This window comes from Oryctolagus cuniculus, chromosome 8 (genome assembly GCF_051225735.1).
Source record: "Oryctolagus cuniculus isolate XC-2025 breed Fujian yellow rabbit chromosome 8, ASM5122573v1, whole genome shotgun sequence".
Classification (NCBI taxonomy): Eukaryota; Metazoa; Chordata; class Mammalia; order Lagomorpha; family Leporidae; genus Oryctolagus; species Oryctolagus cuniculus.
In genome coordinates this window covers 148,728,590-148,800,145 of record NC_142874.1, presented here as the reverse complement: position 1 = coordinate 148,800,145, position 71,556 = coordinate 148,728,590, and the positions used below count along the sequence as shown (strand labels likewise).

At 47.9% G+C, this 71,556-nt stretch overlaps 2 protein-coding genes across 2 annotated transcripts; one reads left to right on the top strand and one right to left on the bottom strand.

Annotated features, from left to right (window-relative positions):
* The first annotated feature begins 45,460 nt into the window (after positions 1 to 45,460).
* Positions 45,461 to 47,656, top strand: LOC127488785 (disintegrin and metalloproteinase domain-containing protein 21-like). Its single transcript, XM_051839252.3, has one exon. It carries the CDS (start codon positions 45,461 to 45,463, stop codon positions 47,654 to 47,656), a length of 2,196 nt encoding a protein of 731 aa, XP_051695212.3.
* A 15,099-nt stretch (positions 47,657 to 62,755) lies between these two features.
* LOC103346076 (disintegrin and metalloproteinase domain-containing protein 21) lies at positions 62,756 to 64,951 on the bottom strand. Its single transcript, XM_008251574.4, has one exon. The coding sequence runs from the start codon at positions 64,949 to 64,951 to the stop codon at positions 62,756 to 62,758; it is 2,196 nt and encodes a 731-aa protein (XP_008249796.2).
* Between the last annotated feature and the right edge of the window lie 6,605 nt (positions 64,952 to 71,556).

Sequence of the window (71,556 nt, the reverse complement as noted above, 5' to 3'; positions counted from 1 at the left end):
GGCGATATTTTCAGAACCTTTTTAACCATCTGTAAGAGAAGAAAAAAATTTTTAAAGCCTTTTAACCTTAGAAAACATGTAAACTGTCTTTAAAACACATAACAACCAATTTAGCACACTTAGAAGCTAGTCCTCTGTGAAAATCTTTTCATCTCCGTTACACTATTTAGCAATGACATCACATCCTGGAAGCTGGAGACCCTGAAAGGGAACCTGTAAGGCCACCACAAAACACACCAAACACCAGAGTAAAGAAAAGAGTTTATTGGGGGAAACTCGACAGACTGGAGGGAAGGGACAAAGAAGGAAGAGAGGGAGAAGGAGAGCGTAAGAGAGAGACACAGAGACAGATAGAGAGAGATCAGGAGACAGAGAGGAAGAGAGAGAGAGAGAGAGCCACATGTTCAGATCCTTTTAAAACTTTGCGGGGGGGGGGGGCGGGCAGGGAAGTAGGAGCAATGAATCCCATTAGAATGGGGGTGGGGCTTGACACCAGTGGTTGGACCATGTGCCCACCTGGCTTCCAGCAATGGCGGCAGGGGCTAGAGCCTGGGATGTAGATCAGGGTGTAGATCGCGCCATAGATAAGACTGTGCCATTTTACTAACAGAACCAATCCATGCTTTTTCGGAAAGCTACCAGCAAAAAGAAAAAAGAAAACCATCCAAGTCCTGCCATTGTCTCTTTTAAATGAAGCCTGCAAGCTGCGGAAGCAAATGCGTGTGGCTTTCTCTGGCAGGGCAGGGCTGGCTCCAGCCTCAAGCCATGAGTTGCTGCCCAGGTGGTTCCCCCTCCTTGGTGGCCCGGACAGGGAGCCACTGGTGCGTACACTGCAGCCGCTGCTGGAGCCCAGGGCCGGCACACACTGAAGGAGACCAGGGCGGGCATGGAGGGTTTCCAGCAGGAAGAGAATTTCAATGGCACAAACTAGGCTGTGTGTCATTTGCAGTGTCTGCGAGTCAGTGGCAGAGCAGGGGTGTGGAGGGGACCAGGGCAGCACAAGCTTGGGGTGAACATTTTGCAGGAATAAAAACAAAAGCACATTTTATGTTGGAAGCTGGATGGGAACTGCATGTTCTACAGCTCCTGTAACCACCTGGCCACCCACCAAAAGGAAGTTTTGTAAAAGCAGCTCCTTTATGGCCAGTGTCTCAGTCCAGGTGTTACCGGAGAAGCAAAGGGTTCTTGTCTTCAGGCAAGAAAGAATTCAGGTGTGAGACAGAGAGTAGTGGAAAGCAAAATAGCAAGGCTTATTAGGGTAGGGACATCCATAAGAACGGATGGACACCTCTCCAGACAGGACCTGAGAGAGAGTGCGTAGTGCACATTTAGGCTGGGGTTTTTAAGGGGAAGGGTCTTGCCTTCCTTCTCCCTCTCCCTCTCCTCCCGAACAAAGGACCTGTTGGATGTAAATATGAAAAATTCCTTTCTGTGTTTTTCGGGAAGCCTGGCTGACATCACCCTGCCTTAGAGGAAGGATGTTTATCAGACCAGGTAGAAGGGGCAGGACCCCCTGGAAGGTCATCAGGATCTAAGTGCAGATACTAGGCTGCACTTGGAAAGTTATCGGGTAGAGGGGGCAGGACTTTGAAGTGCAAGATGCTGGGCTTCTGGAGCTTCCGCAGTGGGTGCTGGTCTTCAGGCCTTTCTCATACACACATAGGCTCAATTTCTGACTTCATACCTAACACAGGTGGTCACTGGTCACAGGACAGGAGGTGACCTGTGGAGACCACAGCCCTGGGTGGTCACTGGGAACATGGTGGCCAGTCAGGTCACTCCTGAGCAGGGGCAGTGGCCTCCATGCCAGGCCCTCTGTGCATAGTAGTACACAGCATGGATATAGCAGTAGTGTTAGAGGCCACTGGCTGGACTTCACGTTAGCAGCAGAGACTGCTACATGGGTAGCACCAGACATGTGTGCTAGGTTTGCAGTGGAAACTGGATGCTGTGGATTTCGTGTTTCTACCTGAAGCCCTTCCTCTACTGAATACTTGGAAGACCCTTCCCCACAGCAGTCCTGCAGCCTGGCACCAAGCACAGGTCTGGTGCCCCTCACACTCCACATCTGAGTGCCTGAGTTTGGTTCTGGGCTCTGGCTCCTGACTCCAGCTTCCTGCTAATGCAGATCCTGGGAGGCATCAAATAAAGACATCAAACCTTTGGTTTCCTTGTACCAGTGTGAGAGAACTGGATAGAGTTCCTGGTTCCCCACTATCTGGGGACTGATGCAGAAATTTTTGGAGTGAACTGGCAGATGGGAGCTCATCGTCTCTGTCATTTGTCTCTCAGAAAATATATGTGTTTATCAAGGGCTGGTGTTGTGGTGGAGTGGGTAAAGCTGCTGCCTATGATGCTATCAACCCATATCAGCACCATTCGAGTCCCCACTGCTCTATTTTCAACCCAGCTCCCTACTAACAAGCCTGGGAAAGCAATGGAAGATGGCACAAGTACTTGGGATCCTGCATCCATGTGGCCCACCCCAGGCCATTGCAGCCATTGGAATGAACCAGCAGATGGAGTCTCTCTCTCTCTCTCTCTCTCTCTCCATCTCCATCTCTATCTCCATCTCTGTCTCTATCTCTATAACTCTCTCTCCCTGTGACTCTGCCCTTTAAATAAATAAATCTTCTTAAAATGAGTAAATCATAAACTACTTAAATTATTTAGAATGTGGGAGCATCAGAATATGGAATGCAGAAAATGACAAGGATTCTGTGTCACAGATGTGAGGAAACACTGAATGTAGGTGGTGAGAGACAGTGCTTGTCTTCCCACTCTGGAGATGAGTGAAATCCAAAGACCTCAGGAGAAGGAGGCTCTCAGGGGTCGCCAGGAGAAGGGGGCTCTCAGGAGTTCTCCCAGGAGAAGGGGGCTCTCAGGGGTTCTCCCAGAAAGGGGCTATCAGGGGTCCTCTCAGGGGAAGCGGGCTCTCAGGGGTTCTCCCAAGAGAGGGAGACTCTCAGGGGTTCTCCCAGGGGAACAAGGCTCCTGGGCCAGCATCATGAAGGTGGCCCCATCTAGCCCACTCCATGTGGTGGTTCATCAGAGGCTGTACCCCACCTCCTGCGGTTCCCAATGAATTGAAATTCAATGTTAATCTTGAAGCCATAATTTCTGAAATTGAATATGAAATAGACCCTACCCTCCCATGACTTGATCAGAATGGATAAAGGTAACAAGAAGGAAAGTGTGTGGGCAACAGACAGATAAGTTGGCTTCATACATATTGGAAACATAGGAGCAACTGGAGTTTGAAAAACACATTGGCATTCAGTTGCACCCAAAAAATTGAAGTCCTAAAGCATAAATCTAAAAAGGTATGTACATATGCACTGAGAAAGCCTTGAAACACAGTAGGGAAAAACATAAAAAATATATATAAATAAGTACAGAGATAATCCTCATGCAGGAATAGAACAGCTATTACTGTTAAGATGATAAATTCCTTCTAAATTGACCTGCAGTTTTATTGGAATCCCAATCAAATTCCCGGTAAAAAATGCCAGGGAATGACTTATAAACCTACAATGGATGATATAAGACTTAGCTCAGGAAATGACTCCACTTAATCATTCTGTAAAAAAATTTTTAACATGGTCACTTAGCTAAGCTTAAACAGATGTGCTGGGAGAAATTATATTTATTATTTGTATTAAATATTAAAATATTTTGACAATTTGATTTTTAAGGTACAGTTCCTGAAGCCTCATCCTGGGTAGAGTTGCTTTGTACAGATTATACACAGCTTGCATGATCCTACAGAGAGTTACAACTGCGAGTGCAGGGATGGTCAGAGCAGTGGAGGTGGATACATTTTCTCTTGAGGGCTTCAACCAAATTGTCCTGGAATTAAAAGCTGTATTTTTTGATGCTTTCAGTGCAGACAAAAGGGTAGAGTGAAGCTGAGTCAGTGTGACAGCAGCTAGGTCACGGAATGCATGAGATATACAGATTAAATCATTTGCACACAGGTACAGCACTGAAATGCCAAGTTGCATTTGTTTTTATATTTTTGCATCACAAAAGATGCAATAAAAGCCAGGTTAGATTTCATATTAATGCATGCTTTCACTTTTGTACTGCATTCCGCGGTAATCACACACTTCGGAACATCTGCACCACATTTGACAGTTTGTTTTATCAGAGGAGGGGCTATGGAGTGATGGTTCTGAATGAACTTTTTACTCTTAGTGCAGCTGGGTCTAAACTGTTTTGAAACTGATCAGACACTCGGTGTACTTTTTTAAAAAAAGATTTATTTATTTATTTATTTATTTATTTGAAAGTCAGGGTTACAAAGAGAGAGAAGGAGAGGCAGAGAGAGCGAGGTCTTCCGTCCACTGGTTCACTCCCCAGTTGGTCGCAATGGCTGGAGTTGTACCGACTGAAATCCAGGAAGCAGGAGCTTCTTCTGGGTCTCCCACATGGAAGCAGGGGCCCAAGGACTTGGGCCATCTTCTACTGCTTTCTCCAGCCATAGCAGAGAGCTGGATCAAAAGTGGAGCACCCGGGACTTGAACCAGTGCCCATATGGGATGCCGGCACTGCAGACGGTGGCTTACCTGCTACACCACAGTGCTGGCCCCCTTGGTGTTGGAAAAGCAATACAAGTGTACTGAGGAAGGAAGGAGATCAATGAGATGGCACTGTGAGGTGGTCCATGTTGATTGTGATTAGAGTGAAGGCAGTTATAAAATATAAATGGCACTGATTGTTCTATAGCTGTGTATAGTTTGTCAGGATGACTGTCCCATGTTTTGTATATTGGAATATAAATTTCTATGAATTATAGTAATTAAAAGTAAATATTCTAAATTAAGTCCTGCTTCTAATTCACATGGCTCTGTCTTGGAAATATTACTTTTGGAGGATTATTTAAGATTGGAGCTAGCAGGTTTTGAAAAAGAGGAAAGAATGAAATGTACTATATGGGTCTTGTGATCTCTAACCATCAGTATAGGGTCTTGATGGCAGTAGGAAGTCCTCTTTTTTTCATAACATGCTACTATCTACTTTCAGAACTTGTTACAGTACAGTTCTTACTCTGTCGTTGATCTTGGCCAGGTAGATGTTTGATTCAATGCCTGGACAGTCCTCAGTCACACTGGACATGTGGGGCTGTTAAACCACACAGATGCCTCTTGTTCCTGCAAGGAGTAAAATCTATGGCAATCCTCACTTGCTAGGTAATGTCTGCAGCAAATACAGGCTCATGGTTGCCCTAAGGAGGCCAAACCACCACCTTTGGATGATGAGGGTGAGTCCTGCTTCACTTACCTCTACTGCTTTTTCCAGTTTGACTCAGATGTGCTTTTAGTTGGTGTAAAAATAGTCACAAATGTCTTTTGGCCTCACAGTGAAATCAGTCTGCATATTTCTTCCAGGTAGTTGACCCTGGTACTGTGGATCTGGGACTTGGGGTACTACCATCCCTTTGGGATTCTTTTTTTGTTATTATTTGCAAACAACATATACTTTTGAGTGACTTCTGGGATTATAGCTACAAACTGAACCCAGCCAAGTTTTTGATAGCATTGATAAAGAACTCCTTTCCATAATGAGTAGTCATATGCACCATTAACAATCTGACAGACACTTTTTTTGGTATAGAAAATGTTTTCTCAGGCTATAACACCAACCATTGCTTTACTGATGGAAGCCCCATAATTCTCCCTGGTGGATGTCTGAATCAATATCCATGGGTGCAATTGTTAGGTAAGCTAAAAGTTGGAGTGAGTGCCATATACAGTTTAGGGGATTTATATAGAGAAGTGTTCTTAACTGCCAGGTCTGACACCAGAATACATAGCTGCTACTTCAGTTGGGCCCTGTAGTGCCACCTGGAGCTTCAGTATTAGAGGTTCCATGATTTATTTCTTCCTTACCTGCCATTAAATATACCCTTTCCCTTCCAAATGACTTTTTTTTTTTTTTTAAAAAAAAGATTTACTTTATTTATTTGAAACAAAGAATTATAGAGAGAGGTAGATGCAGAGAGAGAGGTCTTCTATCCACTGAATCACTCCCCAGAGGGCCACAATGGCCGGAGCTGGGCCAATCCGAAGCCAGGAGCCAGGAGCCTCTTCCGGTCTCCCACGTGGGTGCAGGAGCCCAAGGACTTGGGCCATCTTCTGCTTTCCCAGGCCGTGGCAGAGAGCTGAATCGGAAGAGGAGCAGCCAGGATTAGAACCGGCACCCATATGGCACTTCAGGCCAGGACATTAACCCACTGCATCACAGTGCTGGCCCCCCAGATAACTTATTTTTTTTAAATGTTTATTTTATTTATTTGAAAGGCAGAGCTATCCATGGCAGGGTAAGTGGGGGGTGAGATCTTCCATCCACTGTTCACTCCCCAAATGGCTGCAATGGCTGATGCTGAGCCAGGCCGAAACCAGGAGCCAGGATTTTCATTTGGGTCTCCTTGGGCCATCTTCCACTGATTTTCCTAGATGCATTAGCAGGGATCTGGATCAGAAGTGGAGCAGCCAGGACTCAAACCAGCACCCATATGAGATGATGACATTGCAGATGGTGACTTAACCCATAGCACCACAACGCCAGCACCACCTTCCAAATATCTTAAAAAAAAAAAAGACTTATTTATTTATTTGAAAGGTAGAGTTACAGAGAGGCAGAGGCGGAGCAGAGAAAGAGGTCTTCTATCTGCTGGTTTACTCTCAAGATGGCTGCAGCATCTGGAGCTGTGCCGATCTAAAGCCAGGAGCCTCTTATGGGCCTTCCATGAGGGTGCAGAGGCCCAAGGATTTGTGCCATCCGCCACTGCCTTCCCAGGCCACAGCGGAGAGCTGGATGAGAGCAGTGCAGCTGGGATTCAAACTGGTGCCCATATGGGATGCCGACACTGCACGTGGCGGCTTTACCCGCTACACCACAATGCTGGCCCCTTCAAATATCTTGTCGGGTAGCTGGTTCATTAGTTTTAGGCTGAGTATTGAAACCTGAAACAAAAAAGTGAAGGCATGTGTGACCCAAGACTTTTGGCAGCATGGCTGTTTCAAGACTTTGGTATTAACCAGTACAAAGACCAAGATGGTAAGCAATTCACTAAGAAGTAGGGCTGTGCATTTGGCACTAAGACACAGGTGGAACACTCACATCCCATACTGGAATGCCTGGGTTTGAGACTCAGCTCCACTTTTGATTCCAGCTTCCTGCTAATGCAGACCCTGCAAGTTGGCTCAATGACGTCACTAAGTCTGGGAGACCTCTGTTGCGTTCCTGGCTGCTGGTTTTGGCCTGGCTCAGAAGAGGCTGTTACAGACATTTTAGAAAAGAAGCAGTAGATGGAAGATCTTCTCTCCCTCCCTCCCTTCTCCCTGCCTTTCAAATAAATACAAATTTTTATTGGCCTATTCAGGTTTTCTATGTTTTTGTGACTCAATTTTGGTAAACTGCATGTTTCCAGAAATCTATCCATTCCTTCTAGACTTTCCAATTTGTTGGCATAGAGCTGTTTGTAGTAATTCCTGATGATTCTTTTAATCTCTGTGGTATCTTGTAACATCTCTTTTTCATCTCTGATTTTATTAATTTGGGTCTTCCCCCTTTTTTTGGTTAGTTGGTCCAAATGTTTATCAATTTTGCTTATTTTTTAAAAAGCCAACTCTTCATTTCATTGATTTTTTGTACCATTTTTTCTTTCATCTTATTTACTTTTAAAATTTTAATTATTTCTTTCCTCCTACTAATTTTGGGAATCATCTGTTCTTGTTTTTCTACATCTTTGAGATGAATTGTTAGATCATTATTTGATACTTTTCCAATTTCTTGATGTAGGCACTAATTGCTATAACCTTCCCTTTTAACACTGCTTTTGCTGTATTCCATAAGTTTTGATATATTGTCTTGCTATTTTCATTTGTTTCTAGGACGTTTTTTATTTTCTTCTTTAATTTTTCTGTGTCCCATATTCATTCAGGATGCTGTTGTTTAGTCTCCATGTGTTTGCATATTTTCTGGTGATTCTTTCTTTAGTAAATTAATTAATTAATTTAATTTTAAGCTGAACAAACTTCAAGTATGTCATGTATACAGATTGAGAACATGGTGATACTTCCCATTTTACCCACCTCCCACCCATGCTGCCACTCCTCCTCCTTCTTTTCTTACTCTTTAATTTTTACAATAACCAACTTTCTGTTTACTTTTATTTTTCTAGATCCTTAGATGCATTGATAGATCATTTATTTGATGTCTTTACAATTTCTTGATGTAAACACTCATTGCTATATACTTTTGCTGTATCTCATGGCCTTTGATATGTTGTGCTGTCATATTCATTTGTTTCCAGGAATTTTTTGATTTCCATTTTGATTTCTTCTATTACCCACATTCATTAAGGAGCATGTTGTTCAGTCTCCATGTGTTTTCCTAGTTTCTAGAGTTTCTTAAGTTGTTAATTTCTAACTTCATCCCATTGTGATCAGAAAAGATACATGGTATGATTTCATTTGCTGAGATTTGCTTTGTGGCCTAGGATATAATCTATCCTAGAGAATGTTCCATGCACTGATGAAAAGAATGTGTCTTCTGCAGCTGCAGGTTGAAATGTTCTGTAGGTATCAATTAGGTCCATTTGGTTAACAGTGTAGATTAGCTCTGTTCTTTCTTTTTTTTTTTTTTTTGGTCTATTTGATCTGTCCACTGATGGAAGTAGGGTGTTGAATCCCACATTATTATTGCGTTGGAGCATGTCTCCCTTTAAATCTAGTAATATTTGTTTTAAATACACAGGTGCCCTATCATTGAGTATATATGCTAAACATGTACTATAATCACATTCTCCTGTTAAACTGATTCCTTAATCATTATGTAATACCCTTCTTGGTATTTTTTTAACAGTTTTTATGTTAAAGTCTATTTTGCCTAATATTAGGATGGCCACTTCTGCTTGTTTTTGCTTTCTGTTAGCATAGAATATCTTGATCCTTTCACTTTCATTCTGTGTGAATCTTTGTAGGTGAGGTGTGTTTCTTGTAGGCATCAACTAGATGGGTATTGTTTTTAAACCCATTCAGCCAGTCTGTATCTTTAGTTGGATAATTTAAGCCATTGACATTCAAGGTTATTTATTTATTTATTTTTTTGACAGGCAGAGTGGGCAGTGAGAGAGAGTGACAGAGAGAAAGGTCTTCCTTTGCCGTTGGTTCACCCTCCAATGGCTGCCATGGCCAGCGCACTGCAGCCAGTGCATCGCGCTGATCCGAAGCCAGGAGCCAGGTGCTTCTCCTGGTCTCCCATGGGGTGCAGGGCCCAAGGACTTGGGCCATCCTGCACTGCACTCCCGGGCTATAGCAGAGAGCTGGCCTGGAAGAGGGGCAACTGGGACAGAATCCAGCGCCCCGACAGGAACTAGAACCCACTGTGCCAGCGCTGCAGGTGGAGGATTAGCCTATTGAGCCGTGGTACCAGCAACAAGGTTATTATCGATAAGTAATGACTTGGTCCTGTCATTTTTTTCATAAATATTTCTATTGCTTGCTTTTTATTTCCTTTGTATTTTACTAGATTTTCTGCCCTCTCATTCCTTCATGATGTTGATTACCTTTTTCTGTGTCTGTGTGTATTAGAGCCTTAAGTATCATTTGTAAGGCTGGGCATTTCTGTTTGCTTTGGAAGATCTTTATTTCATCTTCATTTATAAACCAGAGTTTTGCTGAGTACAGTATTCTGGCTTGACAGTATCTTTCTTTCTTTTTTTTTTTTTAAAGATTTATTTATTTATTTGAAAAGCAAAGTTACAGAGAGAGAGAGAGAGAGAGAGAGGTCTTCCATCCACTAACTCATTCCCCAAATAGCCACAATGACCAGAGTTGGGCCAATCCAAAGCCAGGAGCTAAGAGGTTCTTCCTGGTCTCCCACATGGAGACTTGAACCATCTTCTACTGGTTTTCTAGGCCACAGCAGAGAACTGAATAGGAAATGGAGTGGCTGGGACTTGAATTGACAACCGCATGGGATGCTGGCACTGCAGGCAGCGGCTCTACCCACTATGCCACAGCACCAACCCTAGCAGTTTCTTTTAGGGGTTGGGCTAGGTCTCTCCATTTTCTCCTAGCCTGTAGGGTTTTTGATGAGAAATCACCTGTCAACCTAATTGGAGATACTTTGAAGGTAATCTGGTGTTTGTCTTGCACATGTTTTAGAATCTCTGTTTTACTTTTGAAAGTTTGACTATAATGTGTCACAGTGAAGACCTTTTCTGATCATATTAGCAGATCTATGTGCTTCCTGTACTTGGATGTCCCTATCTTCTTCCAAATTAGCAAAGTTTTCTGTTATTTCACTGAATAGGTCTTCGAGTCTGTTCTCTGTTTCCACACCTTCAGGAACTTTTAAGACATGTATGTTTGGTCATTTGATTGCATCTCATAAATTTCAAACACTATTTTCAGTATTTCTGATGTTTCTGCTTTTTTTTGTAAGATATTTCTGAGGACTTATTTTCTAGTTTGGATAGTCTTTCTTCTGCCTCACTAAGTCTGTTTTTAAGGCTTTCCACTGTACTTTTTGACATATTTAATTCTTCATTTCCAGTAGTTGCTTGATTCCTCCTCAATATCTCTGTCTCCCAGCAGAATTTCTCATCCATGTCACACATGGGTGTATTGGCTTCTCTGTGTTTTTTGAGTAATCTTTTTTTTAAAAAAATATTTATTTACTTGAGAGGTAGAACGACAGACAGTGAGAGAGAGAGAGAGAGAGAGAGAGAAAGGTCTTCCTTCTGTTGGTTCACTCCCTAAATGGCCGCAACGGCTGGAGCTGTGCCAATCCGAAGCCAGGAGCCAGGAGCTTCTTCTGGGTCTCCAAAGCAGGTGCAGGGGCCCAAGCACTTGGGCCATATTTCTACTGCTTTCCCAGGCCACAGAAGAGAGATGGACTGGAGGAGGAGCAACCGGGACTAGAACCGGCACTCATATGGGATGCCGGCACCGCAGGCGGAGGATTAACCTACGCACCATAGCGCCGGTCCTTTGAGTAATCTTACGATCATTCATTTGAATTCTTTTTTCGGCATTTCATCAACCTTCACCTTCACATTCTGATACTGAAATGTTGTTGTGTTCCTTTTGAGTCATATTGTCTTCCTTGTTCATGTTTCTTGTATATCTATGTTTATTTTTAGGCACTCTGGAGACACGTATTGGTTTTCTCCTCCGAGGGCTTATATCTTTGAAATACGCCTCAATGGCTTAGTTGAATGCCTGCTCCTTCAGGAGATATCCAGAGCTGTGTGATGGTTGGGGTCAGGAAGTACCTGCTCTCCTTTACTGAGTGGTGACAACTAAGGTAAGATAGTGAGCAACTACAAATAAAGCAGAGCACATATCCAGTGTAAACCTAGGACCAGCTACTTTTTGCTGTCTAAATGTGTTGTGTTAGCTCTGAAGTTAATTTATAATTTTAAATTTTTATTGTAAAAGATTGTAATGATTAGTTCCCCATATATCTAAAAGCCAATATCATGGGCGATTTATTTCAATGTTCTGCTTATCAATGCAAGGGAAAAATTTTATATTACACATAAACTGGCATCAGATAAAATTATAGAGAAGAAATTGCAGACAGACCAGTGAATCCCTGAAACTGACCTAATCAGTTGATTGTTGGTGATTGCCTGGGAAGTTTTTGAGAAGTTTTTCTAAGTCCTGCTGCAGACATGCTGGATCAGAATCTTGTGGGCAGGAGCCCAGAGATCTCACTTTTTAAAACACACCCTAGGGACCCACACTGCGGCATAGTGGGTAAAGCTGCCACTGTTCGTGTCCTGGCTGCTCCTCTTCTGATCCAGTTCTCCACTGTAGCCTGGGAAAGCAGTGAAGATGGCCTAAGTCCTTGGGCCCCTGCACCCGCAAGGGAGACCTGGAGGAAGCTCCTGGCTCCTGGCTTCGGATCAGCGCAGCTCCGGCCATTGCAGCCACTTGGGAGTGAACCAGCAGATGGAAGACTTCTCTCTCTCTGCCTCTCCTTCTCTCTCTGTGTAACTCTGACTTTCAAATAAATAAATAAATCTTTAAAAATAAATAAATAAAAATAAAACTCAAAAAAACACATCCTTGGGGAGTCTAATGCTAGTCTGCTTGTGATACTACTCTGTAGAGTAAATAGTGGTGACAGTGTAGTTGCTAAAGTAACAGAGAGAACTTCAGTGTGGTTCCTGTCTATTGCAAGGTCAGCTTTCTGGACTCCAAAAGAGAGAAATTGAGTCTAGGCCTGGTGCAATTAGAAGCATGATTAGAGGCAGAACAGAGTAACTACAGGAGAAGAGACAGGTAACCAGAGCCAGAATCATAAATGTCTAAGTATTGGCAAAGAATGCCTATTTTCTAAAAGAAATACAGATTTTTTTTTAACCAGGGAAATGTCAACCTAGGTTTATGATGACAGTCCTTTGCATCCATATGGTAATTTGTAGTTTACAAATACTCTGATATATTGTGGTCACTCTGTTGGTCTTCAAGGCAGCTAGCAGGTGCATCATCCTCACTTTTTCACAGAGCATGGCCCAAAGTTGCACAGGATTGGGGCCAGAGCCAAAAGCAGGAGGCTGTGTTGTTAGTTCCATCTCATCTTCTAAGGCAACAGGCAAACACGCTGAAAATAAAATGTGAAGTAAAAAATCTAAACATTTAAAGAACAGCTTTGCCCCTTAAATGGGAGAACTCCATTTCTCTGGAAAATAACAGAGTTGAAACATGTCATTCGTGATCACACAAGGTTAACAGTTCTGTGTAAACCTGTAGGTTGGAAGGGCTGTTGAAGGGCACTCAGTCCCCCACTGAATAATGAAGTCCTGAAAACTCAGGGGAGGTCTCCTTTGCCTAAAGCCTCTCACACAAGCGAATTTAACCAACTGTTAGAAACAGTTATCTTACATAAACTATTGTTCTTTAATTATGAATTCTTTGAAAAACAATAGAATATACTAATATTGATTTATATTAGTTTGACATGTTACAATTTCTTAGCTGTAAATTAAGCTTTTCTTGTAATGAAGAATCTAGAACCCTTTGAATCAAAATGTTTATTTTCTTTCCTAAATGAGGCATCTGTATGACTAACTTAAACCTGACGTTTTTACTTACAAAATTCTTCCCCTTCCAAGTTTTTCCCTTCTTTGCTTAAGAGCTAAGGCATGGTGTTTGCAGAGGAAAAATGAAATTATTTTCCTTTAGCTTTTTTTTTTTTTTAAGTATAACAACTTTATACTTGTTATTGCGGTAATGGACAAAAAACACACGCAAAATATTCTGGTATATCTTTGACCAATTGGTATCAAACCATCTGAGCTCCCCGAGAGGTTTTTTGAGATTCTTAGCTGTTTGACCACCAGGATTATTGTGATGCAGTACGGATGTGTTTCAAAGGACAGGAAGTGAACGCTAATTTTTAAAACCCAAGCAAGGGGGATTGAGGGAAGAAGGCAGTATAGCGCAGAGAAGGATTTATGATTAAGGAATAGAGTGGATACAAACAGCGACGGAACCGCGGAAACTTGGCGCAGAGTGGCCCGGGAGTTCCCCAGAGAGTGCCGGGGACCACACCGGGGAAAACAGAGAGGGGCCCAAGCTGCAGAAAGAGGACGGAGCGGAGAAGCAGTGAGGGCAGCGGCCGCCGCCCCCTGGGAGAACCAGGTGCGAGGGTGCGAGCCCACGGAGGTGCAGGCCCGGATGAGTGGGGAGACAGTGTGAACAGCGCTGGGTGCTCTTAGGGGGAAGAGGGCGCGTCTGTGGGAAGAGGCAGAGAAGGTGAGCACGCCAGGATCCCTCGGTGTCTTCCCCCACCCGGGCGGGGAATGGCCATATTGATCGTTTACATTCTCTCCTACGGCCACAAGCATCAGTTGCCGGGGGCCGCCTGGCCCGGGAACAAGGATCACAACGGTTCAGAATGACTTCTGGTGGCACAGGGGGCACCGCGATGGGGAAGGCCGAAGTACGAGGCCCTGACGCTTTTGGAAGAACAAAGGAACAGGGAGCCCGCCCCCCCAGTGGGCGGGGCTTAGTACATCAAAACCCTCCTTAAGCTCCCAGAAATAGAACCCAAGCAAGTAATGTGCCAACACTTTTTAGGAAATTATAGGAAAAAATTTCTGTGCTATAAATACTGGCTGGCTTTTGATGCCTTCATACTCAAAAATGATCACTTTCTTCGACGGTGGAACTTTTACACGAAGATGTTAAAGGGGACGTCTACCTTCTTATTTTGTAAAATGTTTTCTATATGGCAATAAACTCAAAACGTGAACTGAATGGGCAGTTCAACCATCAAAGCCATTTGCCCTCCATGGTGTAGTCCTGGTCCCTTCCTCAGAGTTCCATGTCCAAGTCTCCTGGGTTTGAGCTGGGCTCAGGGGATGTGAACACTGGGGATGCGCAGAGGGCAGACCACCCCTCCTTTACATGAACACCATTGCCTAGGAGAAACTTATCTTCTAAAATTTCAATGGATTTGAGTTCCAATATTAACATTAAATAAGTTTAACGGTTGGAAGAAATTTTATTAGTTCTGGGAAAGCTAGAAGTGAGCTTTTTGGAAATAAGCTTGGAGACGTGTACAAGAATAGCTGGGGTCGCTGCTAATGGCCTGGGAAAGCAGCAGATGATAGCCTAAGTGCTTCACATTGATAATCCTGTGAGTTCTTGTCATCTATTCAAATAAGAATTCTGAATCCTGGCTACAAATAGAATAGGCAACATAGTAAGTTTTCAAGTGTTTTATTTAGTGAGAGAAATGCACAGGAAAGTGAGGGCTTTATTTAGGGGAGAAAGAAGTCTAGAAGCTAAGCTGGGTCCATCCCAGGCAGAGAATAGGCCAGTAGCCACATGGTGCAAGTGTGTGGGCAGGAAAGCAGAGGCAGGGCAGAGGCCAAGGGGCCACCTGCCCCAATGACACAGGAAACAAGGTGGGGCCTCTTATTTACTCCCAAAGGGGAGTGGTTATGTAGTCTGATAGGCAGATGGGTGCCAGGTGAGATCAGGTAGGGGCATGAAATCACATCTCCAACTTACCAATCTAATAGATTTTATCCTATCTGCCTACCTATATCACACTCACGTGGGAGACTGGGAAGAAGCTCCTGGCTCCTTCCTGGCCAAGTTCTGGCTCTTGTGGCTGTTTGGGAAGTGAACCAGCAGGTGGAAGACCTCTCTCTGCCTCTCTTCCTCTCTCTAACTCAGCCTTTTCAAATAAATAAACCTTTAAAAGAAAGAAAGCTGGAGGCCTGTGCTGCGGCACGTTGGGTTGTCTCCAGCTGCAGCGCCCAGCATCCCATATGGGCACAAGTTTGTGTCCTGGCTGCTCCACTTCTGATCCAGCTCTCTGCTGATGGCCTGAGAGGGTGGTGGAATATGGCTCCAGAGACCTGTGAGAAGCTCCTGGCTTCAGATCGTCCACCTCCCCTTGCAGCCATTTGGGGAGAGAACCAGCGGATGGAAGACCTCTCTCTGTAACTGCCTCTCAAATAAACAAATTAAAAAAAAAGAAAGAAAGAAAGAAAAATAGCTGGGGTCAGGTCTTGCCAAATTCCAGTCAGCAAGGACTTCAAACTTCCAAAGGAAATAAAAATAGACATTCTCTTGCATAGTTTACATAAAAATTTATTGAGGGCATAAATGAAGTTATTCAAATGTGAAAACCTGATTTTACCATATTTTCAAGTGCACAGGGACGCAGCAGGGGGCTCCTCCCGCCTATGCCTGTGCCCATGTGTCCTGAGCGCCTACTGTCACGCAGCTCGACAGTAGCAAGTGTGACATATGACTTGTCAGTCACAGGGAAGAAAGGAACACCAGAACACAAGGCTGTCTTTCCAATGAGAGATTTTATTGCTTACACTCCAGGGATTTTTTTTATCACACTACTCATTAGCATGCTCATTGAGGTCAATATACTTATCAGTATCAATATACTTATCAATCTATACTAATTAATACTTATCAATAAACTTAACACCACCACTTAACTGCCTAACTGTAACTACTTAGCTTAACGTAACTACTTAGCTTAACTACTTGCACTAATCACCTAACTTAACATAATTACTTAACACACTTATCAATATCACTAATATCACTATCAATAATATCAATAGTATCACTTATCATAACTTAAAGCTAACTTAACACACTTACTGAATTACTTAACGTAACATAACTACTTCTCATCTACTTAACTTACTATAATACTTAACTACTTAACTTAACCACTTAACTACTTAACTTAATACATCTACCCAATCTTAACAATATCACTTATCTGCCAGGCAATCAATATTTTTATACCACAAGTCACAACAAACACTATTAAAATAATCTTAAGTACTAGCACAATGAACAATACAAGCACAGCAAAAGATTCAATACATAACGTTGGTTTGCTACGTATCCAGGCTCGCATCACTGTCACTTCTCCTGCGGGGAGTGTCCAGTGTCCAGAGTTCAATGTCCCAGCAGGGACGGAACTCAGACCAGTCACTTACAGGCAGGAAGTCGTGAGAAGGTTATCACTCTGGGCAGTAGGCTCAAGGTTCCCAGGCCGAAGGCAGGCGAGAAGTTGGAGAGGTCCCCTGTTGAGAGGCCTGGTCCGGCTCTGTGGTCAGCTCTGGAAGCAGGCTGATAAGGACTCCAGGCAAGGTGGTGAGGTGGCAGCCCGGAGGTAGAGGCGGGCGAGGGTGAGGGGCTTCACAGTGCAGGTCGCGGTGTGCTGCTCACTGTCCATAGTAACACATCGGGTTCGAACGATGAGGCCTCAGTGTTTCTACAGTCTTACTGGATATTGATTTCTTTTTGTGAATAATTTTACACTGTTTCAGTGTGCACTTGGTAAGAACATTGATGATTTTTTATATCCTAATAGAACCAAATTAAACTGCTTTCTTTCCTTGTGTGATCTTTTGATGGGCTGTAGGCTGATTTCCAGTTGTAGTATGGGAACTCTTAACTTTTCTTTGTCCTTTTCCCCTACAAATGTTGAATGATGAGCTGCTGGATTGTCCAGGAGCTTCGTTCTAATAGAGCTGACCTACTTCTATGTTTCCCCTTTTAAAATTTTATATATAGATAGATGGGTAGATGGACAGCTATAATGTTTATTTATTTATTTAAAAGGCAGAATTAGAGATCTTTCATCCACTGGTCTGCTCCCAAAATGGCCTTAACAGCCAGACAGAAGCCCAGAGCCAAAAGATTCTTCAGAATCTTCCACATGGGTCACAGGGGTCCAACCACTTAGGCCATCTTTTGCAGCTTTCCTGGCCATTAACAGGGAGTTGGATTGGAAATGGAGCAGCTGGAAATTGAACCCACACCCATTTGTGATGCCAGCATCTCAGGTAGTTGCTTAACCCACTGAGACACAATGCCAGCCCTTACATTTTGTATTTTTGATTGTTTAATGTGGTGTTCTGGAAAAGAGAAATTAAATGCTTTTGATCAGTACGAAATCATGAAAGAAAAATTGCTGTTGCTTAGGAGTACAGAATAAGATACAGCATCTTTAGGGCAGGGGACGGTAAGGGCAAACTGGGACCTCATTACGTGCACACAGTGTCATTCCTGTGAGACCCGTGTTGATTTAGCTTTACTGGGCTCTCTGCTCACCTGCCCCCAAACATGCAAAGGTGTGCACACCCAGCAGCTGGGTGGGGAAAGAGGAAAATTTTACAAATAGAACAAAGATCTCTTCAATGAGGAGATGGCACTTGCTTCTAGGCAGGAAGGTGGGAGGAGAAAGGGCTTTGAACGTCGGGTGTTCAGGATCCAGGAGTGAGAGAGCCTGAGATGCCCAGGGGCAGAGGGGAGGAGCTCTGCCCACTCTCAGCTGGTGGCCCTGTGCTCAGCAGGTGCAAGCAGAGACTGCAGGCTCTACGACTGAAAGGCTTCAGCCCAGCTCATGTGCTCCCAGCTGCTGTGTGGCCTGTGGGCGTCGCAGATGTAGGGTTGTGGTGAAACGGGCAGAGAAAAACCACCTGCTGGTCTCCATATGGATTATTTCTTGAATATGATAATGAGTGGAAAGCAGAGGACTATTTTTCATGTTGATTTCTACTCCACGTGCATGGTCATGGTAAAGACAGGAGACATGTTAACTTAAAGCCCTGCATATTCCTATTACTTAGGAGTGGTCTTGCCTGAGAAAGAAGCCTAAGGAAGGAAAATGAGCAGCAATCAGGAATGGCCTTTTTCTCTTAACAAAGTTGTGTTAAGTCATTGATTATTTTGTTCTCTCCTTCTAGGAAGGCTATTTTTTAAAAAAGATTTATTTATCTCATTTGAGAGGCAAAGTACAGAGAGAGGGAGAAAGAGAGAATGCATTCATCTGCTGTTTCATTCCCCACGTGGCCTCAATGGCAAGAGCTGGGCTGGTCCAAAGCCAGGATGCAGGAGCTTCTTCCACATCTCCCACGTGGGTACAGGGACCCAAGCACTTGGGCCATCTTCCACCACCCACATGTTTCCTAGGCACATTATCAGCGAGCTGGATCAGAAGTGGAGCAGCTGGGAGTTGAGCTGGTGCCCACATGGGATGCCAGCACTGCAGGCAGTGGATTTACCTGCTATGCCAAAGCGCTGGCCCCCAACAGACTTTTTGAGTGACTGTTTCATATATGTTTCTGTGCATGCATCTATGAGGAAGAAAGTATCACTGCTTGTTGTTGCAAAAATGCTATCAGATTCGGCATTCCTTAATCACCTCGTATCTACATTTTTATGTTACTTTTTCCCCATAAAAAGACTTTAGTCAAGCTTGTTAATTAATGACTAGATTGTGTGGTAATATATTTTTGATAGGGGTTTCCCTAGACTGGGATTTCTGATGTGAACTCCTATCTACCATTTGATTTTAATGTTGACTACAGATTAGAAATTGCTGAAGACTTCCCAAAACTCTTTAATATAGTATGAAACCATGTGTGTCTAAAAATGTGTGTGGGGAGCAGCTCGGACTAGACTAAGTTACTGGAATTAAGACTTATTCTATGCATCTGCTCTCCTCTGTGGGGAGCAGCTCGGACTAGACTGGGTTACTGGAATTAAGACTTATTCTATGCATCTGCTCTCCTACAATATGGCGCTGGGAGAGGAGAAAACAGCTTCTACCCAGCTGCCTCCAGTTCAACCAATAAACTGTAGGACTTGCTCCTGATTGGAGGAGAGCAGCGTACTCGGCGTGTGGGCAGCCGAGTTGGGATTGGCGGAGGAGGACTATAAAGGAGGAGAGAGACGGCATGCACCAGGAACATCTATGGGGAACATCTGAGGGAACCCGTGCAGCCCCCGAGAGAACCGGCCGGCGGTGTGCCGCTCCCCTGCGGAAGTGGGGAATGTGGCCAGGGGGAACTGCCCTTCCACGGAGGTGGAAGGGATAGTAGCCAACCCGGCAAGAACCAGCAGCAAACCCGGGGAGGGCCGAGCAGACGAAAGAACAGCGCAGGGTCCTGTGTTGCTCCTCCACGAAGAGGGGGAGCGACATAATGGTGCCGTGACTCGGATAGGAAACCTAGGACGGATAGAAAACTTAGGAGGGAAGAAACGTGACTCGGATACGGACTACGGGGGGAAGCTGGGAGAAATCTCTAAGGTCGAAAGCGAAAGTGAAAGCTAGAACAAACAGACTCGGACGCGGACTGTGGGGAGAGGCCAGGAGAAATGAGGGAGGAGTATTGTTGGAGGAAAGCTTGGGGAAACATACCGGGTAGAGAAAAATGTTAGGGAAATTGAAGCCGTGGGGGGCAGGCCGAGGCGGAAACGGAAGCCACTTTGGGGTTCTCAAGTTAGCCCGGGAATAGGGGGCGAAAAGTTGAAACCAGAAGCTGAGACGTAAGCCAGATTGGGATCTGTCTGATTAGCCCGGGGAGCAAAGGACGGGAAGCCAGATCGTGGGGCGGAGACGTACGCTGGGTTGAATTCGCCAGGCTAGCCCGGGGAACTTGGATTGAATGCTAGTGGTGGAGACGCAAGCTACGCTGTGTTACTCGCGGAAGCCGCCGCGTGCAGAGAGAGCACGGGGCGTGAATAGATAGGGAACGCTGGCGTAGGCCGTGGTTTAGACGCGAAAGGGTTAAGCGTGGAGACCGCGGAGCGCGCGAAGCCGAGCCGCGAGGTGCCGGAAAGCTGCGGGGATAAGAGAAACAGAAGTTTGGAAGTGAAGTAAAAGAGAAATGGGAATGCTGGAAGATAGAAGTGAAATGGGAGAGGTAGGAATGCCCGGAGATAGAGAAATAGAGAAAAATAAGGCCTCCCCTCAACATGCCAATTAGAAGGCTTGGATTCGGTCTGCCCGATTAGTGAGGCGATGAGCACCTGGGCGGCTAGCCGCAGGTCACCGAAGACAGGCACGAATTAACATCAGTAAAGCTTCCCCACAATGCAACAATTAGGAGGCTTGGATTCGGTCTGCCTGATTTAAGGCGGTAAGCGCCAGCAAAGCTCGACCAGAGTATGAGCTGCAGGTCACCGAAGATAGGCACAAACCAACACTAATAAGTCTCCCCCACAATACGGCAATGAGAAGGCTTGGATTCGGTTTGCCTGATAGGTTTTGTAAACACCTGCAGGCAGTTCTAGCAGAGCAGAGTATGCGCTGCAGGGCACCGAACACAGGCACGCATCAGCGCCTAAAAACCTCCTCACAACATGGCGAAGAGAGGACCCGGATTCGGTTTGCCTGATTGATAGGACTTGTAAGAGCCTGTGGCAACTCTAGCAAGTAGAGCAGAGTGTGTGCTGCGGGACACCGAAGACAGGCGCGTATCAACGCCAAAAAAATAAAAAGAAAGGGGGATCTGTGGGGAGCAGCTCGGACTAGACTAAGTTACTGGAATTAAGACTTATTCTATGCATCTGCTCTCCTCTGTGGGGAGCAGCTCGGACTAGACTGGGTTACTGGAATTAAGACTTATTCTATGCATCTGCTCTCCTACAATATGGCGCTGGGAGAGGAGAAAACAGCTTCTACCCAGCTGCCTCCAGTTCAACCAATAAACTGTAGGACTTGCTCCTGATTGGAGGAGAGCAGCGTACTCGGCGTGTGGGCAGCCGAGTTGGGATTGGCGGAGGAGGACTATAAAGGAGGAGAGAGACGGCATGCACCAGGAACATCTATGGGGAACATCTGAGGGAACCCGTGCAGCCCCCGAGAGAACCGGCCGGCGGTGTGCCGCTCCCCTGCGGAAGTGGGGAATGTGGCCAGGGGGAACTGCCCTTCCACGGAGGTGGAAGGGATAGTAGCCAACCCGGCAAGAACCAGCAGCAAACCCGGGGAGGGCCGAGCAGACGAAAGAACAGCGCAGGGTCCTGTGTTGCTCCTCCACGAAGAGGGGGAGCGACAATGTGAATACATATTTTTATGTACATTTCACTGAATAGCTTCTCTAGCATTAATTATCTGTTCTTCTTTAGTGTTCTTAAGAATTATGCATATGCATTTCTCGGGAACCTCAAGACTGTAGATCAGCCAAAGTCTCCTCTGCCTTGATGATAACATGGGGTTCCTCCACGTGGAGTTCACTCATATTGTGGAAGGGTGAATTATAAATGGCAGTGTTTCCACCTTGCTGTACTCATCAACTTCCTCCAAATGAGTTCTCTGAGTTGTTGCAGGTCAGAGCTGTGGCTAAAGGATCTTCCACATTTATCACATTCATAGAATGAATGGGGTCTTTTCATCCAAGGTCAGAACACTGAAGTCTTTCTCACAAGTCGAAATTCACATGGTTTCTTTCCAAAATGAAATTTCATATATTGTTTAAGGTCATAGATTTGACCAAAGGGTTAAACCCACAGAAAACCAACCCTATGTTCACACGGTTTCTCTCCCATGGATCCACTAATAGAAGTGAAGGTGACCACTCTGACTGAATTATTTTTCGTATTTATTCTATTTATAGCTTGTCTCATTTGATGTCTTCAATGAAAGTTGTCACAGAATTCTTTCCCACTCTAATTATTACCTTTCCAGATTTCTCCCCAGAATCAGTTATCTCATGTCTGATGGGAAGGCTTTGAACAAAGACTTTCACTCATGCATGACGTTCACACTGTGTGAATTTGCCTGTGTTCAAGGTTAGAGAAACAATTAAAGGCATTCCCACGCATATGGGTCCAGATGGTTTCTCCCCATTGCAAGTTCTCTCATGTTATTGAAGTTGAGTGCTTTGAACAAAGCCTTTCCGTAACATTTAACATTAGTTGGCTTTCTCCACTGAGAACTCATTCCTGTCATTCAAAGAATGAATCACCACAAAATGTTTGCCCACGTTCATTGCCACTGTGGGAGTTCTGTCCAGTATGAATTCTTCGATGCTGTCCATAGTTAGGGCAGTGACTGCTTTCCCACACTTAGACATTCAGATGTTTCTCTGCAGTGTGACTATTTTTATGTTGATTGCTGAGTATTCACTGAATGCTCTTCAGGTTAGTTACAGTTAACAGAGTTTCTCTCCAATGTGGCTTCACTGGTGCCTGAAGAATTCCACATTCCTTACATTAATAGGTCTTATTTTCATATTGAGTCTATTGGCAGGTAACTAACATGCATTACAACTTTTCTGTACATACTGTATTCAAAAGGCTCCTCACTAGTGAAATCTCTGTTACTGAGAAGGAAAAGACTTAAAAGTTTGGCTGCACAGATTTCTTTATTCATTTCTCTACTTATGTCTTATATGTTGTTTACTTAATGTCAGTCTCCATTTAAATTCTTCCCAGTCATAGTTTAATAATTCACATTGTGTTACTGTCCTTTAGAACATAAGATTTCTATTTCTGCTTCCTAGTATCTCAGCTGTGGAATCTACCTTTTTTCTCATTCTCAATATTTTAATGTGAAGGCCTCTCATATGGCTTATGATTCACCTGCCATTAATGGGTCATTCCTATTGAAATACTGCATAAACAGTGGCTTTTAAAGCTGCCTTCTCTAACTGAAAATAAAGGGTGGAGGACTGTTAGAGTGTACATTGGGAAATGAACATGTTTTAAAAACATACTGTTACTGGAGAAATTGCAGGGTTCTTGTCTTTGCGCAAGAAAGAATTCAGGCGTGAGACAGAGAGTAGTGGGAGGTAAAATAGCAAGGTTTATTAGGGAAGGGACATCCGTAAGGATGGATGGGCACCTCTCCAGACAGAGCCTGAGAGACTGGGGCGGGGGGGAGCGAGGTTACATGATTGAGTAGAGAGATTACACCTGACCAGGCCAGGCGGGCGGCTCAGCAGAGAGGCAGAGGGCTGAGCGCGCAGTCTGGCTGAAGGGGGGGAGGGGGGGTTTAAGGAGATGGGTCTCTGTCTTCACACATTTCCTCCTGAAACAAAGGATTTTATGGCTGTAAATACTAAGAAGCTCCTATCTGAGTTTTCCCCTGAAGGTATCAGACAGGAGGAAACCTAGCTGGTGCCATCCTGGGTTCAGAGGAAGGGTGAGCAGGACCCCCTAGAGAATGGGGATGCTGAGCAGGGTGTTTGAAATGCAGATACTGGGCTGCATCTGGGAGATTGTGGAAGATTTGTCAGGCAGAAGGGGTGGGGACCTCCACCTGGCAGGTTATCATGTAGAAGGGGGCAGGGCAGGATGCAAACGCTGGGCTGCCCCTGAAGCATTATCTGAAGCATTATCGGGATAACTTTGAGATGTAGATGCATATACTGGACGTAGAAGTCTTCTCCGGAGGCCTTTGTCACACACACATAAGCTCATACCTAACTTCCTGCCTAACAATACAAGGCAGGGCCGGCACTGTGGCACAGCAGGTTAAAGCCCTGGCCTGAAGCGCTGGCATCCCATATGGTGCCGGTTCTAGTCCTGGCTGCTCCTCTTCCGATCCAGCTGTCTGCTATGGCCTGGGAAAGCAGGTGAGGATGACCCAAGTCCTTGGGCCCCTGTACCTATGTGGAGACCCAGAGGAGGCTCCTGGCTCCTAGCTTTGGAACGGCACAGCTCCGGCCATTGTGGCCATCTGGGGAGTGAACCAGCAGATGGAGGACCTCTCTCCCTCTGTCTCTGCCTCATTCTAACTCTGTCTTTCAAAAAATAAAATAAATCTTAAAAAAATACAAGACACAGGTAAGTATATTTTAATACTCAGCAGAAGGAAAAAATGAAATGGAAATTATTAGTGAGCAGGATGATATTTTAGTAGACAACCAACTAATGAAGTTTTTCAGAATGTGAATGAAATGAAAAAGAAATAATAAAATATAAAGGAATGACCTGAGTCAAAAAGGGAGTAATTGGGAAAAGGGCACTTCATGAAAAAAAATTTTTAAAGATTTTTTATGTATTTGAGAGGAAGAGTACAAACAGAGAGAGGGACAGAGAGAAAGCTCTTCCATCTGCTTGATCACTCCCCAAATGGCCTCAACAGCTAAGGTGAGCCAATCCGAAGCCAGCAGCCAGGAGCTTCTTCCAGGTCTCCCACGAGACTGCAGGGGCCCAAGCACTTGGGCTGTCTTCCACTGCTTTCCCAGGCCATAGCCATAAGCATAGAGCTGGATTGGAAGAGAACATGAACTGAACGTGAGCAGCTGGGACATGACTGGCATCCATGTGGGATGCCAGTGGTGCCGCAGGGAGAGGGCAGTGACTGCTTTCCCACTTTCTACGTAGTAGAAAGAATTCTACTACGCCACAGTGCCAGCCCCACTTTGTGAATTTTTAACTCCATTAAATATGAAAATCTCTTTGAGGAGAGCACAGTTTTGAGGAAAGTACATTCTGGTGGATGAATAGATACTGTTGTTGAGAAGTAAGTCTGGTAGTTTCTCTTTCTACTTTTCAAAAGTAATTAGTCAAGAAAATCTGAAGTTCTTGCTTCCTTGAACTTTTCCTGTGTCCGATGCTCACCTGAATTCAGGCTGTGGGGAGTCCTTCTGCAGTGCTCCGTATTGCTTTCTTCCAATTAAGAAATCACATCTACTCGGCAGAAGTGATATCCTGAGTGTACATTTTTAAAAGGCACATGGTTTTCAAGTTTTGTGCTGATAACAAGACATCATCTGCAAGTCCAGGGTGGGCTGCCAAGTGGAGAAAACCTGCACCCTGACAGGAATCAGACAGGAAACCTGACAGGAAAAGCAGAGAGGAGGATCTTGAACAACGAAAACATTGACAGTCATTCATGTCTGACATGGTGGTCTCTAGATGCAGCTGCTGATGCTCAAAATCAAAGACAAAATGGAGAATTTTAACTGTTTTAAACCACGGAAAAATTTATGTTTGCATGGTAAGTTGGACCAGATATCAAAAAGAACTTAACAAAATGTAGAATTCATCAAAAAACTCCAGGCTCTAGGGATAAATAAAAGGCTCTTCTGTACTGATTTTAACACTGTGATGGCTTTGGCTACCTCATAAAGTAGATATGAATACTCACAATTTACATATGAGTAAATTTAAATCATTGAGTATTACATGTTAATTAATCCCTGCCATGCCAAGGGTTATTCAGTTCCCCCAAGCCTAGGACTTCTTGACTCATTTACTGTAGGACCCCAAAAGTGGTGTCCTTTTGTGACGACCCCAGAAACACAGACTCCAGACCAGACGATGCAAAAGAACAGGAGGCAATTTTATTTCATTTGCGCAAATGGGCCCTCTACTGCCGCAAGCAGCGAGCAAGAGAGAGGAGCCCCGAACAATCATTTTACACAGTTTTTAAAGGGCAAAACCACAAAATTAACATACCATAGGGTGGCGTAAGTTTATTGGGCAACTACAAGGGAAGGAGGTCGTCGAGGAGGAGGAGAAACGGGGGGCTACGTGCCCTACGTGTCTAAGCTTGGACAAGGGGAGGGGGTCCTTGAAGAGCAGAAAGGGGTGGCTACGTGTCCTACGTGTCTAAGCTTGGATATGGGGAGGGGATCCTTGAAGAGCAGAAAGGGGTGGCTACGTGCCCTACATGCCTCGCGGTTTCTTTGTTAAGCTTGAACAAGCACAGGGGAGGGGGCTTAGGTGCATACCAGGATGTTCTGTCGCCCTTATCTCTGGGTAGTAGCCCTTATCTCTGGGTAGTAGCTATCTGCTTTCTCTGTGAACTTAGTTTACTCCCCATTTCCCAGGACTGTTTCATTAAGGCCATTCTTATGGCGGCTCTTGGCTCTCGGCCGTTCCTTTCATTACCAGCATTGATTTTCCAGTGTCTGTATTCATGGTTGCCTGCACTGAAGGAATAAGAGGGGTAACTGAGGTTCACAATAGCCTATTATATATTTTCTGAGCAAATAGAAGAGAGGAGCTACAAGACTCTAAAGAGGGAAATGTTAATTACCCCAACTTGATCAGTACACATATTGAAATGTCACATTGTACCCCTAATTATACAGTTACTGTTAATCACATACTGTTAAATTGTTTAAGATATAGTAAATAAAAAATGTTTGGGAAAATAATTTTTCATAGTTAGTGTTGAAAGTTGTATATCTATATGCAAAATTTATCATAAAATACATAATAGAACTCGATGTAAAATGTCAAATGGGAAATCCTTTAGAAGAAAACAGGAGAAAATGTTTTGTGATCTGGGTTTAGCCAGAGTTCTGGAACATGACATGGGAAGTGTGATCCCTAGAGAAGAAAGTTGATTGGTAGGGCTTCATCAAAATTTAAAGCTCTTGCTTTGTGAAAGGTGCTATTAATAGACTGCAAAATAAGGCAACAAACAGAAAATAATTGAAATCACTGGTCACACTAAAAACTTGTTTTAAGAATTTATACACTTGGCTGGTGCCGTGGCTCACTAGGCTAATCCTCCGCCTTGCGGCGCTGGCACACCGGGTTCTAGTCCTGGTCGGGGCACCGGATTCTGTCCCGGTTGCCCCTCTTCCAGACCAGCTCTCTGCTGTGGCCCGGGAGTGCAGTGGAGGATGGCCCAAGTGCTTGGGCCCTGCACCCCATGGGAGACCAGGAGAAGCACCTGGCTCCTGCCATCGGATCAGCGTGGTGCGCTGGCCCCGGCGGCCATTGGAGGGTGAACCAATGGCAAAAGGAAGACCTTTCTCTCTCTGTCTCTCTCTCTCACTGTCCACTCTGCCTGTCCAAAAAAAAAAAAAAAAAGAATTTATAAACTCTCCCAAACTGAGCAATAAGAAAGCATTCCAATTTTAAAGTGGCCAAAGACAAAATTCAGAAAAAGTTTCTCGCTAAAACCCATATCAAAAGGATTGTAGGGGGTCTGTGCCAGGAACTGGGGACATTAAACTTGTTATAAATCACAACATCACATATGCTTTTTGTTTTCATGTTGCTAGGGTGCTTTCATTTTCGCTTTAAGAACTCCTTTTGTCATTTTTTGTAAGGTTTATCACTGTACTGTTTAACCATTTAATAGAATGGAATCTGAAGGTGCTAGGGTGATAAATCCATGCAGAACAAATCTAAAAGAAAGGATTAGGGCAGTGATACTGCTGGAAATCCCATGCGAAGGAGACAGATTGAGTCAGGGCAAGTATATCCAGAGGTCTAGGGAAAGAAAAGAGGGTAGAGAGCTGGAATGGATATTGGAAAAAGATTGATAGTGCACACAGTAGCAATAGTTAGATCACAAATTTTGCAGTGTTTGCTTGGGTAGAGACCGAAATTCACATGTGGTATGACTCATGGTTTGAGATCATGTGAAGAATTTAAAATTTCATAATAACATGGGATAATTAGTGTTCCTAGCACAAGATTTTTATATTCTTATCTATTGAATTGAGGTATTTCTAGTCATAGTTTTTTGACGTGAAAGAGAATCCTCATCTATTTCTTTTGGGACACACTACATTCTGTGTTAGTTGGGTTGTGGCTTTTTTTTTTTTTTTTTTTTAACAAACTGGGGCTTTGGGATAAGAACGTCTAGAGATTGTGTGGATGATTGGGAGTTTCATGATCTCTTTCTTCTCAGATTTGCCACCTTAGTGCTTGGACTATGTGTGAATGAAAACTTAGAGAAAGAGTTGACAGCTGAGCTATTGACAACGCAATCACAGGTGAGTGGTAAATTCCTATCTCTATTGTATTTTCATCTCTTTTGGCATTCTGTGGACAGGTTTCTCCTATTGACATGGATGTTCCAGATGTACTCAGTAGCTACTCAAGGATCTGAGCTCCAGTTAAATTTCCCCAGGACTCTGGGTGGTCACGTTGTCAAGAGATGATATGCTAACATTACACTGAGATATTCCAGCTCCTGTGAAGGCTGTGTATTCTCAGAAGACAGGAGAGGTTTTCTTTTTTCTTGTCCCGTCCAATGGGACGTCAACTAGGGCCAAGCACCTAGAAGGAGGAATGAAAGGGACAGGAGACACAAGGAAGGCAGCAAGACAAGAGTTCTGATCAAGCTGCAAAGTTTATTTTTTACACAGGGGGTTATATACTCCTTAGGGGAAGCAGCAGGGGTTGGGAAAGAGGAGCTGTTTCAGGATCTGTTCAGGGTTGAAGGTCAGGTGGCAGGACATAGTTATCACAAGCAGGCACAAGTTATCTTAACCACAGGATGTTCTTTAGTTATCGCAGAATGTTTCAGCCCTCAGGGCAAGAGGCTATGCAGGCACCTTTCATGCCTAGAGCTATTAGGGAGGGGGAGAGTGTCCCCAACATCTCCTCCCTTTTTCTTGGAATAAGTAAGAGGATTTGGTTAATACTTTTATTAAGGTAGGCATTAATCTGAGAGGGGGAACAGAGGCCCTGATCCCCAGGAGGGAGGCCGTGTTAGACAAGGAATAAGACGCGCTGGCTGAGGTGCCGGTTCTCCTGCTCAAGCATCTTTTGTGGGGAGAGGATTTTAACGGATGCTAACCTCCATGCTATCGGGCATGTCCCGCGGGAGCCCGCGAACTTGATGGCCGTTTATTTTTAGGCCGTCTCCCTGCAGTCTTAGCTGCACCTCACACAGATGCCTACACCTGTTGGTCGCGGGTGCGTATCCCTTGGGTTGGGATTATGGTTTCTCTAGGGGTCCCACGATTTTCGGACACTTCCTCAGCCAAATCAGCTAGGAGTAGGCGTTGATAATGTACCTGAATAGGCCTTGCCGCCAAGGTGTCAACTTGTTGTTTTACAAAGGTAATGATTTTTTACAACACATGGCCCAATGGTCAAAAAAGCAAAAAACTAAGCAAAGGTCCAACAAAAGGCATTAAAAGCGAAAACATAGAGGATTTCCACCATTCGTCTGCAGCAGCAGAAAATTTTTGTTTATACATTTCTAGACTAAGTTTATGGAGTTTGGTTATTTGTGTCTCTACTACCCCAGATTCATTAACGTAATAACAACATTCTTCTCTTAAAAATAAACAGGTTCCACCCTTTTCTGCTGTTATTAAGTGGAGAGCTCAGTGGTTTTTTAAGGCAACCTGAGCGGGAAGTTATTTGCCTCTGTAGGCAATATTTACAATAGTGTGGCCCAGGGCACTTCCAGCCAGACCAGCGGAAACCACCGAGGTAGCAAGGGAAATACCAGCTACAAGCAGCAAGAAGACTGCCCTTTTAGATTGCACAATTGAGGGACTGTCCCACCCTAGAAACTCGGCTGGGGTTCGGAGCATTAACTGTGGTACCAGGGTTACAGGCAAGCAGGGTAAATCTTGAGAAATGGGAACGGTCACATATTTGTAGAGGGTGCCATTACACCAGACGAAAAGGCCTGCGGGGACAAAAGAAGAATTTGAGGGCTGGTGGGTTACATTACACAGCTGGGAGGGAGCATTCGAAAAACAGAACGTAAACTGAGTACGACCCGGGGTAAGAAACAGGGGAACATTGGTGATGGGAGAAAACCCTGAGTAAGTGTTCAAATTGGAGTAGTTAAAGGACGCTAGAAGAGGAACCACTGTCAAGGGAGGACGTCCCAGGGCTGCACAAAGAAAACAGGTGGAGACATTTCCAATGCCAGTAACATTAGCAAGCATAAGGCCTTCCCTGAGGAGCGAAAGCCAAGAAAAGGGATGGGCTGGGGAGGACAAAAGTGACGTTAGCTCTTGCTCCTTATGAAGTATATTGGCATGAACCGAGGATTGAATTTGGACAAGGGCACGCCAAATATAGATTTCACTACTGGGCCATGACTCATGTCTGGTTATATACATGGCTCCTCTAACAGGGCTGATCCAACGGGAGTCCCAGGGATCCCAAATGACTAGTATGAAACCGGACGTGGTACGAAAGAATTTGTGTCCAGTCCAGGTATTAGAGCCAGCTATTGGTCCTGTACGGTGAGGGTGGGCGTTATAAATATTGCAGTAGTGGTAGGGGCATCCTACACTATGTTCGGTCCAATAATTTTTGCAATTATACTGGGTTTGGTCATACAGAAAACAAAGCACAGGGGCCACCTTCCCAGGATGGGTCTTAAAATCAGTGAAATTTAACAAAATAGGCTTTTGGCAACCCCCAGGGGAGCAATCAGCAGTGGCCAAGAGATACCCAGAGTCTTTAGTCCGATTTTCTGTTAAATAAAAATGCCATGCAAAGGGAGAACTGACAGATGGCTGGTAGTCCTGGTGAGTGGGAGGCTACAGGGTCCAGAGTATGCAGAGGAGTCCTGTCCAGGCTCTAGTTTTCATTGTCTGAAGAATTATCTTGGCGAGGTAGCAAGATAATAAAATACAGGAATGGCCACAATAATTAATAGGCTGATGACGATGAGAAGTCCCATGATGATTAACAGGGCTGTCCAGTAGGGTCTTTGCATTCCTGTGGATATAAAGGGAGAGCATTCTCAGGGCCAAGCATGGGCTCTGAAATAACATTATTATTTGTAGGAGTTGATGAGTTAATTTGTTTAATTAATCTCTCAGGTAGCCATCTTGGCGCCGATTGTTTTTGTTCCAGGACGGAGGCTGAGCCACGTCCTCAAACGAGTACTGGATCTGGGCCGTGCCAGTTATTGATGAGGGGTCTCGCCACATTACCATAGGCGCAGCCGTGTCAGGGGAAGGGTGCCAATGACGGTCTGTAGCTGAATGATTATTATTATCCAAGGTTAAAAAATTTAGTACAAAGAGCGCATGGCTTAACCGATCGTGGGGTGAGGCAAAGGATAAGGAAGTGGCTGCAAGACGAGTGAGCCAAGTTTTTAGCATTTGATGGGCTCTTTCAATGATTCCCTGACTTTGTGGATTATTGGGAATTCCTGTAATGTGGTTGATATGAAGTGTTTCACAGAACTGTTCAAATTTGGTGCTGACATAAGCAGGACCATTATCTGTTTTGATTTTAACAGGTTTCCCCAGTACAGAAAAAGGCCATGGCGAGATGCAAGATAACATCCTTAGCGGCTTCTCCCGCATGGGGGATGTCGCTCCCCCTCTTCATGGAGGAACAACACAAGACCCTGCCTAGGCTTCATATCCGAGTCACAGCACCATTATGTCGCTCCCCCTCTTCGTGGAGGAACGACACTGAACCCTGCCTAGGCTTCATATCCGAGTCACGGCACCATTATGTCGCTCCCCCTCTTCATGGAGGAACAACACTAAACCCTGCCTAAGCTTCGTATCCGAGTCACGGCACCATTATGTCGCTCCCCGTCTTCGTGGAGGAACGACACAGGACACTGCGTTGTTCTTTTGTCTGCTCGGCCCTTCCCGGGTTTGCTGTTGGTTCTTTCCGGGTTGGCTACCGACCCTTCCACCTCCGTGGAAGGGCGGTTCCCCCTGGCCACATTCCCCACTTCCGCGGGGGAGCGGCACACCGCCGGCCGGCTCTCTCGGGGGCTGCTCAGGTGTTCCTTCAGATAGATGTTCCTGGTGCATGTTGTCTCTCTCCTCCTTTATAGTCCTCTTCCACCAATCCCAACTCTGCTACCCACATGCCGAGTATGCTGCTCTCCTCCAATCAGGAGCAGGTCCTGCTGTTTATTGGTTGAACTGGAGGCAGCTGTGTAGAAGCTGTTTCCCTTCTCAGCGCCATATTGTGGGAGAGCAGATGCATAGAATAAGTCTTAATTCCAGTAATTTAGTCTAGTCCGAGTTGCTCCCCACAGATCTCCCTTTCTTTTTATTTTTTGGCGTTGATACGCGCCTGTCTTCGGTGCCCCGTGGCACACACTCTGCTCTGCTTGCTAGAGTTGCCCACAGGTGCTTACAAGCCCTACCAATCAGGCAAACCGAATCCGGGTCCTCTCTTCGCCATGTTGTGAGGAGGTTTTTAGGCGCTGATGCGTGCCTGTGTTCGGTGCCCTGCAGCGCATGCTCTGCTCTGCTAGAGTTGCCCACAGGTGCTTACAAGCCCTACCAATCAGGCAAACCGAATCCAAGCCCTCTCATTGCCATCTTGTGGGGAGACTTGTTGGTGTTGATAACATGCCTGTCTTCGGTGACCTGCAGCCGCCCACAGGTACTTATCGTCTTACTAATCAGGCAGACCGAATCCAAGCTCTCTCATTACCATGTTGTGGGGAGGCCTTATTTTTCTCTATTTCTCTACCTCCGGGCATTCCTATTTCTCCTATTTTACTTCTATCTGCCAGCATTCCTATTTCTCTCATTTTACTTCTAAACTTCTGTTTCTCTTATCCCTGCGGCATCCCGGCGCCCGCCCCGAGGCTGCTTCTCGGCGCCTCGCCCCGCGGTGGCTTCCCGGCTCTGAGCCGCTTCCTGGCTTCGCACGCTCTCCACGGTCTCCACGCCCTTTGCGTCCGCACCACGGCCTCGCGCTAGCCCCACGTTCTCTCTATTAGCGCCCCGTGCACTCTTCCCGTTCGTGCCCCGCGCGCTCTCTGCACGCGGCAGCTTCCGCGAGTCACACAGCCTAGCTTACGTTTCCGCCACCGGTATTCAGTCTAAGTTCCCCGGGCTAACCTGGCGAAATCCAACCTAGCCTACGTCTGCGCCTTTCGGTTTGGCTTCCCATCTTTTGCTCTCCGGGCTAATCTGACGGATTCCAACCTGGCCCACGTCTCCACCTCTGGTTCCAGATTTTCGCCCCTTGTTCCCTGGGCTGACTCGACGAATCCCAAGCTAGCTTATGTCTCCGCCTCAGCCTGCCCCCGCAGCTTCATTTTCCCTAACATTTTTCTCTACCCGGTATGTTTCCTAACTTTTCTTCCAACGACATTCCCCTCTCATTTCTCCTGGCTTCTCCCCACAGTCCGTATCCAAGTCTAAGTTTCTTCTAGGTTTCACTTTCACTTTCAACCCTAACGTCCAATCCTAACTTCTTTCCCACAGTCCGTATCCGAGTCTATGCCTAGGCTTTCGATAGCTTCTTCCGGCCCCTTTTCCGTCCGGCTTTTCCCTAGGCTCTTTGCTAGTCTCTCTCTCCGGTATTTTCCCACTTCTTCCCGTTTCTTCCCTCCTAGGTTTCCTATCCAAGTCACGGCACCATTATGTCGCTCCCCCTCTTCGTGGAGGAACAACACAAGACCCTGCCTAGGCTTCATATCCGAGTCACAGCACCATTATGTCACTCCCCCTCTTCGTGGAGGAACGACACTAAACCCTGCCTAAGCTTCGTATCCGAGTCATGGCACCATTATGTTGCTCCCCGTCTTCGTGGAGGAACGACACAGGACCCTGCGTTGTTCTTTTGTCTGCTCAGCCCCTCCCGGGTTTGCTGTTGGTTCTTTCCGGGTTGGCTACCGACCCTTCCACCTCCGTGGAAGGGCGGTTCCCCCTGCCACTTTCCCCACTTCCGCGGGGGAGCGGCACACCGCCGGCTGGCTCTCTTGGGGGCTGCTCAGGTGTTCCTTCAGATAGATGTTCCTGGTGCATGTTGTCTCTCTCCTCCTTTATAGTCCTCTTCCACCAATCCCAACTCTGCTACCCACACGACGAGTACGCTGCTCTCCTCCAATCAGGAGCAGGTCCTGCTGTTTATTGGTTGAACTGGAGGCAGCTGCGTAGAAGCTGTTTCCTCCTCTCCCAGCGCCATATTGTGGGAGAGCAGATGCATAGAATAAGTCTTAATTCCAGTAACTTAGTCTAGTCCGAGTTGCTCCCCACAGGGGGAGGCAAAGATAAAGCCACTGTAGGTGTCTATGGAGACATGAAGATATTTTAGTTTTCCAAATTTTGGGAAGTGTGTGACATCCATTTGCCACAGATTAGGGAAAAGGCCACGTGGATTGACTTCCAAATGTGGTACAGGCTGGTTTGTAATGCATGATGGGCATCCTTTGACTATTTCATGGGTCTGTTCTGATGAAATTTTGCAAAACGAAAGGAGAGATTGAGCATTTAAGTGATGCAATTTATGTAAGTTTTGAGCCTCCTGTACTGATCCCACAATTATGGGAAAGGTGAGCCTTGTAGCAGCATCTGCTAGGGCGTTACCTTTTGCAAGTGGTCCTGATACATTTGTATGTGCCCTAATATGTCCCAAATAAAAGGGTTGCTGTCTTTCTCTTATCAGTTTTTGAATTTGTATAAACAAGGGCGCAGCATTGGAAGTTGTCTTGAGAAAAGGAGAAGTTTTGAGCAACGGAATGGAGTGAGCTACGTATGCACTATCAATATAAATACTTACATCCTGAGTGGGAAATTGTGTAAAACCTTGAAGTATGGCATATACCTCCACCACCTGGGCCGACTGATAAGATGTTTTAAAAACATAGGATTGATCGTTTACCACAAAGGCAGCTACTCCATTGGAAGACCCATCTGTAAACACTGTAACAGCCTTTGGAATGGGGCTTTTTTGTGTGTTTTTTGGAAAAAGGAATGAGTGGGATTGTGTAAACTGTAATATGGGGTCATCAGGGAGGTTATTGTCAATGGTTCCCATGAATCCTGACATGGCTATTCCCCAGTCATTAGTAGTTTGAAGAAGGAACTGGGTCTGTTCTTGGGTATATGGCACCACTATAATATCGGGGTCTTTTCCAAAATATTGGTGGGAAAGGGAACGAGCCTTGATAATTATGGAAGCAACCTGAGACAAATACACTGTAATTACTTTGGATGAGGAAATGGAGAAGTGGACCCAGAAAAGAGGTTGACCTTTTTTATTGGGCATGAGGGATTTTTGCCAAAAAGCTCCAGTGGGTGTATGTGGAGTGGCCAAAACTATAAAAAATAAGGGGAGAACATAAGAAATTTGTGAAACAGACTGTTGGTTAATGGCTTGCGCTACTTGATTTAATGTGTCTTTCGCATCAGGGGTAAGCTCGTGGGGGGAGGAGGGGTCCGGATCTCCACGCAGAATGTCATTGAGGAGTAAAAGGACATTATTAGGTATTTTTAAATAGGGCCTGAGCCATTGAATATCTCCTAGAAGTTTTTGGAAATCATTAAGGGTACACATAACTTTTGCTCTAACTTTTTTTTGCTCTAACTTTTGGGAGCAAAGTTATGTATGGGATGTGGCAAGTGACAGCTAATGTCCAGTGGCATCAGGTTTTGGAAGCCCTTTGCCCAGGCACAAACAAGACAAAGCCCCTAATCAAAGGAGGTCCCTTATAGGGTATGGCAAATGAAATCCTCAATACCAATGACACCCGGGGATTTTTGTTGCACCAGTGATATAATTCCACAAGTCTTAGGACTGCCTGTGCTCTATCTGATCATCTGCTTTTATGTGGGCCTCCTGACAATTGGTTCCCCCAAACAGAGTTTCCTGTCAGAGACTACCTTTATCCTGCCCTGGCTCTAGTGTCTAAATGCCTGGAGAGTGTTCACTTTATGCTAGCATGTACCCATCGGACAAATGGCCCCTACACTCCCTTCTGTCACTATACACAATAGAACTGACACAATCATCTCAAGTATCAGTCACCTGGGGAGACAGAAATGAGCAACTGGAATACTGCTAGCAGGAGCAACAGTGGCTACAGGAATGTTGGCTCCATGGGGAGGTTTTGCTCTTCATGAGGCCACTGTCTCAACCATCCTCGTACCCTGGAACAACAATCTTGGCCTCTGGGACAGCCACTCACAGGTACATGGGTCCCATGTATCGCTAGCTGGCACGATGTGTGACCAATCACCTGGGTCTATATGATCCTTACTGATCAGGGAGGAGTTTGCCCAGTGTCTGACAACACTGCAGGAAACACAGGAAGAAACCTAAACAAGATTTAAAAACAAGATACACGGTGGGGCTGGCGCTGTGGCGCAGTGGATTAATGCCCTGGCCTGAAGCACCGCTATCCCATATGGGCGCCGGTTCGAGACCCGGGCTGCTCCACTTCCAATTCAGCTCTCTGCTATGGCCTAGAAAAGCAGTACAAGCTGTCCCAAGTCCGTGGGCCCCTGTACCCATGTGGGAGACCAGGAAGAAGTTCCCGGCTCCTGGCTTTGATTGGTGCAGCTCGGGCCGTTGTGGCCAACTGGGGAGTGAACCATCAGATGGAAGACCTCTGTCTCTCTTTCTCTGCCTCTCCTCTCTCTATGTAACTCTGACTTTCAAATAAATAAATAAATCTTAAAAAAAAAAAAAAACAAGATACATGGTTACATGAATCCAACAGTGAGGGAATATGCTCCTCCACCATATGGGGTGCTGTAAAGAATGCTCTCCTCTCGCTGACTTGGTTCATACCCTCTTGTGGCCCATGGTGGGTTCTCCTAGTGCTAATATTGGCCCATGTATTTCTAACTGCCATAGCAAATTTATCTCCCAGAGAACAGAGTCTATCAAGATGCAGATGGTACTTCAGATGGGACCCTGAATGGAACCTACCTTCTACCGAAGCTACCTGGATAGCCGGGACCACCACCCTCGACACTCCACACCCTAAGGGGCCCCCAGGACAGTGACCTCAGGTCAGCAGGAAGTAGCCAGAATGAGATTGACACCTCAGACCCCTACAGCAGTAGGGTGTGGATTAAAGGAGACTGACTGAGGCCTCCAGAAGAAAAGCTAGCGCTGAGGCCGTGAGATCACCAAGAAAGGAGTTAGAAACGTCCTCTTTCTTCATCTAAAACTTCCATTAGGGCCATTACCAAAAGACCCCACTATCACCATGGACCACAGGCCAATGAGCACATGTTGCATAAGACTCCCCACACACACCCCATAGGATGACCCACTAGGAAAACAGCAAGACCTGACAAACCCAGCTCAGTTCCTGAACCCAGTGTCTGGCCTGGGCCTCTGCCTTGGCCCCTCTCCAATGAGATGCTCGACTTCTGCCTTGCTCAATGAAGTTTCTGCCTTCCTGCCACCACGTCCCAGCTTTTTATCTCTATACTGAGCTGAGGAATAGAACCCACCAATCCATTGTGGTAACATCCCTCCCCTTTGAGCCCAGTAACAGGTTTTACATGTATTTTGGCTTTCTTTACTATCATTCAGTAATTTTTTGTAATTTTCAGTTTTTCTTTCCCCAATGTTAAATGTAATCATAAATATATCATTATGGTTGACATTACTTAAAATGGAATTAAAATTTCCTTTCTTGATCATTCATTTCTGATGTGAAATAGATTTTTCTGTGTTGATAGTTCATTTTTAACTTCATTGAAGAGGTTTGCCAGGTCTGATACCATGTTAGATATTCCTTAGTGTGTTCTTTCTTTCTCTTGCCTCACTGTTGTGAAGAGAACGCACAGTGCTGTGCTCACACAGAGGGGACGTGGGCGTCCCTGCCCTGCTCCTCAGCTCAGCTCAGAGCTTTCAGGGAGCAGCACTGAGTGTGGTGTTTGCTGTAGTTTTCCCAAAAACTGTCTTGTTGAGGAATTCCCTCCCTCTTTTTAAAAGATTTCTGTATTTTATTTGAAATGGAGAGTGACAGAGAGAGAAGGAGGGAGGGAGAGGAAGAGGGAGATGAGGGGGAGAGAGAAGAGAGAGAAATCAGAGAGAGAGAGAGAGCGAGATCTTCCATATTGTGACACACTACCAAAATGCCCACAACTGCCAGGACCCAGCCAGGCAAAGGCAAGGAGCCTGGGACTCTGTCTGGGTCCCTGGCTCTGAGTGTCAGGAGCCCCAAACCTGAACCAGACTCAAACCTGAACCAGCCTCCACTGCCCCTGAGGAACATTACAGAAGCTGGGTCAGATACGTGGAGAGGCTGGGGCTCCATGCAGCACACGGATGGGGGTGTGGGCACAGCAGGCCCCAGCCAAACCTGTGTCCCACAGTGCCAGGCTGGGAATCCCACTCTTTACAAGGGTAATGGGCGCTGATATCAGGAATTGGTGCTGGCCTTGTTCAAGCTATTTCTGCATCGGCTGGCAGATCAGGATTGCTATTGTGATGCATTTCTAATGTTTTTCTGTCTATAGTTTTCTGTTACATGACGTCATGTGGTTGGAGTAGTCACAGCGGGGAGTGGGCTTGAAGATCAGTGGAACCAGTTACACAAGGAGCAGAAGTTTGAGTTGAAAACCTCAAGGAACACAGGTAGATTTTAAAAGATAGTGAGTGGCATGGACAAAATAGAATGAAAACATGGATGATGTACAACACAATACAGGTGAGTGTTAAGATATGATTTAGGGGGTGCCAGTGCTGTGGCATATCGGGTAAAGCAGACGCCTGCAATGCCTGCATACCATATGGGCACCAGTTTGAATCCCAGCTGCTCCACTTCTGATCCAGCTCTCTGCTATGGCCTGGGAAAGCAGTAGAAGATGGCCCAAGTCCTTGGGCCCTGAATCCACATGGGAGACCTGGAAGAAGCTCCTGGTCCCTGGCTTTGGAGCAGCACAGTTCGAGACCTTGCAACCAATTGGGGAGTGAACCAGTAGATGGAAGACCTCTCTCTCTCTCTCTCTCTCTCTCTCTCTTTTCCTCTCCCTCTGTCTCTCTCTCTTTCTCTCTGTGTAACTCTGACTTTCAAGTAAATAAAGGAATCTTTAGGGATTTTCCTCTCTTGGAAGGTCCCCTCCATGCCACTCTGGCTGGAGGTCTCTGACACTAACAAATCTTTGTAAATCTCTCTGCTTGTCCACTTGGAAATTCTTCTTCCATGTGAGACAAAGAACCGAGGTAACAATAATTTCTCCGCTGCCATTTTGGTGCCGTGACTCAGATTGCAACTCCAACGTTATGCGGATGCAACATTGGATCATCGTGCCAGGCCAGACCAGTGAGCATACGAGAGCCTTGCTCTCCCTCATAGTAATTCGCATGTTCCCTAAAACACCAGGTCCCTGTCAGCCAGTTAAGAGTCATCAGCGCAGCTGCTTTTGTCTTAAGACTCACAGGCGAGGCTTGCTGACTAAGGCCAGATCAATGCCTGGAGCTGGGACTCTATCCTAACACCTCCCCTCCCTCTTGCGTGGATTGGTCCTTCATGTGGGACTAGACAAGGCCTAGAGACAACTGATGGATTCTGGCTGGGGCTGCACCCGAGAGTTTTCAGAAGGTCTCCTGGCTGGGCACCAGGCTCTGACTGCTGGGATGGTGTTGGGCTGAGAAATGCAGTTTCCAGCAGGGAGCCAGTCCCCTGCCTCTTTGGAGTCCTCACAGGCTGGAAAGCCAGAGGCTCCACTCCTCACGCTTCTCATCTCAGCTCTGGGAATGCTGGTCTGGCCCTTCCTTTCACGGGGATCAGCCCGACACACGGGACTGGGAGAAAGGTTTGGAGTAACCTTGAAATTCAGGCCAGGGCCACTCTCTGGCGTTTTTCAACGCCAGATCCCAATGGCCCTTTAGGGTGTTGGGTGAAAACTGCATTCTGTTCTTCCTTCCCAGAGATTAATCTGTTGGTGAGACTGGGCACAGCCTGGAGTGAGGCCATGGGCTCCCAGCTCCATGCCTCTGCGAGTTTTTCCTTTACCCCAGATCTTGACAGGTCCCCATCTCTCTCTGCTTCTCTAAATGTTTTCTGTAACTCGTCAAGTCTCCACAATTTCTACAAACTAGATTTCCTGGTCTCGTTAGTGGGTATTTCCTAGATACTCCATTCTTTAGTTCTGGGTTAAAGTCTAACTATCTCGTTTGCAGACAGGCAGTCTCTGGATCTGGACTCTCATTAGACACGGCTCCCCACGTGACCTGAACTTGTGCAGGCAAGTCTCAGCGTGTTTCTGGTACCCCCGCCTTCCTTCTCAAGCCTGCTCTTGTGGGTCTCCTCTGTCACATCTTTCCTACATACTAGCAAACTCAGAGTTTTACTAGGGAGAATTATATTCCCCCACTCTGCTGCTTTGTGACTTCACCTGTGTAGTCACCAATGAAAGTAGCCAGGGCTGGCACTCTAGCTTACAAACACCTCTGCTAAGGCTCTCGCTGTGAAAGCTCATTGTCTAAATCAGGCCTATTAGACTAGACTCAAGGAGGGGCATAGAACAACTAGTTTTCCTTATGTATAAGAACAAAACGACAGTATATATTTGACCAAGCAGACGCCCAGTCTAGCACACTGCCAAGTAAGGGAACTGAGCACTCTCTGCGTGTGCTATTCTGACAACTATATACCCTAGGCTACAGGTGTGGAAGGCTGAGTGAGAGTGGGTGTCACGTGCTAACCCCACCCTCACCTTCCTCCCTCCCTGTGGGCTTCAGTGCACGTCTGGACGCCACAGGCAGCGAGACAGTTTTGAGAGACGTCTCAGACTCAGAAGACATGAGACCTGAAGTACCCTCTGTATTTATGCTCTCACTCCAGCCAGGAGGCAAACCATCGACTTTCTCTCTGTGATCCCTGAGCTTAAGAAAAGTGCCTCGTCATCTTCTGCACCACCACCTGGCCTGCTTACAAGCAGAGGGTGGAGAAGTTAGCTTAAGTGAGCTGTGAAAAGTGCCAGCCCCTCCACTCTGAGTCCCTTCTCAGAACTCTGTCTCCTAACAGGTCTCTTGCCTCTATCACCCTGCATGTGCTCCCATATGCATTAAATTCTTCTCCAGGGGGTCACAGAGTCCGTGGGTCTATTCAGGGAGCCCCAGGGTTCTTCTGTTACTGCCTGTGACTGTGGAGATTTTAATTCCAGTGGAGGATTTATTTTATCAGATGCCCATTGCCCCATTGTTTTCATTTTGCCTGGGGGTTTCTAGGCAAGAATCTGGGCCCACTCACTTCAGATGCTACTGAATGCATGTGGATTAATCCACATGATGACTTCCTGAGACACCTTTGGACCTGATTCCTCATCCCTGAGACTGGTTTGAGTGACAGCCTCGCAATTAGATGTGTCCAGTAGTGGCTTTTGCTTTTGGAGTATAAGGTTATTACCTCTTTGCAGGGCCTCCAGTTCTTCCCTCCAGACTGCCCCTTTGAGGTGGCTGGAGCCTCCTTGTACTAATTACCCTCTATTCCATCACCTGTCAGGTTCTCCTTAGGAATCTCTGGAGGGGCGGCAGTGTGGTGTAGCAGGTAAGCATCTGCCTGCAGTGCTGGCATCCCATATGGGCACTGGTTCAAGTCCCGGTTGCTCCACTTCTGGTCCAGCTCCCTGCTGATGGCCTGGGAAAGCATAAAAGATGGCCCAAGTCCTTGGCCCCTGCACCTCCATGGAAGACCCGGAAGAAGCTCTTGGCTCCTGGCTTTGGATCATCCCTGTCTTGCCATTGTGGCCGTCTGGGGAGTGAATCAGAGGATGGAATACCTCTTTTTCTGTCTCTCCCCATCTGTAATTCTGCCTCTCAAGTAAATAAATAAATCTTAAAAAAAAAAAAAAGGAATCTCTGGAGGGGTGTCCATCTGCTCTGTTGAAGGGCTGCAGGTCAGAGCCACAGGCCTTGCTGGCCCTAAGCTGAAAAGCCCTTCACTCGGCCCAGCTTCTAAAGTAACCACTGCTGTTGAGGGGATGGCCAAGTAGGGTCAGCAACATCGCAAGCAGGACTGGAAATTAACTAAAAATGTTTTCCTTTTAGAGATGTCACCTACCTTCTAGCTCTCTTACCATGGCAGCTAGCTAATGGAAGTCAATAGGCTGCATCCCTCAGATGTACCCATGTGAAGAGAGCTGGGTCTAGGCCTCATAACTGGCAAGGCCTAAAAGACCACCTGATTATTATCGGGCCCCTTCTGTCAGTTTCTATTTGCCTCTCAACGGGAAAACTTGCTCGTGGTTTAGACAGCGCCTTTCTTTGGGCCTTTAATAATGACACTGTCCTCAGTTTTAGATCCTGTGAGTTTAAATTGCTTGTTAGATTCATTTTCTCCAGATCTGAAAAAGTAAAATTCTAGGTGGCCGTGCACATGAAACCTTGGATGGAAGCAGTTCCTGCAAACTGGCACTGCGTCCGCATCTCTACTAGGAATCCACCTCCTGCGGGAACCCCACCTTGACTTCCCTTCCCAAAGACGCCCCTTTTCAGCACAGAACAATCAGAGTGATCATCGTCCAGTCCCCCTAACAGATGTCAGGGTCCATTCGTGTTCAGGGGAGGGGAGTTATGTGAGGAGTCATGGGTTCATACATAGTCTGGGTGGTCCCAAGGAATTTGGGGTGTAAAATATTTGCTTCTTCCTAAAACATTATCTTTAGCAAGAACAAACAGGCTGCCCCCCTTCCCTGGAATCTCCAAATTTACCATGAGAACAGCAAGGGAGTGGTGATCACAGTTCACTGGAAAAACAAGTTGCCTATCCCACCCTTCCCAGGGTTTTTGTTTCATCATGAGAAAGCCAGACAGGACGGAGAATTGTAAATCAGGTCTTTTGATGGGTTTTGTTCCTGCCAGGTAACTGAATGCCAATCTGATTGTCAAATTTTCTTTCCTTCAGAATTGTACTTAAGCACCCTACTACCACCAGCCCCTTTGGGTTTTTTTCCTCTCTTGGAGCCCTCCTCCATGCCACTGTGACTGGAGGTCTTTGACTCTAAGAAATCCTTTTTAAATCTAAAAACCAAGGGGCCAGCGCTGTGGTGCAGTGGGTTAACGCCCTAGCCTGAGGCGTCGGCATCCCATGTGGGCGCTGGTTCTAGTCCCAGCGGCACCTCTTTTAATGCAGGTCTCTGCTGTGGCCTGGGATGGCAGCGGGGGATGGCCCGAGTCCTTGGGGCCCTGCACCCGCATCAGAGACCCAGAAGAAGCTCCTGGCTCCTGGCTTCGGGTCAGCGCAGCTCCAGCCTTTGCGGCCAACTGGGGAGTGAACCATCAGTTGGAGGACCTCTCTCTCTCTCTCTCTCTCTCTTGCCTCTCCTTCTCTCTCTGTGTAACTCTGACTTTCAAATAAATAAATAAATAAATAAATCTTAAAAAAAAAAAACTAAAAGCCAAAAAAAAAAGCAAGCAGGCTTCCCAGCAGCAGCACTGAGTGAAACAAAGGCCCGTCCTCCAGAAGTGCTTCCGTCTTAGAATTCTAGACCCGGCCAAACCCGCAAACACGTGAGCATAGAACTTCAGACAGGCAAGATCAGCAACTCAGCCTTGCACTCATATGTTCTTAGGAAATTGTTCGAAGAGGTGCATCCAGGGAATGAGGGTGCAAATCAAGACGGGAGAAAGTAAGCAACTTAAGAAACAGCAAGTCTCGCAGGATAGACACAGAGAGGACCCGGCCACCGTCCAGGGCTCTGGGGCGGCCAGTTCTGAACGTCAGAGCAGGGTTCTGAGAAAAGCAGCCCAGACTGGCAGCCTGGGAGGTAGGACGGGTGGTCACAGCAGGGCCGCGGGACAACCTCACCTGGCAGGAAGGACACACAAGGGGAGGAAAAGCCACTGGGAACTCCAGGGAGCAGAGTCTGCTCAGCCGTGCCCTGGGCGTCAGCATCTGCAGGCTAGCCAGGCTCAGTCAGCAGGAGGACAAGGGCTCAGGGGCCTTGAAGTGCCCTTGCCTCTGTACTGCAGAGCGGGCTGTTGGGGGCACAAGAAGCCAGGGTGGATTCGTCACTTATAGTGAAGGAGCCAGCGAAGGAAGCAGCCAGCAATGGTTCTGTTCCGGGGAGAGAAGGGGTACTCAGTCCAGAGCGCACAGAGTAGACTGACCGGGAGACAGGGGCGGGGGCTCGCAGCAGGATGGAGGCCCATGGGAGGTGTGCCTGGGGCAGCCAGGACACACCAGCAGGGATCCCGGCTGGTGACACACGTGCGGCCTGGAGGGGCGCCAACGGGGGAGGCTGTGCGTGTGCCTGGGTGGGAGCAGCACTTTCTGTGCACCCAAGGTTCTGTGAACCTGAACTGCTCCAGAGGAGTAGGTCTTTGACAGAGTGACTTGCAATTGCTCTCCTGGGGGCCCACCACCTAGCGGTGCTGGAGGCAGAACAAGACACTGCACTTTTAATTCTTTCTGCACCATTTGTTTTAACTCTATGCAAATGCTGCTTCCATTTAAGGTGTCTGTGTGTATAATGGTCTTTCTTTTTTCACACACAACAGACCGGCAGTTAGTACCAGGCACACACTTAAAGCACAACCACCACCTCCGGGCTGGCTCAATGCCAGGTTTATTACCCAAAGTCAGGTACCTGTCTGTGGTGGTGAATGAGAATAAGGAGGACAAGTTTGAGGCTACAGGACAGAAAAGGTTAATCTTCTGATAGATGAGGACAACAGCAGAGTCTGGGCTCTCAAAACTCCTGCCCTGCCTCAGTGAGGACAGGCTGGCCTTTGAAGGAGTACAAAGTGGGGAGGGGCTACTGAGTCAGCGCTGAGGCTGGCTGTGGGTCTGATAATGGGGCATCTGGCGTGTCAGCACAGGTCCTTGATAAACTTGCTTGAGTGTTTGACTTCATCCTGAGAACGCAGCAGGACATTCTGCACGACTAAGCAGCTACAGCACATTGTCTGACTGAGATCTGAAAGAGGAAAAGTGTTGCGCTAGCGAGTCCAGGGCTTCCTTGATCAGGAGGAGGCCCGCTCAGCCTGGAGCCCATGCTCACTATGTCCCCCGTTACTCATACCCCTTCACGTCCTTTTACAACACACAGGAAACCTCTGGTCACGCTGACCACAGAGGACCAGATTACTTTAGAGCTACAGCAGACTTTCTAAAGGACAGCTCTGAATTCACAAGCAAGCGTTATTTATCTGTTTCAATGATCACTATAGGCAGTTACGGGCTCAGAAGTTATCACCTACAAAAGTGAAAAGAAAATCATATTTGTTGCGGTTGTAAGCTTAGTCTCTTCCCCTTTCGATAACGGGGTCTCTGCATGGATTCCAGAGTTTGTGTTTGCAGAGAAATGGAGACACTGGGGACAGGACACTGAAAGTGTCAGAGGAACCATGCGTTTGTGGAGGAGAAACACCAAGGTCTCCCATGAAGACCCAAAGCCAACCCTGATGCCCACCACTGATCAGCAAACGCCTGCTCCCTGTTCCTGGGGCCACTGCCCTCCTCTTGGAGGTTGCTGAACACTCCCATGCAGAGACCTCTGCTGGGCTCACATCTTCCAGACACTCTGCTGCTCACAAGGAGTTGCCAAAACCAAAGGGAGATACTGATGCTGTGTGGGGCCCTTTGACCCCAGCCCCCTTGAGCTCTGATGACACAATGCCCAGACCCAAACTTGCCACGCCCTGCTTCTGTTGTCTAAACCCTCAGGGAGCCTGGGGAGGACCTGTGTCGTCTGTCAGTGTCCCCCTGGCAGTGAAGAGGCCACAGCAGATGCCTGGGATCTGGCTCTCTGGACACTTTTCCAAGCCCACTCCTCAGACACGTATCCCCGAGCTGGGCCATGGTGCTGGCAGAGGGATCGGTCATGCTGCTCCTGCTTGGGCTCTGGGCGCACCTGGAACCGGGCCAGAGCTCCCCTGGTCGTCCCTCGTGGCGCTATGTTTCATCTGAGGTGGTGATTCCTAGGAAGGAGCTACACCAGGGCAAAGGTGTTCAGCTGCCAGGCTGGCTCTCCTATAGCCTGCGTTTTGGGGGCCAAAGACACGTCATCCGTATGCGGAGAAAGAAGCTTAATTGGCCCGGACACCTGCTAATGATGACTCAGGATGACCAAGGAGCCTTGCAGATGGACTATCCCTACATTCCTATGGACTGCTACTACCTCGGCCACCTGCAGGACATTCCTCTGTCTACCGTCACCATTGACACCTGCTATGGGGGCCTGGAAGGCATCATGAAGCTGGATGACCTTGCCTACGAAATCAAACCCCTTAGGGACTCCCACAGATTTGAACACATCGTTTCTCAGATAGTGGCCGACTACAACGCCACGGGGCCCATGTATTCGCTGGAACACAAGGAGGATATGGACCCCTTCTTCTCTGAGGTGAACAGCACTGTGGCTCCCAGGTTCTCTGTTATGATGTACAGTGCCCATATGTTCCATGTGAAGCATCATGTTCAAGTTACTAATGGACTGTTTCAGGTATTCACCAATGTGTCAAAAACCGTCCAATTTGTAATGCATTTGTACCATGTTGTTGATAATATTTTCAGAACTATGTATGCTGAGATTTATGTTTCTTACCTAATCATATATGATCAAGCAGATCCGGTATCCCCTATTGATGACTATAGGGTTCCAGGAAGTCCACTGCATACTCTGTATTACAATGTGCTATATCTAGCTCTTTATCCACACTCAGCCATAGTACTTACACCAAGTAGGCCACATGAAAGTGAGTATGAACTTCGTGGGTATTGGGTGTGTGGCCGTAGTGCATATAACTATCTTGGATACGCTGGCAGACATTATTTTTCATTAGGTGTTGTAATTGCACACCAACAGGCAAAACTCTTGGGTGTGTGGATTGACGACCCATGGTGCATTTGCAATAGAAGAGCCACCTGTGTAATGTACAGATACCCTCAACTGACTGATTCCTTTAGCAACTGTTCTTTTACTCATGTTCAACATATAATAGGGAATATTCATTCAAGATGCTATTTCTCAACAATCTATGATTACCATAATAAAACTCTACTTCAGGAACGTTGTGGAAACCGTAAGATAGAGGGAAGGGAGAAATGTGATTGTGGCTCCTTCAAGCAGTGTCATGCCAACAAATGTTGTAAAGCCAACTGTGAACTCACACCTGGAAGTGTTTGTGATAGAGAACAGTGCTGCACAAACTGCACCTACTCCCCTCTTGGGACTCTCTGCAGACCCGTCCGGAACATATGCGACCTTCCAGAGTACTGTCGGGGGTCCACCTTCACATGCCCTGATGATTTTTATTTGCAAGATGGAACCCCATGCACTGAAGAGGGCTACTGCTATCAGGGGAACTGCACTGACCGCAGTATCCACTGCAAAGAGATCTTTGGTGAAGATGCTCAGAATGGTCACGACAGCTGCTATCGGATAAATGAAATAGGGTTCCGATTTGGCCATTGTTCTAGAAGGGATACATTTCGTGCACACACTGCATGTAGTAGAGCAAACAACAAGTGTGGAAAGCTGCAGTGCATCAACGTCACTCGGATTCCCCAGCTGCAGGAGCACGTTTCATTCCATCAGTCTTTATACGATGGTGTCTTCTGTTTTGGGCTGGATGAACACCTTGGGAATGAAGCGATTGATGTTGGACACGTGAGAAACGGTACTCCCTGTGCTGATGGGCTTTTCTGTTTTAACAGAGAGTGCAATACGACTTTGGATAAGTTGAACTATGACTGTTCCCCTGAGAAGTGCAATTTCAGAGGAGTTTGCAACAATAAAAAGAACTGCCACTGCCATGTGGGCTGGGATCCCCCGGCGTGCCGAAATACAGGTTCTGGTGGGAGTGTGGACAGTGGACCCCCTCTTAAAAGAGTGCGTACAATAAGGCAAAGCATGGCACCAGTGATCTATTGGAGAGTTGTCTTTGCTCGCCTTTATTGCTTGATTTTTGCTCTGCTCTTCGGGATGGCCTCACGAGTACGGACAGTTATGACTACCACTGTCAAGGAAGAAACAATTCCTGAGAAACAGTAAAGTATCAGTCAGCCTCCCGACCCCTGTAAAATACAGAGCCTGTAGCAGGAACATCTGTGAAAAAGAATCAGTGCAAGAGACAGCAGCGCAGAGATCATGCATCCTGCACACAGGGGTCGTTCTCCCTGTCGTGGGGGAGGCGGGAGGCCTAGGTTTCTGTCGGCAGTTCTCCCTGATGGGTCACTGGTGCTCAGCTGAATACATCTTTGAGACCTCACGTTATTGTCTTCACATCCTTCCATCAGCGTTAGGCGTCCATAGGAGCCCATGTCTCGGCCTGAAGTTGGACACCTGGGTCAGCAGCAGGGTGAGGCCTGAGCCACTCGTCCCAGGATTAATGAAGTCGTCCCCAGCTCCTTGAAGGAGACGTTCAGGACATTTCTCCAAAATAATGTTCCTGGGCTTGCGTTTCTCCTCCACTTCTGAGTAAACTCTCCTTTCCTGAATCCAGAATGAGTTTAGGCCTCCCAACCAAAGTCTCCCATTCCGCACTAGAGTGGCTGTGAGCATTGGGACAGAGGGATGGGGGCTCAAACCCATCACCAGGCAAAAGCTGTGCCAACCTGGGGCACAGATCCCTCCGTGAGAGGCGGCATGTGAGGAGGCCTGACTGCAACAACTGTCCTGGCCTGGGAGGGAGCAGACGGCCAGGGTGAAAAGCCAGCCTGGAACCTGGGCCGCTGAGGGCACACGGCTCATGGTGTGATTGGGGTGGGAGCCATCCTAGCTGTGCATGCATTGTCCAGCACGGTTTCTTCCTGTTACCCTTCATCTCCTCCTGGGACAGGTCCACTCCCAGTGCCGCTGTATCCCAAATCCTCGTGCTGTGTTTGTGCTTCATGCTGCCTCGAACCTAAGCGTCAGACTCCAAGCTCACTCTCATCTTCTGCTTGCTTACGCTCTGGTGGATCCAGCTGCTATACTGTCCCTGTCTCTTTTCCCACTGGATCCCTGTTTAGAGATATTGATATTCCACTGTACACCCACATCCCCCATCACAAATGTTTCCATGTCTTGCTCAGGGCTTTGTCACAACTTCCCTGTAGATCCCAGAAGCCAGGGAGGCCCTTCCTGTGAGACCCGTGCTGTCTTCCCACCAAGAAGCAGCATCCTGAGCACAGGAACCTGAGCCAGGTCTTGGGAAGAGGCTCCCTCAGGTTTCAAGGGCATTGAAAGCAACTCCAAAGTCCCCTAGAATGCAGCTATGCGTTCAGTAGGGTGGAGCACCCCACTGGGAAGGTCCCAGGGCAGCATGAATGAGAACTGGAAGGGAGTTCGGGCCCAGCATGTGAACTGGGAGAGGGAGTTTAGAGAAGATTTAGATGGGGTCCTGGGTGAGGCAGCACCTGTCCTGGAGAAGAATGGGGGACTCTTATTGCTGCTGAGTCAACAGCCCCACCCCCACCCCCGAGAGCCCTGAGAGGGGCACCTGCTTCCCTGAGTCCCACAGGCCTTCACTTTGTGCCAATGGGGGCAGGAGGGCAGGAGGGGGCCTGGGCAATGGGTGTTCCCCCAGGAGATGGGAGAAGACAGCAGCGAGAGGCCATGGATGCACAGTAGCAGGTGCGAGTCCCACCGCAGAGGAGAAGCCACCCCAGACACCACACCAAGTTCCTTTCCTTCTAGGGGTGGGCCGGGTGCTTCTTGTCTGCTTCTGAAATGCTCTGATGGCTGAGGGGAGCTGAGCCTTCCTAGCTGGGGTGTGGAGGAAGGGACAGCTGGCCACAGGCCCTGAGCAGGAGCAAGGTCCTTCTGTCCCCAGGCCCGGGCTGCCCCAAAGCCTGTGTCCCACAGCCCAGCTCAGCCCAAGTCACAGGCCTTCTTCCTTTCTGAGACCTGCAGGACCCTGGTACCAGGGCTTAGCAGGTGTCACCTGGAGCCCGCTTGGGAGATACGGGACACTGTAGGGGCCTTGGAGGAGCTCCCAGAGCCCGGGGCACACACGACTGCTGCTGTCGGGGATCCCACTTGTCTTTCACACTCAACAGAGGGCGCAGGCCCTGGGCCAGAGGAGGCTGCCGCTGAAGGCACAAAGGGCCATGGGCATGTGGGTGGACACAGGGGGTGGAGCTGTGGAGGGCTGAGGTGACTGCCAGCAGGCAGGATCCTGAGGACATGTGTGGTGTGTGTGTGTGTTTGTGTGTTTGTGTATGTGTGTATATGTATCTTTGTGTATGTTTGTGTTTGTGTGTCTGTTGTTTGTGTGTGCCTGTGTGTTTGTGTATGTGTGTATTTTTGTATATGTGTTTTTGTGTGTATCTGTGTTTGTGTGTTTGTGTATGAGTGTGTATGTATGTGTGTGCTTGCATGTATGTGTGTATGTCTTTGTGTGTGTATATGTATTTTTGTGTATGTGTTTGTGTGTCTGTGTGTGTGTCTGTGTGTTTGTGTGTCTGTGTGTTTGTGTCCATGTTTGTGAGTGTGTGTGGGCTCACAGCTTCACATCTACTAGGAATGAAAGAATGAAAATGAGTCTTCAAACATTGTTAGATTTGTTCGTTTGTTTTCTTTCAAAGAGAGAGATCTCCCACCCTCTGGTTCACTGCCTAAAACAGCTAGGGCTGATCCAGGCTGAAGCCAGGAGCTGGGGACCCAATCTGGGTCTTCTTGTGAGTGTGGCAGGGGCCCAGGTGCTTGAGGCATCACCTGCTGATTCCCAGCTCAGGCAGGCAGCTGGAATTGGGAGTGAAGCTCGGGATCCAACCCAGGCACTCTGATATGGGTGGTGGTGTCCCAGGTGGCATTTAACTGCTATGCCATGTGTCCACCCCCAAACCTTGTTCAATAACAAGTATCATGGGTTCGGAAACACCAGGGTCCTCAAACACTGCTGGTAGGAATGTGAGGTGGTCCAGATACTTTGGAAAACAATTTGTCACTTCCCCAAGGATTGAATTTACCAGAACTTACTTACCAAGAGCACCCGACTCAGCTCTTCCTTTGTAGTGGCATGCTTACACATACATGTGGGCACTGACGCACATGCACACATTTGCCTCTATCATGCGTGCGTGCACAAACAACCAGGCTGGCAGGCACATACCTGTGCATCTCTGCCCACACACATGCATGCAGATGTGCAGCTGTGTACTGTGTACACATACATGCACTTACACATACATGCACAAACATGCTGACATACAGACATAGCAGGCACACATATAGATTCCCTCCATATGACATCCAAACTGAAGCATGATCTGGTTTCCTCCCCATGCAGAGAAGGGTGAGGGATCAGAAATGCTGTAGAAAAACGGGCTGGGCCAAGCTTCCCATGTGCTTGAACCAGCATCTGCTGCTTTCTCAGGTATAGATCAGGAAACAGGATCTGAAGGGAAGGAAGCACGACAGGGGATGCACGCATCTGGACAACACCTTAACTCACAGTGCAAAGCACCTGCCCTGGTACATTCCTTTGGCACAAGGACTGGGTAAATGATGTTAGCATACATATCAATTCCTTTGGGCACATGCACAATTGCTAAATGAATCATAATAATCTGTGTAGTGTGTCAGGAGTCCTTGTCTGGTGGGAGGCATCTCCATAGTCTAGAGCTCCATTCCTCACCACTTTACCCTTCTGCTCTCCACAACAGCTCCAGGACAGACTGGGGCATCCTGAGTGAGTTCGCAGAACCCCCTTCCTATAAAAGTAGATGGGCAGATCAACTAACCAGAAAATCAACAAAGAAACGGCAGAGCTAATCGACACTATGGACCTAACTGATATCTATACAACATTTCAGCCCAAGGTGTTGCAGAATACACATTCTTTTCATCAGTGCATGGAAGTTTCTCTCTCTCTCTCTCTCTCTCTCTCTCTCTCTCTCTCCCTCCATCCCCCCATTGCTTTTGGTTTTTATTTCTACATTTTTTAAAATTTTATTTAAGGTATACAACTTTCATGTATTTCCTATATACAGATTCAGGAATATAGTGATACTCCCTATCCTACCTTCCCTCCCGCCCACACTCCCACGCTGTTTCTTCCTCCCTCTCCTATTCCTGTTCTTAATTTTTTTACAGCTTATTTATTTATTTATTTATTTGAAGCAGCATTACAGAGGGGCAGAGGCAGAGAGAGAGATCTTCCATCTTATGGTTCACTCCACAAATGACTACAATGGCCAGAGCTCTGAAGCCAGGAGCCAGGAGCTTCTTCCAAGCCTCCCATGTGCATGCAGGGGCCCAAAAACTTGGATCATCTTCTATCACTTTCTCAGGCCACAGCAGAGAGTTGGATCAGAAGAGGAGCATCCAGGACTCGAACTGGCACTGCAGGCGGTGACTTTATCCATGTGCCACAACACTGCCCCCCCATTCTTGATTTTTATAAAGAGCTGTTTTCAGTTAACTTTATACTCATAAGATTAATCCTAAACTAAGCAAAGAGTTCAACAAATAGTATGAAGAAAAGAACACTGTCCCCCAGCAGTCAAGACAAAGCTTGTACACAATAATCAAATCTTGAAATGGTAATTTCACACCTAGAGATTACCTTTTAGGTACTTTGTTACCACAGATCAGGGAAAAATTTGGTTTTGTCTTTTTGGGACTGGCTTATTTTACTAAGTATAGTGGTTTCCAGTTGCATCCATTTTGTTGGAAATGAGAAGATTTCTTTCTTTTTTTTTTTTTTCACTTCTGTGTAGCATTCAATAGTGTATACATACCATAATTTCTTTGTCTGGTCTTCAGTTGGTGGTCATCTGTGTTGATTCTATATCTTAGCTATTGTGAATTGAGCTGCAATAGGCACAGGTGTACAGGTAGGTACATCTTTCATATGCAGATTGCATTTGGTTTGAGTAAATTCCCAGGAGTGGGAGGGCTGGGTCATATGGGAGGTCTATTTCAGATTTCTGAGGTATCTCCATGCTGTCTTCCACAGTGTCTGCACAAGTTTACCTTCCCACCAACAGTGCATTAGGGTACCTTTTTCCCCACATCCTGCAAACATTTATTGTTTGTTGGTTTCTGTATGAGAGCCATTCTAACCGGGGGGAGGTGAAACATCATTGTGGTTTTGATGTGCATTTTCCTGATAGCTAGTGATCTTGAGCGTTTCTCCATGTGTCTGCTGACCTTTTGCATTTCTTCCTTTGAAAAATGCCTGTTCAAGTTATTTGCCCATTTCTTAACTGGATTGTTTATATTGTCATTGTTGAGTTTCTTGAGCTCTTTATAGGTTCTGGATATTAACTCTTTATCAGTTGTATAGTTTGCAAATATTTTCTCCCCTTCTGTCAGTGGCCTCTTCACGTTGCTGGGTGTTTCTTTTGCAGTACAGAAGCTTCTCAGTTTAATGTAATCCCATTTGTCAATGTTGACTTTGATTGCCTGTCCTTCTGGCGTCTTTTTCAAGAAGTCTTTGCCTACACCAATGTCCTGTAGGGTTTCCCAAGTGTTCTCTAGTAATTTGATGGTATCAGGTCATACATTTAGGTCTTTAATCCATTTGAGTGGATTTCTATGTAAGGTGTACAGTAGAAGTCTTGCTTCGTACTTCTGCATGTGAAAGTCCACTTTTCCCAGCACCATTTGTGAGGAGACTGTCCTTGCTCCAGGGATTGATTTTAGCTCCTTTGTCAAAGATAAGTTGCTTGTAGCTGCATGGATTGATTTCTGGAGTTTCTATTCTGTTCCATTGGTCTAAACATCTGTTTGGAGCCAGTACCAGGCTGTTTTGATTACAACTGCTCCGTATTATGTCTTGAAATCTGGTATTGTGATGCCGCAGGCTTTGCTTTTGTTGTATAAGATTGCTTTAGCTATTTGGGATCTCTTGTGTTTCCATATGATTTTTTAAAGGATTTATTTTATTTATTTGAAAGGCAAAGTGACATAGAAGTAGAGGCAGACACACACACACACAGAGAGAGAGAGAGAGAGAGAGAGAGAGAGAGAGAGAGAGAGGTGTCTTCTATCTGCTGCCACTCCCCAGATGGCTGCAATGGTCAGAGCTGCACTGACCCAAAGCCAGGAGCCAGGAGCTTCTCCTGAATCTCTCACATGGGTACAGGGGCTGTCTTCCACTGCTTTACCAGGCCGTAGCAGAGAGCTGAATCAGAAGTGGAGCAGCCAGAAATTGAACTGGTGCTCATATGGGGTGTCGGCACTACAAGTGGCTGCTTTAATTGCTATGCCACAGCCACAGCCCCCCCCCCCTTATGATTTTTAGAATTGCTTTTTCTAGACCTGAAAAGAGGTCATTGATACATTGATTGGGATCACATTGAATCTGTATATTGCTTTCAGTATATGGGCATTTTGATGATATTAATTCTTCCAATCCACAAACATGGAAGATTTTTCCATTTTCTGTGTCTTTTTCTATTTCCTTCTTTAATGTTTTATCATTTCCATTGTACAGATCTTTGACATCCTTGGTTAAATTTAGTCCAAATATTTAATTTTGTGCAGCTATTGTGAATGAAATAGATATTAGAAGTTCTTTCTCAGCCGTGGCAGTGTCTGTGTATACAAAAGCTATTGACTTTTGTGTGTTGATTTCATATCCTGCCACTTTACCACTCTTTTATAAGTTCCAATAGTTTCTTAGCGGAGTCTTTTGAGTCCCCTACATATAGAATCATGTCATCTGAAAATAGGGATAATATGACTTCCTCCTTCCCAATCTGTATCCCTTTGATTTCCTTTTCTTGCCTAATGCCAGTTGCTAAAACTTTCAGGACTATATTGAATAGCAATTGTGAGAGTGGGCATCCTTGTCTGGTTCCAGATCTCAGTGGGAGTGCTTCCAACTACTCCCCATTCAATAGGATGCTGGCCATGGGCTTGTCATAAATTTCCTTAATTTTTTTGAGAAATGTTCCTTCTATATCCAATTTGCTTAAGGTTTTCATCATGAAGGGATGTTGTATTTTATCAAATGCTTTTTCTGCATCTATTGAAAGAATCTCATATGGTTTTTGTTCTTCAGTTTGTTAATATGATGTATCACATTGACTGATCTGATATGTTGAACCATCCCTGCATACCAGGGATAAATCCCACTTGGTCCAGGTGATTGATCTTTCTGATGTGCTGTTGGATCCGTTTAATTAGTATTTTGTTGAGGATTTTTGCATCTGTGTTCATCAGGGGTATTGGTTTATAGTTCTCTTTCTCTGTTGTGTCTTTCTCTTGTTTAGGAATTACTCAAGAAATGATGCCGGCTTCATTGAAGGAGTTTTGTAAGATTCCCTCCCTTTCAATTCTTTTGAATAATTTGAGAAGAATTGGAGTTAGTTCTTCTTTAAATGTTTGGTATAATTCAGCAGTGAAGCTGTCCAGACCTGGCTTTTCTTTTTAGAGAGGGCTTTTATTACTAATTCAATCCCCATCTTATTATTGGTCTGTTTAGGTTTCCTATGTCTTCAGGGCTCAACTTTGGTGGATTCTATGTGTCCAGGAGACTATCTATTTCTTCTAGGTTTTCCAATTTGCTGGCATACAGCTCTTTGATAATGATGGCTATGCCTCCGTGTTTTTGTGTGTAACACATCTTTCAGCATCATTTTTAAGAGTGGATGAGTGGTGATACATTCTTTTGATTTCTGTTTGTTATGGAATATCTTTATTTCACTGTCATTCATATGAGAGTTTTGCGGGGTACATTATTCTAGGTTGATTTTTTTTTCTCTTAAGACTTGGACTATGTTTCTCCATTCTCCCCTAGCCTGTAGGGTTTCTGTTGAGAAGTCAGCTATGAGTCTAGTTGGAGATCCTCTGAAAGTAATCTGGCTTTTCCCTCATGCATATTTTGGAATCTGTTATTTAAGTTTTACTGTGGAGAGTTTGATTACAATGGGTCATGGTGAAGCTCTTTTCTAGTCATGTCTATTGGGAGTTCTATGTGCTTCCTATGCTTGGACATCCCTTTCTTTCTCCAAATTGGGGGGGGGGGGTTCCTGTAATTATTTCACTAAATAGGCTTTGTATTCCATTCTGTCTTTCCATGGCTTCAGGAATTCCTGCAATCTATATGTTGGATCATTTGATAATATCCTCTAAATCTTCTTCTCCTTCTCCTTCTTCTTCTCCTTCTCCTCCTCCTTCTCCTTCTTCTTCTTCTTCTCCTCCTCCTCCTTCTTCTTTTCTTTTTCTTCTCCCTTCCTCCTCCTCCTCCTCTTCTTCTTCTTCTCCTTCTCATTCTTCCTCACCTCTTCTTCTTCTTTTCCTTCTTCCTCTTGTCTGAGACATTTTCAAAGATTTGTCTTCTAGCTCATATAGTCTTTCTTCTGCTTTACCAAGTTTGTTATTAAGGCTTAAAATTTTTTTATTTGACAGGTAGAGTTACAGACAGTGAGAGAGAGAGAGAGACAGAGAGAAAGGTCTTCCTTCCATTGGTTCACTCCTCAAATGGCCGCCACAACCGGAGCTACACGGATCCGAAGCCAGGAGTCAGGTACTTCCTCTTGGTCTCCCACGCGGGTGCAGGGGCCCAAGCACCTGGGCCATCCTCCATTGCCCTCCCGGGCCACAGCAGAGAGTTGGACTGGAAGAGGAGCAACTGGGGCACCCATATGGGATGCTGGCACCACAGGTCTCGGAGGATTAACCTAGTGTGCCACAGCACCAGCCCAGAATCTCAATTTTATAGTAAAATTTTTAATTCATACCATGTATGGATTTCTGTAATCATGAATTTGCTTATTGTTTCTGAGTAATCCTATTTTTACTCTTGAGTCACATTTCATGCATTTCATCAATCTCTTCATCTTCACATTGTAATATTGAAGTGCTGCTGTGTTTCTTTGGGGGAGTCATGTTGTCTTCCTTATTTTAGTTTCTTGAGTTTCTGCATTTATTTTTAGGGATTTGGGGAGATACTTGTTGGTTTTTTTCTCTGATTTTTTTTTTTTATCTTTGAACTATGCCTCTGTAGCTTAGTGAAATGTCTGCCTTTAACACACAGTGCCTTGTACTGGGTGTGACCTGAGGGGTCTGGTCTTTGCTCCAGGGTGGGGCAGGTATCCAGGATGAGACCCAAGTTGCGTGTGGCAGATGATCTCTTGTTAGCAGAAGTGTGGTATGGTCACATCTGTTGGCTTCATCACAACCTCACCTCCTCACCTCCAAGATGATCAATGCCTGGGTGTTAGCCCTCAGTGGGTACAACACTCATCTGTGCTTCTGCATGAACTGCACAAAGGATCTGTGCAATCCTCAGTGTGAGCACGGAGTCCCTCTTCAATGGACCTACCCCAGCAAATTGGGAAGCCCTGAGCACGTGGAGCAGCCCACAGCAACTTCCCAGAGACCCAGATACACCCTGAGCCCTCTCCTGCAGTCAAAGAGTTCCCAGAGTCTCAGCACACAAGGCTCCCACAGTTACGGGATGCTGAGGATCTTCTGTCTTGCTATTCTGTCTCATCCACAGAGAGGCAGAGATGCTCCTAGAGCCAGCTGCCTGTGGTTGCTCCACCTAGGCGGTTCGAGCCCTGGAGCCGGTGATATGTTGAGAGGCTGGCGGTACTTCACAGTTGTAAGTAGGTGCCAAGTTGTGGTCAATCCTCCCAGCCAGACTCTAAGTAACTGGGGAACACGAACTTTTCCCTGTGGTAAAATCCCTGGATCATATGCGTACACAAGAGCCTCAGGCCACAGCCCTACTCATTTCACAATCCTGCCTTCTCCCAGCAGGTTGCTGGGTGTGTAGGAGAGTCTCTGCAGCTGGTGCTGAGGTCAGAATGTTCCTTATCTCTGCCCCTTGCTGGGTGCATGCCGCTGAGCTGCTGTGGCTGCTACTGCTGACAAGATGGCATCTTGTTCCTGCCTGTTGCTGGGCACAAGCACAAGATCTGCTGCAGCTGCTACCTACTTATGTCCAAAATTGTGCCCAGCCTCTCTGAGCTGGTGGCTATTCACCATTTTGGGGGGAATGGGAGAGAGAAGTGAGCCCCTTTCTTTCACTGAGTGAGCAGGCACCTTGTTCCCCCCAGGGCTCTGGCCAGACTCAAAGACAGTGTAGTCAGCTAGGTTCTCCGTCAAGCTGCGTCACCAGTGGCTTGGGCCACTGCAGTCTAATCTCATCTTGCTCTCCAAAGCTGGTGCTGTCTCTGCTCCCTGCTGCTAGGGTCATGTGATGTGACTGTGCTCGTTGCTGCCACACAGATCCATGACATCTCTCCTCCTGCAGAATCTTCACTGCAGTTTTCCCTGCAACTCTCCCCTGAGAATGCATTTTCCATTTTTTAACATTTATTTATTTATTTGAAAGTCAGAGTTACACTGAGAGAGGAGGAGAGGCAGAGAGAGAGAGAGAGAGAGAGAGAGAGAGATGTCTGCCATCCACTGGTTCATTCTCCAGATGGCTGCAACGGCCTGCGCTGTGCCGATCTGAAGCCAGGAGCCAGGGGCTTGTTCCGGGTCTCCCCACATGGGTGCAGGGGCCCAAGGACTTGGACCATCTTGTACTGCTTTCCCAGGCCATGGCGGAGAGCTGGATAGGAAGTAGAGCAACCGGGACTTGAACTGGTGCCCATATGGGATGCTGGCACTGTAGGCAGCAGCTTTACCCACTATGACACAGCGCCAGCCCCTTTCCCATTTTTTTAAAAATAATTTCTTCTAGCCTAGAGCAGTCTGTCCTTTCCCTATTTCACCATCTTGGAATCCCCCAAATATGTACTGATTCTGAAGTATCTGAGTCATCACTTTATAACTAGCCTCATACTCATATAGCTACACTTTTCAGGAGTATATCTCTCACCACCAAAAAACATCACTAACAACCAAATAATAGGCCATTGTATCTGCAAGTCCTTGTATAGATGCTATCCCTGCCTTCTAGAGGACAATGGGCACAGCTCAGGTCCATCGTGCTGTCCACTCCCAGGAAAATATTCAGCAGACCTGTTTTTACAACTATCCTCACAACTGGAGAGGGGAACCACACCCCAGTGCACACCCAACTCTTTTGCTTGGTATTTGGTTACTGTTCCTGTGAGGGTCAGTGTCAGGGTCAGGTCAGGGTCGGGTCAGGGTCAGGGTCAGGGTGAGGTCACGGCCAGGTCAGCGTCAGGGTTAGGGTTCAGGTTAGGGTTTAGGGTTTAGGGTCAGGTCAGGGTCAGGTCAAGGTTAGGGCTAGGGTTTAGGGGCAAGGGTCAGGTCAGGTCAGGGTCAAGGGTTAGGGTCAGGGTCAAGGGTCAGGGTCAAGGGTAAGGGTCAGGGTTAAGGGTCAGGTCATGGTCAGGTCATGGTCAGGGTCAGGGTCAAGGGTCAGGGTCAGGGTCAAGGGTCAGGGTCATGGTTAAGGGTCAGGGTCAAGGGTCAGGGTCAGGGTCTGGGTTCGGGTTAGGGTTTGGGTGAGGGTCAGGGTTTATTGTTAGGGTTAGGGTTAGGGTTCGGGTTCGGGTTAGGGTTCGGGTTCAGGTTAGGGTTAGGGTTAGGGGTTAGGGTTCGGGTTAGGGTTCGGGTTCGGGTTAGGGTTCGGGTTTAGGGTTAGGGTTAGGGTCAGGGTCAGGGTTAGGGTTAGGGTTGGGTTAGGGTCAGGGTCAGGGTTAGGGTTAGGGTCAGGATAAGGGTCAGGGTCAGGGTCAGAGTCAGGGTTAGGGGTTAGGGTTAGGGTTAGGGATAATGTTAGATTATTATGATTCATTTAGCCATTGTGCATGTGCCCAAAGGAATTGATATGTATGCTAACATCATTTACCCAGTCCTTGTGCCAAAGGAATGTACCAGGGCAGGTGCTTTGCACTGTGAGTTAAGGTGTTGTCCAGATGCGTGCATCCCCTGTCCTGCTTCCTTCCCTTCAGATCCTGTTTCCTGATCTATACCTGAGAAAGCAGCAGATGCTGGTTCAAGCACATGGGAAGCTTGGCCCAGCCCGTTCTTTCTACAGCATTTCTGATCCCTCACCCTTCTCTGCATGGGGAGGAAACCAGATCATGCTTCAGTTTGGATGTCATATGGAGGGAATCTATATGTGTGCCTGCTATGTCTGTATGTCAGCATGTTTGTGCATGTATGTGTAAGTGCATGTATGTGTACACAGTACACAGCTGCACATCTGCATGCATGTGTGTGGGCAGAGATGCACAGGTATGTGCCTGCCAGCCTGGTTGTTTGTGCACGCACGCATGATAGAGGCAAATGTGTGCATGTGTGTCAGTGCCCACATGTATGTGTAAGCATGCCACTACAAAGGAAGAGCCGAGTCGGGTGCTCTTGGTAAGTAAGTTCTGGTAAATTCAATCCTTGGGGAAGTGACAAATTGTTTTCCAAAGTATCTGGACCACCTCACATTCCTACCAGCAGTGTTTGAGGACCCTGGTGTTTCCGAACCCATGATACTTGTTATTGAACAAGGTTTGGGGGTGGACACATGGCATAGCAGTTAAATGCCACCTGGGACACCACCACCCATATCAGAGTGCCTGGGTTGGATCCCGAGCTTCACTCCCAATTCCAGCTGCCTGCCTGAGCTGGGAATCAGCAGGTGATGCCTCAAGCACCTGGGCCCCTGCCACACTCACAAGAAGACCCAGATTGGGTCCCCAGCTCCTGGCTTCAGCCTGGATCAGCCCTAGCTGTTTTAGGCAGTGAACCAGAGGGTGGGAGATCTCTCTCTTTGAAAGAAAACAAACGAACAAATCTAACAATGTTTGAAGACTCATTTTCATTCTTTCATTCCTAGTAGATGTGAAGCTGTGAGCCCACACACACTCACAAACATGGACACAAACACACAGACACACAAACACACAGACACACACACAGACACACAAACACATACACAAAAATACATATACACACACAAAGACATACACACATACATGCAAGCACACACATACATACACACTCATACACACATACACAAACACACAAACACAGATACACACAAAAACACATATACAAAAATACACACATACACAAACACACAGGCACACACAAACAACAGACACACAAACACAAACATACACAAAGATACATATACACACATACACAAACACACAAACACACACACACACCACACATGTCCTCAGGATCCTGCCTGCTGGCAGTCACCTCAGCCCTCCACAGCTCCACCCCCTGTGTCCACCCACATGCCCATGGCCCTTTGTGCCTTCAGCGGCAGCCTCCTCTGGCCCAGGGCCTGCGCCCTCTGTTGAGTGTGAAAGACAAGTGGGATCCCCGACAGCAGCAGTCGTGTGTGCCCCGGGCTCTGGGAGCTCCTCCAAGGCCCCTACAGTGTCCCGTATCTCCCAAGCGGGCTCCAGGTGACACCTGCTAAGCCCTGGTACCAGGGTCCTGCAGGTCTCAGAAAGGAAGAAGGCCTGTGACTTGGGCTGAGCTGGGCTGTGGGACACAGGCTTTGGGGCAGCCCGGGCCTGGGGACAGAAGGACCTTGCTCCTGCTCAGGGCCTGTGGCCAGCTGTCCCTTCCTCCACACCCCAGCTAGGAAGGCTCAGCTCCCCTCAGCCATCAGAGCATTTCAGAAGCAGACAAGAAGCACCCGGCCCACCCCTAGAAGGAAAGGAACTTGGTGTGGTGTCTGGGGTGGCTTCTCCTCTGCGGTGGGACTCGCACCTGCTACTGTGCATCCATGGCCTCTCGCTGCTGTCTTCTCCCATCTCCTGGGGGAACACCCATTGCCCAGGCCCCCTCCTGCCCTCCTGCCCCCATTGGCACAAAGTGAAGGCCTGTGGGACTCAGGGAAGCAGGTGCCCCTCTCAGGGCTCTCGGGGGTGGGGGTGGGGCTGTTGACTCAGCAGCAATAAGAGTCCCCCATTCTTCTCCAGGACAGGTGCTGCCTCACCCAGGACCCCATCTAAATCTTCTCTAAACTCCCTCTCCCAGTTCACATGCTGGGCCCGAACTCCCTTCCAGTTCTCATTCATGCTGCCCTGGGACCTTCCCAGTGGGGTGCTCCACCCTACTGAACGCATAGCTGCATTCTAGGGGACTTTGGAGTTGCTTTCAATGCCCTTGAAACCTGAGGGAGCCTCTTCCCAAGACCTGGCTCAGGTTCCTGTGCTCAGGATGCTGCTTCTTGGTGGGAAGACAGCACGGGTCTCACAGGAAGGGCCTCCCTGGCTTCTGGGATCTACAGGGAAGTTGTGACAAAGCCCTGAGCAAGACATGGAAACATTTGTGATGGGGGATGTGGGTGTACAGTGGAATATCAATATCTCTAAACAGGGATCCAGTGGGAAAAGAGACAGGGACAGTATAGCAGCTGGATCCACCAGAGCGTAAGCAAGCAGAAGATGAGAGTGAGCTTGGAGTCTGACGCTTAGGTTCGAGGCAGCATGAAGCACAAACACAGCACGAGGATTTGGGATACAGCGGCACTGGGAGTGGACCTGTCCCAGGAGGAGATGAAGGGTAACAGGAAGAAACCATGCTGGACAATGCATGCACAGCTAGGATGGCTCCCACCCCAATCACACCATGAGCCGTGTGCCCTCAGCGGCCCAGGTTCCAGGCTGGCTTTTCACCCTGGCCGTCTGCTCCCTCCCAGGCCAGGACAGTTGTTGCAGTCAGGCCTCCTCACATGCCGCCTCTCACGGAGGGATCTGTGCCCCAGGTTGGCACAGCTTTTGCCTGGTGATGGGTTTGAGCCCCCATCCCTCTGTCCCAATGCTCACAGCCACTCTAGTGCGGAATGGGAGACTTTGGTTGGGAGGCCTAAACTCATTCTGGATTCAGGAAAGGAGAGTTTACTCAGAAGTGGAGGAGAAACGCAAGCCCAGGAACATTATTTTGGAGAAATGTCCTGAACGTCTCCTTCAAGGAGCTGGGGACGACTTCATTAATCCTGGGACGAGTGGCTCAGGCCTCACCCTGCTGCTGACCCAGGTGTCCAACTTCAGGCCGAGACATGGGCTCCTATGGACGCCTAACGCTGATGGAAGGATGTGAAGACAACAACGTGAGGTCTCAAAGATGTATTCAGCTGAGCACCAGTGACCCATCAGGGAGAACTGCCGACAGAAACCTAGGCCTCCCGCCTCCCCCACGACAGGGGGAACGACCCCTGTGTGCAGGATGCATGATCTCTGCGCTGCTGTCTCTTGCACTGATTCTTTTTCACAGATGTTCCTGCTACAGGATCTGTATTTTACAGGGGTCGGGAGGCTGACTGATACTTTACTGTTCCTCAGGAATTGTTTCTTCCTTGACAGTGGTAGTCATAACTGTCCGTACTCGTGAGGCCATCCCGAAGAGCAGAGCAAAAATCAAGCAATAAAGGCGAGCAAAGACAACTCTCCAATAGATCACTGGTGCCATGCTTTGCCTTATTGTACGCACTCTTTTAAGAGGGGGTCCACTGTCCACACTCCCACCAGAACCTGTATTTCGGCACGCCGGGGGATCCCAGCCCACATGGCAGTGGCAGTTCTTTTTATTGTTGCAAACTCCTCTGAAATTGCACTTCTCAGGGGAACAGTCATAGTTCAACTTATCCAAAGTCGTATTGCACTCTCTGTTAAAACAGAAAAGCCCATCAGCACAGGGAGTACCGTTTCTCACGTGTCCAACATCAATCGCTTCATTCCCACGGTGTTCATCCAGCCCAAAACAGAAGACACCATCGTATAAAGACTGATGGAATGAAACGTGCTCCTGCAGCTGGGGAATCCGAGTGACGTTGATGCACTGCAGCTTTCCACACTTGTTGTTTGCTCTACTACATCCACTGTGTACACGTACCACAATACCTCTAGAACAATGGCCAAATCGGAACCCTATTTCATTTATCCGATAGCAGCTGTCGTGACCATTCTGAGCATCTTCACCAAAGATCTCTTTGCAGTGGATACTGCGGTCAGTGCAGTTCCCCTGATAGCAGTAGCCCTCTTCAGTGCATGGGGTTCCATCTTGCAAATAAAAATCATCAGGGCATGTGAAGGTGGACCCCCGACAGTACTCTGGAAGGTCGCATATGTTCTGGACGGGTCTGCAGAGAGTCCCAAGAGGGGAGTAGGTGCAGTTTGTGCAGCACTGTTCTCTATCACAAACACTTCCAGGTGTGAGTTCACAGTTGGCTTTACAACATTTGTTGGCATGACACTGCTTGAAGGAGCCACAATCACATTTCTCCCTTCCCTCTATCTTACGGTTTCCACAACGTTCCTGAAGTAGAGTTTTATTACGGTAATCATAGATTGGTGAGAAATAGCATCTTGAATGAATATTCCCTATTATATGTTGAACATGAGTAAAAGTACAGTTGCTAAAGGAATCAGTCAGTTGAGGGTATCTGTACATTACACAGGTGGCTCTTCTATTGCAAATGCACCATGGGTCGTCAATCCACACACCCAAGAGTTTTGCCTGTTGGTGTGCAATTACAACACCTAATGAAAAATAATGTCTGCCAGCATATCCAAGATAGTTAAATGCACTACGGCCACACATCCAATACGAATGAAGCTCATACTCACTTTCATGTGGCCTACTTGGCGTAAGTACTATGCATGAGTGTGGAGAAAGTGTTGTAAAAAATGTAGTGGAATACAGATTATGAAATGGACTTCCTGGAACCCTATAGTCATCAATAGGGGATATCGGATCTGCTTGATCATATATGATTAGGTAAGAAACATAAATCTCAGCATACATAGTTCTGAAAATATTATCAACAACATGGTACAAATGCATTATAAATTGGACGGTTTTTGACACATTGGTGAATACCTGAAACAGTCCATTAGTAACTTGAACCTGATGCTTCACATGGAACATATGGGCACTGTACAACATAAAAGAGAACCTGGGAGCCACAGTGCTGTTCACCTCAGAGAAGAAGGGGTCCATATCCTCCTTGTGTTCCAGCGAATACATGGGCCCCGTGGCGTTGTAGTCGGCCACTATCTGAGAAACGATGTGTTCAAATCTGTGGGAGTCCCTAAGGGGTTTGATTTCGTAGGCAAGGTCATCCAGCTTCATGATGCCTTCCAGGCCCCCATAGCAGGTGTCAATGGTGACGGTAGACAGAGGAATGTCCTGCAGGTGGCCGAGGTAGTAGCAGTCCATAGGAATGTAGGGATAGTCCATCTGCAAGGCTCCTTGGTCATCCTGAGTCATCATTAGCAGGTGCCCGGGCCAATTAAGCTTCTTTCTCCGCATACGGATGACGTGTCTTTGGCCCCCAAAACGCAGGCTATAGGAGAGCCAGCCTGGCAGCTGAACACCTTTGCCCTGGTGTAGCTCCTTCCTAGGAATCACCACCTCAGATGAAACATAGCGCCACGAGGGACGACCAGGGGAGCTCTGGCCCGGTTCCAGGTGCGCCCAGAGCCCAAGCAGGAGCAGCATGACCGATCCCTCTGCCAGCACCATGGCCCAGCTCGGGGATACGTGTCTGAGGAGTGGGCTTGGAAAAGTGTCCAGAGAGCCAGATCCCAGGCATCTGCTGTGGCCTCTTCACTGCCAGGGGGACACTGACAGACAACACAGGTCCTCCCCAGGCTCCCTGAGGGTTTAGACAACAGAAGCAGGGCGTGGCAAGTTTGGGTCTGGGCATTGTGTCATCAGAGCTCAAGGGGGCTGGGGTCAAAGGGCCCCACACAGCATCAGTATCTCCCTTTGGTTTTGGCAACTCCTTGTGAGCAGCAGAGTGTCTGGAAGATGCGAGCCCAGCATCTTCTCATCCAGACAATTGTCTCATTAGGGAGAGAATTCACTTATTAACTGTATTGTGGCAGGAGTGCAATTGGGATTGTACTTAATGCAGGTAGTAGAAATAAGTCAGAACAGAAAGTTACATCCAACCAGGAGACAGCTGTTTTCTCAGGTGAGCTCAGTCAGTTCACACACTGCCTTTCTAGAACTTTGTGTTCAGCCTCCAGAAGCAACCTGAACAGGAAGGTGAGCTGCAGGGTGGTGGGGACACGAGGAGCCCCAACAGCTGTGAGACGCTGGCATTAACCCTCACCTCAGCCCCAGGCATCACAGGGGGAAAGCATCTGCAGTAGTCACCCCATGGACAGAATTCAATGTGAGGTCTGACTTCTGGGCAGCATCACCCATGTGAACCTGTCTGCTGAGGCCCACTTTGATAGATAACTCTGCCTTAGGGCACCTGCTTGTGCCTTGTTCAGACCCCAGACACTGGGCCTGTACAGGCAGACAGCCGGGCAAGACTCCCCCTGTCAGGTGCTTGTTTGGCTGGGGCCCGGAGGGGGTGAGTTGACCCACAGTAAATCAGCTAATTTCATAAAATATTTCCTTGTGAAAGAAGATAGTGTTACTGGATGGTAGCAAGCAGGGCTCACCAGAAAGGACCCAAGCAGCACAGCCAGCCATGGGCTGTCAGCCTCCCCAAGGTACCCCCTTACCACACAGGATCCCTGGGGCAAGTTTCTGTAGCCAGAGAGGACTGAGTCTGTAAGCCAAGGCTCTGGAAAGCAAGCTCTCACCGTCCAGGGGATTTCTGGTCTTCCTCCAGTGGTGGCACCTGGAGGACCAGGTGCCCACGATAGCTGCAGGGCTGAGAGTCAGCCTTGAGCCAGGCCCAACGATAGCCCTGGCTGGGCCCACAGCCCCTCCTCAGCGAGGGCCACCGTTTCTCCCCTGCGCAGGCAAGGAGGAGACACATCAGTAAGGCAACTCTAAATTAGAATCAGGTATCAGAAACGCACTCAGCAATACTTCAGTAAAAACACAGCAGAGAAGGACTCAGGGCCAGTGAGACAGCAGGGAGACTGAAAAATGACAGAGAAGGATGGGTTACTTCGGACGTATTGTAGGTTGTGTGTTGGAAACAAACACACAGAGCAGGGCAAGGCAAGCACGACTGAGAAATGAAAACACACACCGACTGTTTTCTGACATAAACTAGAGGAGTTTATTTCAGATACGGATTAGCACCTGCTCACTGCAAACCCCAGGAGGCTCTGTCCTCGCTCCCAAGCCCTCCTCTGGAGACTGGCATTCCAGGCCCTTGGCTGAGACAGAAGCTGCCGCAATTAGGGTCCAACCATGGAAACACCGAGTTCTAACATTAATCCCCCTGCTTCCCTCTCCTTTCTTTTCTGAATCCTGATCTCCCAGCAGCCCTGCCCCCAACACAAAGGCACACATGAGTGCAAACAAGGGGGCACACCCCTCCTAGGATTTCCACAGTGTGGGCTGCCCAGGGCAGGTGGTCAGCCCACATACAAACACTGCAGACCCTGCTCGGTAAAGCTCACAGCATATGTGGATCCACAGGTGGACACTGCAGGGCAGCTCCGCCGGTGGACATCCACAGTGAATCCCAAGGGAGCCAAGAAATCAGCTCTGTGGTGGACAAACTGCATCTCCCACTCCAAACCCACGTACGGAGGCCCAGCCTCTAGAGCGCTGTGTTAGGAGACCGGCCTGTGAGGACGAGGCCGAGGTAAGACCTACCACCAGTGTGGCCCTGACCCAATCTGCTGGGGGTCCTTACAGGAGGAGGAGACGGGGATGCAGATGAGGGGTACAGGGGAGGAGGAGGGGCCCAGGGAGCAAGCCTGGCACACCTGGATCTTGGTCTGCAGCCTCCAGGATTGTGGGAAAGAATCTCGCTTGTGAGCCCCAGTGTGGCCCTTGTTTCCACAGCCAGAATGGAATGACAGACAGGACAACAAGCTCCAGGATAGCCCTGTCTCCCTGAGTGGGGACCACGTCCACCCTCACGTCCAGCACCTCCTGCAGAGGGCGCCTCCCCTCCTCAGACACCCTCCCTCCTCACAGCCCCTCCCCCCTCCTCAGGGCCCTCCCCTCCTCTCTTCACAGCCCCTCCCCCCTCCTCAGGGCCCCTCCCCTCCTCTCCTCACAGCCCCCCCATCTCTCCTCACTGCCCCTCCCCCCTCTCCTCAGAACCCCTCCCACCCTCCTCAGAGCCCCTCCCCTCCTCACAGCCCCTCCCCCCTCTCCTCTGAGCCCCTCCCTTCCTCCCAGCCTCTCCCCTCCTCTCCTCAGGGCCCCTCCCCTCCCCTCCTCACAACCCCTCCCTTCTCCTCCTCCCAGCCCCTCCCCTCCTCTCCTCAGGGCCCCTCCCCTCCTCATAGCCCCTCTCCCCCTCTCCTCAGAGCCCCTCCTCTCCTCACAGCCCCTCCCCTCCTCTCCTCAGGGCCCTTCCCCTCCTCTCCTCACAGTCCCCCTCCCTCCCCTCCCCTCTTCACAGCCCCCCTCCCTCCCCTCCTCACAACCTCCCTCCCCTCCTCACAGCCCTTCCCCCTCTCAGAACCCCTCCCCTCCTCTCCTCAGAGCCCCTCCCCCCTCTCAGAGCCCCTCCCCTCCTCTCCTCAGAGCCCCTCCCCTCCCCACAGCTACCTTCCCTCCCCTCCTCAGGGCCCTCCCCCTCTCCTCACAGCCCCTCTCTCCCCTCCTCACAGCCCCCCTCCCTCCTCTCCTCACAACCTCCCTCCCCTCCTCACAGCCCCTCCCCCCTCTTCAGAACCCCTCCCCTCCTCTCCTCAGAGCCCCTCCCCCCTCTCAGAGCCCCTCCCCTCCTCTCCTCACAGTCCCTCCCCTCCCCACAGCTACCTTCCCTCCCCTCCTCAGGGCCCTCCCCCTCTCCTCACAGCCCCTCTCTCCCCTCCTCACAGCCCCCCTCCCTCCTCTCCTCACAACCTCCCTCCCCTCCTCACAGCCCCTCCCCCCTCTTCAGAACCCCTCCCCTCCTCTCCTCAGAGCCCCTCCCCCTCTCAGAGCCCCTCCCCTCCCCTCCTCAGGGCCCCTCCCCTCCTCTCTCTGCCCACCCTCTGGGCTACATGTCAGGAGGGGTTACAGGCCAGGGAGTCTCTCTGAGAGATGAAAGGCCTCAGGGTCACTCATTCCTGAGGAACTCAGGCCGCAGATCTGTACAAACTCCTGCGAAGGAGGATGGACTCAGTCTGACGCTCAGCGCCTGTGCTCAGAGCACTTGCGTCTGGTGACTGTGACTGAGCTCCAGTCTCCAAAGCTTCTCACGGGCAGCTGTTGCAGGCCAGGAATCAAGGTGAAGAGGTCACTCACCGACTGCTGATCGCCCCATGTATGCTCGGCTGGGACAAGCCCAGAGACGCGCACAGCGGGCTGAGTGTGAGCCCTGCTCCTGGGAAGCCCATGGTGAGGGGAGGGCTGCAGCATCGCGCCCTCAGAGCTCCCAAGGCAGTTTCCGTGTGCCACACACCTCTCAGTCCTGGGACTGCTTCTGGGAGGAAGGTGAAGCTTACCCTGAGCTTTCCAGCTCCGGGTGTGGCAACCAAGGGCCTCCATGGCACTGGTGTTGGCTGAAGCTGAAACTCCTGACGTCTTCATCCCTGCTTCTCCAAGCTCTGCTCTGCTCTCCCCTCCCTGGACAGACGCATCCTAGCCTCTGATGATGTTCAAACGTGTCAAAATCACTCACTGCCCATGAGGGATCCAGGCAGTGTCCACGGTTCTGCTCACAGGGTCCAGACAACTCTGCTCTGTCTGGTGGGCTCCTACACATGTTTCAAAGCCCACCTTACCTGTCACCAACCTGACACATTTTGCCAGCCCAGCCCCAAGAGCTGCTTCTGCTGCAGCTTTCTGCTATAGAGCTGGTTGCACTGGGGCATCCATTTGTGTCTTGTTTTCATCTGTGCCTCCCATGTTGTGTAGCCAGGCCCTGTGGATGACTGTCTCACTTGCCCTGTGTTGCACACAACAGTGGGGAGTGGGTACGCTTGTCCTCTGTGCAAGGCGGGGAACAAGGCTTCATGGGCTGTGCTGGCACAGCTCTTGTGCAGCACCCTGCCTCTGAGCTCTGACAGCTGCAGGTCAGAGGGCATCTCCTCCCTGAGGGATCGAAGATGGAGACAAATCTCCAGACACTGTTGAGCACCTGGATCCAGCCATGCCTGACATCATACTGGACCTTTTGATTACTCACCCTAAGATGTTTTGAACAGGGCTTAAGCCCACTGTAATGTAAAATGTCCTGGCTATTCTCGGTGGATCCCCATATTGGTTGAGAGCCAGGTGGTAAGGGTAGAGGAGGTTCAGGAGTGACAAAAAGGCTCCTGCTGCAGAGTCCAGTAGCCCCAGAGGTTGTGATTGTCAAGCAGGAGAGCGGCCGGGTCTGGGTCTCTGGGGATAACGGTGACGGGGCCACGTCTGGGTGGAGTGGAAGCAGACTCAGGAGCCAGGGAGTCTCCTCTTGTGTGTGCAGGGCCTCCTTGCTGCAGGTGGTCTCTGACTGTACCTGAGAAAGCTGGGCCCACCTAAACTGCATGGGAAATGCTGTAGGCTGATTTGTCTTTTGTCCAGAGGCTGCAGAGAGGTGAGGGCACGGCTGGAGCAGCCCGGATCAAGGTGGGAGGGCCTGGGCTGCTCCAGACCCCTAGGAAAGGACCAAGTGTCTCAGTAAAGTCTCAAGACAAAGAACTTGCACAAGACAGGGCCTGGTCCTGGGGAGAGGGGGCTGCAGATGAGGTGGGCACAGCACTCAGACCCAGAGGGCAAACCTGGGGACTTGAACCAGTGCCCATATGGGATGCCAGCATCACAGGTGGTGGCTTTACTGTCTGTGCCCCAGGGCTGGCCCCGATTGACCACCTTTCGCCATCAAAGAGACATCTGTGAGCATGGCCAGCTCTCAGATGAAGGCACCCTGTATGTCAGAGCCAGGGTGCACCTGGATCTCTGAGCCCCCACCACAGTGGCCACCAGAGTCCTCTGGACCCCAACTCGGTGATGGAGAGGGTCACCTGCAGAGACAGGTCCCTCCTGGACTTTGCCTAGGTCACCTAGGAGCACTGCCCCCGGCTGTGCTGAGCAGACCAAGGAGCACGGCCCGAGAGGGGCCCCACTTCACGGCATGGACGCTGTCCTGTTCCCTGGGACTTCTGCTGCTTACAAAGCTGCTTGGCTGACATGCAGCTACACACTCCCTGCATGAAGAGCAGGGCTCATGGAGCAAGAGTGTCTGCTAGGGACTTCACACCAGCACTCCCGCCCATCTGTCCTAATGTCCATCCACTCCCAGGTGACAACAGAAGACAGCTCAAGCCTGTGGTGCAGGCTCTGCCTTGTGTAGGGTTTATCTGAGGTGGACTGTGCATCTGGAGGCAGTAAACTCAGATGGACCCTCTTGGTGCAAGTCTGGAGACAGGTGGTCAGCAAGGCTGAGTCGGGATGTAAGCAGGGATGGCTGGAGCCAGGTCCCTTACATGTGCAATGCAGATTGTCTACACTGGGGCCAGCAATGTGGTGTAGGGAGTTAAACCATTCCCTGTGACTCCAGCATCCCATATGGGCACTTGTTTGTGTCCCAGCTGTTACACTTCCAATCCAGCTCCCTGCTAATGGCCTGGGAAAAGCAGTGAAAGATGGCCCAAGTGTTTGGGCCCATGCCACTCACATGAGAGACCAGGATAAAGCTCCTGGCTCCTGGCTTCAGCCTGGCCCAGCACTGGCCATTCAGGCCATCTGGGGAGTGAACCAGGGAATGGAAGATATCTCTCTCTCTCTCCCTCCTTTTCTCTCTCCTTCTCTCCCTTTCTCCTTGTAACTTCTTCCAAAATAAACAAAGAAATCTTTAAAAAATAATTAGAACGAATATCTACCTCCTCTGCTGCCCTCTCTGGTTAGTGGGGGTGAAGACACCAGGGAAGGGCCAGAGCCACATCAGGCCCCAGGGGCAGGCGAGCATCCCCTCAGCTCCTCAGCCAGGTGTCCCAGGTAGCTTGGGGCTGTCAAAATGCAGCACCTGAGCCAAGGGGTCAGTCTGGTGGGACATTTTTTTTCTAAGATAGATAGATAGAGACAGAGAAAGATCTTCATCTGCTGGTTCACTCCCCAGATGGCCACAACAGCCAGGGCTGAGCCAGGCCGAAGCCAGAAGCCAGGAGCTCCATCCAGGTCTCCTATGCTGGTGGCATCACCTGCTGCCTCCTTAGCAGGAAGCTGGATTAGAAACAGAGCCAGGACCCAAATCTGGGCTCCTCAGTGTGGAATGAAGACAGCCC

What these genes read in the sequence shown, in the direction of transcription:
- LOC103346076 (XM_008251574.4), bottom strand. Translation starts at nt 64,951, where the DNA reads ATGGTGCTGGCAGAGGGATCGGTCATGCTGCTCCTGCTTGGGCTCTGG.
- LOC127488785 (XM_051839252.3), top strand. Translation starts at nt 45,461, where the DNA reads ATGGTGCTGGCAGAGGGATCGGTCATGCTGCTCCTGCTTGGGCTCTGG.